Genomic DNA, 62,175 nt, shown 5'->3' on the forward strand with positions numbered 1-62,175 from the left:
CAATCTGAAGCACAGCCTGGATTGACCTATAGGAAATGCCTAGACTCAATGGGCCGCACACGATGGATCTGCTGGTGGGGGGGGACATGTCTGGCGCTATACAAAGTCCACAGGACACTAAGGACCTTCCTCAAGAATCAATGGGACTACGGAAACAAACTAAAGTCAATCTCAAGGCAGCTCTGTCACAAGCATGGCCAATCAGTTGTTGGCATACTACCAAGGTATGAGCACTGTCCCGGCTAGCTGTTCTGCATAGGCTTCAACCCCCTCAGCCAGATAATCACAAAAGACCTGGATACGGGTACAGGTTCAGGAGTGGAACTACCACAGCCCATCCTGCTACGCATATGGATGACATCAAGCTGTAATGTAAGAACTGAACGAGACATCGACTCGCCTATAGTTCACCTGACGCGGATCTACGAGTGAGGATATCGGGATGTCATGCGGACGTGGATGAAAGTGTGTCCGATCGGTCGTGAAGAGAGGGAAGGTAGTCAATGACTGAGTGGTGTGGAACTACCAGCGGGCCAGCGATAGCAGACCATATCAAGATCCAGCAACAAGTACCTTGGCATTCCCGGCATCACATGTGAAGACCCACGAGAGGAGGCAAGGAAGACAGCAACATCCAAGTATCACCGAAAAGGATAAGACAGGTCCTGAAGAGCCAGCTCAAGTGGGAAGAACAAGAATCCACGCCCTACAAACGGATACGCCCTGCCGGTCATCAGAACCGCTGCCGGTATATGTGAGCTGGCCAAAAGGAGCCGAGGAGGAGGGCTCCTGATGTGAAAACCCGGACGCTCCTACACAATTGCACGGAGGTTTCCACCCAACGTCCAACACCCAGAGACTGTATAGACCAGCCGAAAAAGGCGGGCGGGGCTTTGTGAGGGTCAAGGCCACTGTCATTGGATGAAAACCCGGAACATCTCAGGAGGAACATCAGTAATGAATGGCCCTTCGCAAGATGAGCTTGCTGAGAGAATGCTGAAGGCAGCCAGCAAGATATGCCGAGGCAGAACCAAGCTCAGAAATCTGCCATGGCAAGACAAAGACCCGTCATGGATGTCCAGTGCACATAGGCTGTAGTGGGCTGATCATTGGGGAAATTCCTACCGAGTGGCTGGAAGCGGGCTGGACTAAAAGACAGCACTGAGGCACTGATCCATGAGCAGTCACAGGAAATGGCACTGAGCACCAGTCATTGCGGCAGGGGGTCTACCACACTAGAGAGGACGCCATAGGTGCAGACTGTGCAGAAGAGGCCTAGAGACGTCGCAACACCATTAGTGGCAGGATGTAAGATGCAGGCAGGAAACAGCATCCACTGAACAGCACAACCAATGGCTGGCATTCGTGTACAGCGAACACTCCTGCACAGCGTATGGGCAGACCCTGCCCAAGACGCAGATGGAGATTCCGCAGTGAAGGTTGTTGGCGGAAATAAGCAGGGCTATAGCATTCTGTGGGACCTTCCTAGATCCAGACGACCCGGCACCGGTAACTGGCAATCAATCCCAGCCATCGGGTAGTAATAGACAAGCGAGCAGAAGTTACATGCAGTGGTGATAGAATATAAGCTGTTTGCCAAGTTTGACGCAGCACTCAGGAAGATAGGAATATGAGAAGCGGAGAAGTACCGCAGGCCTGAAAGAGGAACTACGAGCAGAGATGTGGAACAGTGCAAGGCCAAAAGTAGCGTCCCAGTGGTGGTAGGTAGCCATTCGGGGCTGTTGATCTCTAAGTCTGGGTGAAGTGGCTCCCAACAGATCCCAGGACAACATCAGAGCTCTCTTCCAGACGAAGTGCAGTGGCTAGGAACAGCTAAGATACTGCTGCAGAAACCCTCAAAACTCCAGGTCCTCTGGTAGTAGGACCTGAGTTGAGAAGACCATTACCACCCAGAGGGGTGAGAGGAGAATTTTTTTTTTTAAATAAATATACCTCTGCTCTCAGGAAGGAGTTACAGACTACACTATCTCTGGCTTCTTGACAGCCTCCATAGCTCCAAACATACCTCTCTTCTCCCCAGGAGTGACTACAGACTACCTACAGCCCCCTTCCAGTCTTACCTTGCTGGCTTTCTACAAACCACTGCCCAGCCAGGCTTCATCATCAATTAGTGTTTCAGGCTCTGGCTATATATACATACATACATACACACACACACACATTTTCTCTAGGCCTTGTAGTTAAGGACACATCACTCAGAGGTAGCACACCTTGAGATAAGGGTCTCCTGCATGGAGAGATCTATCTTCCTGGCAGACCATTCCATACCTTACAATGGAAGTCTATTAGGATACAGACTCACATGCCAATATAGAGCTTTCAGAGACTTCTGAAGGAAGAGATGGGGCGGACAATGGGAGGGACCCTATTTTCAAAGCACAGTCTGGTATATCTGAAGGTGCACAGGGACACTCTGGCATCCTTCAGTCAGTGAAGACAAGCTGCCAACAGGCTTGATCTTATTTCCACAGGGTACTTACCACTAGGGCACCTCCTTCTGTCCACCGTGGGAATTAACTCTCCACCAGTCTGATGCCTCCATCTGCCAGTTCCTCACCCTATGGTCTCGATCTCTGTCTGGGATTCAGGGTGCTCCTTCTTCATGACTCAGCCCTCCAGCCAGATCACTATAGCTCTCCCCTTCCAGGGTATCAAAGTCCCATTGGCCATTTCAGTCAACCTTCCAGCCCAAAGCCAGGTCCAGTGCTGCTTTCCCAGCAGCTAATAGGGGAACCTAGGCCCACCCACTACTCTGGGTTCCAGGCCAGGGACCTTATATTTGACAACTATAGTCTGCTAGCTCCCAGATCCTGTTGCTGCTTCCCTGGACTTCTTCCTACTTCCCTCTTTATCTTCTGGGCCTCCTCTGAGTTTACAAACCCAAACTCTCTGCTCTCAGGAAGGAGTTACAAACTACACTATCTCTGGCTTCTTGACAGCCTCCATAGCTCCAAACATACCTCTCTTCTCCCCAGGAGTGACTACAGACTACCTTCAGCCCCCTTCCAGTCTTACCTTGCTGGTTTTCTACAAACCCCTGCCCAACTAGGCTTCATCATCAATTAGTGTTTCAGGCTCTGGCTATCAGATTAATCATCCTAACAACCTGTTCTGCCCAAGGGTGCGGGAACAATTTGTATAGTAGAGGTGCTGAGAGCCATTGAGCCAAACTATAAACCCTGTGTATGATGGAAACCAAGCCAGGGGGTGCAGTAGCACCCCTAGTTCCAGCACCTAGGGCTCTGCCTTATGTGGTGTGGATATCTCATCACACTTATGAAAGGAGGTTCTCAGCCATCCTGGTTGAAAATGCTGAGGCCAGGACTTGTGATAAACTATCCTCTGGGAAACAGGGAATGTCTTCTGTGTTAAGTTTTATCTCTGGAAAGCTTGATATGATGTTGTTTTATATGTAACCATTTGTGTCCAATAATCTTACAAGTTCATTATAAAAAAACCCAAAATTCAGATGATGTATTATCTTGTTTTCACTATAAATACTTCTAAGTATTGTGTGTTAAGTGGAGTGGTGACCCTGAACTGAATCTTATAATTTCTGTTCCCTTGGGAGTAAAGGATCCACGTGTGTTCAGTGGATCAAAGGCTGAGCACTCAAGAGGACATTCAGAGGACACAGGGGGCAGTGTGTGTCTATCCGTAAGCTATACAGAGAAAACAAGGCCTGCAAGGCAAGGCTTGTGTTGCCAAAGGCTGGTGGAGTCAGGGAGTTGGTGTACAGCAGGTGTGGATAAGACTCTCATGCTAAGGGCAGATGGCGGTGAGCAGTGATACTGGAACACTCTGTAGTGGGGATGCTGAAAGCCAGTAGTCCCTAGCTTTTTACCTCATGCCCCCCCCCTTACTCCAATTCATGTTCGTCTGCCTCTACAGCTGGCCTGTGAGCGGGGCCATGGTTCTGGGACGGGGGAGGGACACAGCCAGGGGTAAGTGGGCTGAAGCTAGGGCCACAGCTGGGCGTGGGTACAGAGCCCTGGGCATGGGGCCGGCAGCTGGGCCCCCATGTGCAGGACTGGAAGCAGAGCCCCATGTAAAACCCAGGTGTGCTCAAGCCCCCCTCCCCGGTTCCTCTAGTTCCCACACTTATGGTGGTGAGGTGCTTCACAGACCTTGTACTCCTGTAAAGTGTCACACTCACTCTGAGGTTTGGTGGAGAGAGTAGGGTTCAACTATATACACAAGAAGGTGTGCAGACTCTGGTTTGGCAAGAATCAAGCTTGATTCTGATTTCCCCCAGTGTACATCAGGAGTAATTCCATTGAAATCAAAGGTATAAAGCCCAGGTAAGTGAGATCAAGAGTTAGCCCCCCAAACAGGCAAATATTTATAGGAGAATTTTTTTTAAAAAAAAAAAAAATCAGACCATATTCCCTCTTTCCCCAGTCTCCAATCCGACCTCTTCAGAGCTAACCGTTTCCTCAAGACCAGGAACTCTTCCATGTCTTAACAGTAAGAAATCAACTCAAAATGCTGGCTCTGTATCTAGAGCCTCAGTTTTAAATGGCTTTGTCCCTGTGAGAGGAAGAACTGACACCTCCGATCCAAACATTCAAGTGTTTGAAATCTGCCTCGGTGTTTTGTGGTCTGATCCTATCTCTGCGATTTCACTCACACAGCTAATGTAGATGGCAGAATCCCTCAATCCCCTCCCAAATTCCAGTCACCACTTTTGCAGTGCTTGGGGCCTGAAAATGAATTGACTTTACTTGTATCCGTATTGATTTTGTTGGGCAAGAACATCTTTAGGAGACAAAGTCTACAACTCAAATAAAGATGATCTGATTAAGTCTGCAACTGGACTTATTGCTATTGGATCCTTCTTTATTTTTAAAAGTGTTATTGATTTGGAATTTATAAAAGACTTCCGAGTAACAACAAAGAATGCTGCACACAGAGGGATGAAGTCCAGGAAGATTGCACTGTCTCATACTGCATTCATCTTTAACTAGAATGACAAAATAATACTTGTCAAGGCATACAAATTAAGATATGCGGATCACACAGCCATGAAGTTAATTTGTCAAATATCTTCTTGCAAATCATTGGGGCCACATGCCTAGCACTGATTGGAGGGATTGATGTTGATTTTCACTTGACAGGTTTAGGGCTAACTTTTCCTTCATGTGCATGCTCGTGTCTCTCATCAAGTGCAAGGAACACCCAACAGTTGGAGAATTGGCCTGAGATTTGGTGTTATGTTATGGCATACGCACAGGGAAGTATAAAATACTCTTTCTGGAAGCTGCAATATAACACTAATTTTTCTCAGAATCCCAGCACAACAGCCAGGAACCAAAAAGAAGGAGAGAGACAAACCAGGCTGCTCCCTAAGGGAGGCTCAATTCACTCTATCTTGCTTTAGGCTGGCTCTTTGCAGACTTTCTGCTGAAGACCCCAACTTGCATGCCTCGCTACAGAACCCACTATCCTACACACAGGACCAGGAAAACACCATAGAATTTAAAGTGATAGCATATGATGCTAATGCAGTTTTCCACCCCTGGAAGACATGGATTCAATTCCCTGTGCTGCCACAGACTTCCTTTGTGAGCTGGGGCAATTAATTTAAGCTACCAGAACCTCAAGTCACCTACCTCACAGGGATAATTGTGGGGATAAGTGCATTAGAACTGTGAGGTGCTCAGATTCTACAGTAATGAGGACCCTAACAGTAGAACTTGGACTTCCCAAACTATGTTCTGAGAACCACAGAGACTGTGCTGAGCACTTGCTCGGGATGTGCTGTCAGCTGGCTAGTAATTCTGGTTCTCCTCCTTGTCTTTAGCTGCTGCATTTCATTAACAGACAACTAAACAGACACTAAATACTTCCCTAGTGTAACTTTCCCATGTCCGTAATTCAAGCCTTTGCCACAGGGATGCTGTGGGATCATAAATGGCGGAGAGAGCATCCCACACAATTTTAAATGCAATAATCACTCTAATGAGAAGTGGTTCAGGGTGTGAAACAGCATGAAACTCCTGTTCTAGGCAGAAACCCTGCAGGAGACAATAGTTGTAGGAACAATTCTGTTTTCCTTATTCAGAGAAAGCTCTTTCTTCACCATTTAGAAGGAAGTGATTTTCAGTGATTCTTTACCATTGTCATGTGACACAAACTGATTTGAAACTTTGGTTTACACACTTTTACCATATAGAGGGCCCAATTCTCTTCTGACTTGCACCAGTTTTACACTGGAGTCACTCCTGATTTACACCAGTGTCAGAGAAAAGGAAATCAGGCCAATAGCGTTTCTTAATTAATACATTAGATACTTAAAAATCCAGGGTATATTAACATAAACTGCAAGTTTATGCATATGATGTATACATACATAGTACCTAAAGCACTTTGAAACTGGAAACATATGACATCACTTAAATTTAGTTGCTTCTGGGATAGCATGCAGCAGCAAACTTATAAAAAGCATCATTGACTTCAGTGAAGTTATTCTGCAGAATTTGAACCTTTACATGGAAATTGCACAGTTCACAGGCTGGAGGGTTCCTTAAAAAGCATAAGGTTTGATTCTCCTTCTGCCATCCGAATAAAACAGGAATAAAGTCCTGGAAATTATTGGTGCAAAACCAGTCTAAGTCCCCAGTTCAGGAAAGCACTTATCCGTGTGCTTAAAGCTAGGCATTGCTTAAGTGCGTTCCTAAATCAGGGCCCATCTGAGATCAGAATGAGGCCCATGGCATTTAATAAAGATGCAAGATGCTACATGCATTCAAATCCCCATGAAAGAAAGAGCTAAGGACACATATAGCTGAAGAGGAAAAGAAGGAATGATTGGTAAAAGACTTCAAAGAGAAATATTGAGTTAATATTCCATACAGAAACCTGAGTTCCCTATAGAACTCCTGCGCATAAGGTCAATTTGGTGACCCAGCAGTTGTGGGGGGAAACAGTATACACTTTATTGATCGGGTTACCTAAGCTATCCAGCTACTGAAAAATGACAAAATAAAAGGGAATAGGTATTGATCTGCTCTCAGGGAAATGCCGAGAGGAAAAACTTGCTGCTGCTAAAAAAAATTGAGATTTTAACTTTTAGTGTATTTATTGTGGTTTCAGATAAGGCATCTGTAAATGGATTAAGAACTGGCTAACCGATATGTCTCAAAAAGTAGTCAATGCAAAATCATCATCAAATGAGCAGTATTTCTTGTGGGGTTCCTCAGGGATCAGAATTAGGCCCAATACTATTCAATATTGTCATCAATGATCTGGAAGTAAATATAAAAATGTGTAGATGACACAAAGATTGGTGAAAGGGTAAATAATGAGTATAAGACAGTCATACAGAGAGATTTGGATCACTTAGTAAGCTGATTTTAGTATTATAGCCAAATGCAAAGTTACACATCTAGGAACAAGGCATGCAGGCCACACCTACAGAACGGAGGAAACTGTATCTTGGAAATCAGTGACTCTGAAAAGTATTTAGGGACCACAGTGGACAAGTAAATGAATATTAGTCCCAGGGCAATGCTGTCACAAAAAGCATTAATGCAATTCTTGGATGTAGCAACAGGGGAATAGTGAGTAGGAGCAGGGAGATGATTTTACCTATGTGTATGGCACTGGCGAGACCAGTATGGAATACTGTGCACAGTTCTGGTGTTCACATTTTAAAACCAATATTGAAATACTAGACAGTGTGCAGAAAAGAGCCAAAACAATTATTTTAGGGCTGGAGGAAATGCCTTACAGCAGGGATCTCAAAATCCCTGCCCATGGGCCATCTGCTGCCCGAGAACCTCTCCGCTGTGGCCCACAGAAACTTTTTTAAAAGTTCTTTTATCCAGCCCTTGTGGTTGCCGGCCCAGGGAGTGGCAGGAAGGGAGTGGATGGGAGAGATGCAGCCACGTTGCCAGCTCTGTCTGCTTCAGGCACCGCCCTCCCCAGCTCCCATTGGCTGGGGGAGAGGGACAGAGTCACCAGGCAGAGTCAGCCATGGAGGCAGTGCCACTAGTCGCCGGCCAGAGTCAGCCAGGGTGGCATGAGGCCAAGGGAGCGAGGAAAAAGGGTAGGGTAGGAAAATGGGCTGCAAGGTGGCCATCTCAGCAGGAGCACCAGGAGGCATCAAACCTGATGGGAGCATAATCCCAGGCACACAGGAAGGGTTAGAACCACCCACTGCCCCATCTCTTTAGGGTAGTAGCCATGCTCCTCACCCCCGGCATCTGACCGGTGGGCAGACCATGACTGTGCCTCCTCCTCAGCCGCTTCTGTGCCCAAGGAGTCCCAGCCCAGCAAGGTCCTCCAGTCAGCAGAGCATGGAGTGTGGGAAAGTGGACCGAACACAACTATCTAATGCACATCTTGCTGCAATCCTGAAGGTTTCAATGGCTCCGTCACTGAGGCCAAACGTCAAGCATTGGCCTACTAAACCCAGGGTTGTGAGCTCAATCCCTGAGGGGGCCACTTAGGGATCTAGGGCAGAATCAGTACTTGGTCCCGCTAGTGAAGGCAGGGGACTGGACTCAATGACTTTTCAAGGTCTCTTCCAGTTCTAGGAGATAGGTATATCTCCAATTATTATTATATCAACAAACTGATAGAACTGAAGTGTTGCCAGGTGTCTGGCACACACTAAAAACTCTCTGGCAGGCAAAGAATTGTACAAAGTTGTATGACAGTTTTATTACTTTGAAATAAAAAATGCAATATAAATGTTTTCTTTTATGAACACCATCTTCAGTGACATTATTGGTGTGCTGGGAGGATTTGAGGACTGGCCCTGGCCCTAAGGTAAATTGAGTTTAAGACCCTTGCCTTACAGTGAGAGTCTTAAAGAGCTGAATCTGATTAGCTTATCAAAAACAAGAACTGAGAGGTGACTTGATTACAGCAAATACCATATAAAGGGCTCTTTAATCTAACAGAGAAAGGCAGAACCAGAACCAACAGCTGGAAGCTGAGACCAGACAGATTCAAATTAGAAATTAAGCACATATTTTTAATCATGAGGGTGATGAAACATGGAAATAAATTACTCCGGGAAGTGTTAAATTTTCCATCTCTCATTGTTTTCAAATTAAGACTGGATACCTTTCTGGAAGATGTATTTTAGACAAATGCAAGTTATTGGGCTCAGTACAGAGTAACTGGATGAAATTTAATGGGCCTTGTTATACAGAAGATCAGACTAGATGATCTAATGGTCCCTGCTGGCCGTAAAAGGTTCAGAGAAGGGCAACTGAAATGATTAGGGGTTTTGGAATGGGTCCCATATGAGTAGAGATTAGAGAGGCTAGGACTTTTCAGTTTGGAAAAGAGGAGACTAAGGGGGGATATGATAGAGGTATATAAAATCATGAGTGTTGTGGAGAAAGTGTATAAGGAAAAGTTATTTACTTTTTCCCATAATACAAGAACTAGGGGTCACCAAATGAAATTAATTGGCAGCAGGTTTAAAACAAATAAAAGGAAATTCTTCTTCATGCAGCGCAATGTCAACTTGTGGAACTCCTTGCCTGAGGAGGTTGTGAAGGCTAGGACTATAACAGCGTTTAAAAGAGAACTGGATAAATTCATGGAGGTTGAGTCCACTAATGGCTATTAGCCAGGATGGGTAAGGAATGGTGTCCCCAGCCTCTGTTTGTCAGAGGATGGAGCTGGATGGCAGGAGATAGATTACTTGATCATTGCCTGTTAGGTTCACTCCCTCTGGGGCACCTGGCATTAGCCACTGTCGATAGACATACTGGGCTAGATGGACCTTTGGTCTGACCCGGTACGGCCGTTCTTATGTAAATACTATGAATCTATGAATTCCACATCTTAGTAGTTGAATGTTTCCTGTCAATAGGAAAAGGACAGGGCTGTTCATCAACCGATTCATAGATGACCTCGTTTACATTTCAGCTGGGTTTTAGCTTTCCCTGTCTAATTGCTTTCCCCTCATTTAATTATCATTTCAGGGAAGTTTATGTGGCCTGAATTGCAATGGATACTTGTTCAGCCAGTGTTGGAGCTGAGTGGTGTTAATTGCTCTGTCCCATGATCCCATGTACCCACATGAGCAGGAGGGAACATAATGGGGCCCTTCCTTGGTGCTGCTACATAAAATGAGTGTAGTCCCTGAAGGGAAGAAAGCAGACACCTTGCATCTCCTTCCTGCTCTGAGCTGCAGTGCAAACCGCAAGCCCTACGTATTTCATGGCTTCCCTGTTGTCTTTGGATTTTTTCAGCTGCAGCTTTCTTCTGTGATTGTTTCCCTCAAATCACAAATGCCTCGTTTCAGTCTGAACCCTCGTATAATGAAGTCTTTTTGGCTGTGTGTGTGTGTACATGTGCATTGTTAATTAATATAAACCCTGGATACAGTGCATGTTATTAAAAACTCATAATAAATATTATTGCCAAGTGCGGAACACCAGATGTTTAAATACTGCTTAAGATTACAGGACCAAGGTAGGTCAAGTTATTTTAGTTCCACTCTCTGGAATCTAGGGCCTTTTAAGCGGATTATGTGATGGGAACGTGATTGCCTGCTTTCAATACCAGCAATTCACCATATCTAATCCCCTTGTTTTATGTGGCAGAGCATCCTGAGTGACATTTGAATATTTCTTCTGGTTCATTTTAATCCACCATACATAGTGATGGTCAGGCATCTGGGCACTCAATTGTTTGGACTAATTCATATATTGATATGCACTAGTGGGCCGTAAGCAGAAAATAATTCTGTGAAGATGATGAAGTTGGTGCTAAAGCCGCTCAGACCTGTATGAGAGCACAGCATTCGCTCAGGCCACATCTAGGAATTTTGGATCATTAAAAATGACAGACGATAGCGATGAACTGAGGCAACTTGAAGTTTAATGAAATGGTACACAGATTGCACACTAGTTGCCAAGGAAGGTAGCAAGATGCCAATTTATGAAGGTTGCCTGGGAAGGAAAGAGCATCATTTAAGGGTATCTGCGTGTATCCTTTGCTTTAAGGTTCGTCTGGTGAGTGGATTGATGGGCTAGCGCTTAGATTAAAAGGCTCAGGCTATATCTACACTACAGACCTTACAGCTGCACTGCTGTCAGGTCTCTTATGTAGCCACTCTATGCCCGTGGGAGAGAGCTCTCCCGTCAACATGATTAAACCACCCCCAATCAGCGGCGGTAGCTCTATCGGCAGGAGAGCATCTCCCACTAACATAGAACTGTCCATATCTGCGCTTTTGTCAGTGAAATGTATGTTGGTTAGGGGTGTGTGTTTTCCACATCCCTGGCCAACAAAATCTTTACCGACAAAAGTACTAGTGTGCTATAGAGACAGCCTCAGTTGTCCCCCTCAGAGTGTGAGCAATAGCTCAAGCTGTAGGTTTGATTGCTGAAGCAGTGCTTCAGGGCAGTTTCTCTGCTTCTCAAATAGAGAGACAATGAATAAAAGATTTTAGATGGAGACATTAAGCCGGATCCCAAGCCCATTGAAGTTAATAGAAAGATTCCAATTGGCTTTAATGAGCTTTGGATCAGACCCTTGCTTATCACTATATTTCAGCCTAGTTTTGCTTTGGTTGGTCTCTTTAATAATTTGGATTCTGTTATATTTCAAGTCCATTTCCATTCTCCTTTCCTATTTCAGTAGCTCAGCTCTTATCTAGTCTCAGTCTGTAAATAATTCTTTTCTCACTCCCTGTTTTTGTTAAAACTGAAAATAATAATATCCAGGGGGGAGGAGGGGAGATGACAGGTGAAGTAGAGACCAATGTGACCATCTTTGAAGCATGACAGTCATCATTATCTAAGAATCCAAGAAGTTATTCTTAGCTCTGGGTAAGCTTAAGCAATTACAATAAGAGTTAATTTGATAGCAAAAAAATCCTATTTTATCCTATATTTAAAGATCCATCAAATGCTGATCATCTATGGTAGCCTTTAACCTTAGCCTCATCTCAAGTTCTTTCCACCTGTGGAATACTCTCTAGTGATTTGCTGCCTTCTCATGGCATGCCAGATTGCTAGCCAGATTTTTCCAGTTCTTTGTTCCTGTGGAACCCAGTATGGCTGGAACATTAGACTGGAAGAGTTTGCAATAAAAACAGTATGCAGCATTCTGGGTTTTTGAGTACATAAGCCATGGCCTCTCCCCTTTGTCACCACTGGGGGTTTCACACCAGTAATGTGTTGGATGGAAACTTCTGTTTTCATTGTCTTTGGGGAACATGAAGTTTTTCACTTGCTGTGGCCCATGCGGTACAAGGAAGTCCCTCAGTCTACTGCTTAAGGAACTAAACTGAGCAGCAGCTGTTTCTTGTGCCTCCACCACACTCTACTCTGATCTAAACTTTTCTTCAGGAATGTGCATGGTTACATCCATTTGAGATGGAGAGATGGATGCTGCAGTACTGCCAGGTCACCTGCACTCTGACTAACTGGAAGATCAGGCATCTCCTCACCATTCACATCCTCACTGGGGCCGGAAGGCTCACCGTGAACATTTGTGTCTATGTATCTCAGGAGAGCTCCTTCCTGCTTAGATAGAAAAGTTTCCTTTGCTTGCTTTCTTTCTCTGAATGCTGCCCCAGAGGGGCGTTTTCTTCTTTCACTCATGACTGCTGTTCTGCGCCAGCTAGAGTGGCTCTCAACACTCAATTGAAGGGGACAAATAAGCAGGCTGGTAGCAGGACCTGAGTGAGGGAAGATATCTGTGTCTTAAGGGCCTAATTGGCTCCTACTTCTTCATCTGACTGCCTGTTCTCCTCAAGCGGGTTCAGGGAAGCAGCAGGAAACAGGAAGCTCCCTGAGAAGCTGGTGTTAATCAGTCCAAGTTCCTAGGGCTGCTAGAGAGGTACATAAGAGGCTCCTCCTCCTCCTCTCTCTCCCTGCAGCTCCTGCTACTTTCTGTTATTCCCTCTCACCTTTTCTCCTGCCTGCATGTTATGTCTCTTGTGCCCTCCTTCCTCCAGCACAGCACTCCACCATCTCTGTGCATCTAGAGCAGAGAGAATACATATCCACCAGCAGCAGACACAATTTTCTACACTCTGAGTCCTAGTGGCACCCCGACCACAGTCTGGCACCTGAGGTGGCCACCTCAGTTCGCCTCATGGTAAGGCCAGCCCTGCTGTACCTTTCCAATTGGTGGTAGGTAGTAGATGGGAGCAGACTTCTGTCATCCTAGCTGTGTCTACACCAGGGTTTTTCACATCTCTGAGTGATAGAGCTACGCTGATTTACATTTTAATGGTAGACATGTCAGTCTTTTGCAGTCAAAACCTTTTCCTTGTACCACTGAACATAGAAATAGCTGAAGAAGGATTTTACAAGTGACAACCCTCAGACAGTACAAATAGCATTTGCAAGTCTGACAGATTTCTACAACAACCTGTTTTCACCTTGGCCTTTATTCAATTCAGATGGCTCTGCAGAGCTCTGGTCTGTCTCTGGAAAAGCAAGTGATCATATTTCCAGTAATTACAAGATATTTTTTCCCCAGCCCATGGGATAGTATAATGAAAACAAATGTGTCTGAAGCCGGCTGCTGCAGTATTGTTTCCCAAAACATGAACCTGACCTTCAGGCAAAATCTAAGTGAGAGACAGTTCTTTCTGTACCCATGAAGATCAGAATGATTTAGATGTGTCCTGAAAAGCCAGTCAAACAGCCATTATTTCTGACTTCTACTGTTGAGTTCAGAGACAGCTTTTTCCCTTATCACATTTTTAATATTGTCACAGTCACTGGTTCTCTTCATAATTCTTTTCCATTCTTAATATGATGGATTATGTTATTTCATTTTGGATGGTTTGGATTTTAATTTTTTTTCCAGTTGTGACAATATGGATACTATAAACTAGGAAAATTATTATGTAAAGAAAACTGCCACCTCTCAGATCAATAGCTGCTACTAAAATTAACATCTCTCACATTTGTGTGGGGTTTGCTGCCATGCATACTGACACAGAACAGGGTTCTGGGGCCCAATCCTGCTCCCACTAAATGTTAATGGTCAAGTTCCCATTACTAATTACAGGGCCTTTGCTTTTATTTTACTTTCCCACTCCAAATAACCGCAAACTCAGGCTCTCAAAATGCTCACAAAACACAAAACCTTGCATAGAAAGTGTTTAACAAATGAATTACCACCAGGCTTCCTCCTCTAGGCCTGAAAGTGAGCTCAGCACTTCACAGCATCCAGCAAAACCAAAAAAACAAACATAAACCAAGGAATCAGAAAAGCTCCCTGGCACCCAGAATGCAGACCAAAGGCAAATTGCCGTCCCATTCACCACAAAACAACCAGAAGAGAAAAAAATTAGATGGAAACTAAACATTTTGGTAAAAATTACTTGCCTTCTTTTTTATTTCTGTAGTGAGTTTATATAAATTCCTATTTGTAATGCATTTGGTCTCCTTCTGATCCTTTGCAATGATAATTATTGTACTCAACAACACTGGCATATTCCCCCTTTAACGTGTGTAACCTATCTTTAAAGAATTGCCGCTCCAGCACCATGCAGTCTTCAAAATTACCAGGTGTCAGAATAAAAAACAAAACAAAAACAAAGAACATAACAGAGCCTGGGTGATTCAGAGTAACCCATTCTCCCCTGTGATTTAACGTCACAGTATACTTTTCATTTCATCCTTGTAACTTGTTTTTACCAGTATGCCTAGACTTACCATAACAAACAACAGCAAGCCTAGTGTCTGATCTCATTCACATTTAACTTAGTGGGAATTCTGCCATTGAGTCAGAGTGTGATTCTCACCCCCATTACAGCTGGGTAAATCAACCAGCACCATGTAAAGGGGGTTCCCAGTGCAGAAACTGGGAAGAAACCTATAAAGTTGTCTTTCAAGGGCCACTTTCAAGCCCTGCTGCAGGACACATCCCACAGGGGCTACATTAACTTAGGGTATGCCTACCCCATGGCTACACTCTGTTTTCAGTGCACTAGCTCAATCAGAGCTAGCACGGGTATGGCTCCTGGAGCTGGGAATGACACCTTGAGCTCACAGTGTACACAAATGCTTAATCGGACACCCAGGGCTGTCTAAGTCAGGCTGCGGGCTTCTCCACGGCAGTCCAGCATTGAGAGGCTAAAATCTCACTCTTAGATGTCTCAAGTTGAGCACCCAAACATCAAGGCACCCCAAATGGCTAATTACATTGGGTTGAGCCGAAGGAAATATTGTCCTGGTTCTTTTTCAAATCCCCAATGTAGACAAAAGACAGCATCTTCTGTATAACCTCTTAGAGACCAGGGCATAACTTAAAAAAGGAGAACTGCACACAGTCTTTACCTTCGATCCAGAATCCAGAGTATAAAGCCCTGTTCCTAGCTGACCCATAGAGTCAGTGATGCCTGGGTAACCATGGCAGCATATTTGAACAATCCCAAATGCTTGTAAACTGTGAGAAAGAAGTCCAAGGAGTGAAATATACAAAACATGGAGCTGACTCTGATGTAAACCAGCAAGAATGCCATTGAGGTCCCTGGAATTACACAGCTGAGACACCCGGGTAAGTGGGAAGGGAATCTGGCCTGCTTTGTTTCCAAGAGACTGAAATGAAATATTTGAACACTGCATTTAAGATGTACTCGGCATATTCAAGTCCCACTATAAATTATGCCCACCGGGCCAAGTTCAGTGGTGGTGTAAATCAGAAGTCATGGGTGAGTGAGAAAATGAGAGTGATGGTAAAGGCTTGGTGTCACTGGAGATAATTCAGATTTACACCAGTGTAACTGGTAGTGGAATCTGATCTTGGAACTCCTCCAGAATTGCTTTGATGGACAATGACCAACAAAAAGTTGTTCGATCTGCCCATTCTCAAATCTGCTGGCAAGTCCTGATTGCTCCTTTCACCACCCCATGAACAGCTATTTTCCTAGGTGTGACAAAGATACCGTACCCAGCCAAAAACAATCCTGGATGTACCAGTACATAGGTGACTTTGTCCATCTAGACTGTATCTTTGTTCCACAAGTGTTTACCTATCATAATTACCCCTGAAGCTGAAACCAGTTCCATGACCTGATGACCCTTGAGAAACCCTAATGAATGCACTACCGTAAATAATTTGATCTCTTAGGACTATGTGCACTCTCTAAACTGTAACTAACAGCATCTTTAATGGAAAAAAGGATGATTGCACTGTCTGTTTTTCCCAACCGTCTATAATTGGCCATAAAGAACCTGACTCCTTGCTTAAAACAAAAGCCAAAAATAAACTCCAAGCCCCCCAGTGTCCTGCCTGCTAGTGAGAATGTTGTTTTGAAGTGAGTCCAGCCCTGCTCCACTTTGTTAACCAGAAACTTCACTACCTGCTTCTCTGGCTAGAAGACATTATACATGGCATCAAATGAAGACCTGATACTCACATGAATTCACCCAAGCCTCCTTCAGGACTCTAGGCACTGAAATGCTTGCACCCGGCCTTCTGCGTCCAACCTTCTGGAATGATTTGGAAACAGCCACTCTTCTGTCTCTATTAATGTCTGATTTTGAATAGGAAAAAACTGAGCTGCGTCTTAAGCTCTGTGGCATGCAAGGTTTTCCACCTCACACTGGAATTGTAAACAGGTTGGGCATAAAAAGAGGGCTCTAGGGGTGTAACTCTGGGAGCACGCCTGGTGTGTAAGGTGAATGTAACACCACTGCACAAGACAGCTTCAGAGAGACTGGTGTTGTATTCCTGTACTATATTATTATTGGCGTATAGCAATACACCTGATATTGGTTATTTGGTTTCTTGGATATATGTTATAACAAACCAAAGTGGTTGAGTAATCAACTATGCAATTTATCAATACAAAAACAGAGGTAAAATAACCTTTCCACTCCTATTCAAGATTCCCCTGTTTATGCATCCCAGGATCGCATTTGGTCTTTTCGTCACAACATCACACTGGGAGCTTATGAACCCCAAATCTTTTTCGTAGTCACTGCTTTCCAGGATTGAGTAGTCCGTCCTGCAAGTAGGGCCTACATTCTTTGTACCTAGATGTATACTTTTACATTTAGCCATATGAAAATGCAAAGTGTTTGCTTGTGCCCAGTTTACTGAGTGATTCAGATTGCTCTGAAGCAGTGACTTGTCCTCTTCATTATTTACCACTCAACCAATTTTTGGGACATCTGCAAAATTTTTCAGTGATGATTTTATGTTTTTTCCAGGTAATTGATAAAAAGATTAAATAGCAAAGGGCCAAGAACCAATTCCTGTAGGACTCCACTGAAAACACCCATTCAGTGATTCTCCATTTACAATTACACTTGAGAGTCATCAGCAGGCCAGTTTTTAATCCATTTAATGTGTGCCATGTTAATTTTATTTCGTTCCAGGTTGTTTTTTTTTAAATCAAAAGTTAAGTCAGCAATTTTAAAGCTTTTGTTAAAATGAATAGAATCCAATATTTATTACAGAAATTAATCATCTTTGTATCAAGTTATTTCTGTCTCCCACACCTACTCTAATGCTGCATGCAGTGAACTCAAGCTGTGCATGGATTACCAGACAGAAAAATTCACAGAGCATACAGTAATTTAAGTGGGAAAGCATGTCTCTCTTTCACAATAAGACCTGTGCAGACATGGGCCTTTGAAGAGTACCCTGCCTATGTAACAATAGTTGGCTGCATCTTTTGAACAGAAAAACCTTTTCTGGCTAGACAGTGAATTTACAGTGAATTCCCTTATAAAAAATAAAAGCTGACTTACATGATCTGTGCTTACTGATGCTGTGCACATTAGTCAAAAACCCACACAGCATTAAGTGACATCATTTAGACACACACACTGAGGGCTAGATTCTCTGCTGTGCCCAATATCCACTAGACAAACCAAGCGTGAAGAGCCACAAACAAGATGGTCCCTGATCCAAGGGTTGGTTCTACACTGGCTGCAGTCCTGGCATACCCTAGAGCAGCCTCGAGGCAGCTCTAGAGCATACAGTGAGTGATGTCACCAAAGAGGTCATTTGCCAAGTGGGGATCAATGGAGCCCAGCAGCATACTCTTACTGGCCCACAATTCCTGCCCCATACCCATGTCTCCTGTGTGCACTTTACAATATGGCTGAGATGGACATGGTGTAGGAACCAACTGAGGACTGTTCCAACTCCAGGAGATCTTCAGCTGGAGATACCAAGCCAGTTTACAGCCCCAAAAGGGGCCATATGAGGGAGAGAAGCTGCCTCATGAGTACTTTCATTTCTTTGCTCACAGCAAGTTACAGCTTTGTGTGTTTTAGCGTGGAACGGATTTTATAGAAATCTGCATTATTGCATGTTCCAAGTGCTGGAGCTGTCATTCAGCTCCCCATAAGTCATTACTTCCATGTATTCAAAGCTTTTTGAGAAATGAAGTTTGTTATGTCACTTTCACACCCCATAAACAATATAGATGCCGGAATATGGTAATATTTACTCCTGTTTTGCCATCTGCTTATATACGCACATAAAATGTGTGACTCCCAGAAATATGGAGCTGCAGATTAATATCCATCACTTCTAGATGCAAGAAAAATGTTAAAATGCCATAAATATACTTTCTTCCTTTTAATAAAACAATGTAGTATTGCACCAATTTAGAGGAAAATATATCACACAATGTAAAACCACTCTCAGTGGACAATATGCTGTTCAGTGTCATGCCTTTGCTGAAAAGAACCATTATATAAAACAACACCATTTTAGTTATGTAATCAGTCAAAACACAGCAGAATACCAGTTGTTTATCTTAGGCAAGCAGAGACATATCCATCTCTGTTATAATTCCATTGCAGTCATTCTATCCTAGATAAGAGTTTGGGCCCTGAATGCACCCTTACCTGAGTATTGAGCCATCTCCTTTAAAATGCTAACACTTTGTTCTTTGATTTCTGCACTGGAGATGAGATCCAACCCCTTCTTAGTAGTTTTAGAATCTGTTCATCCCCTCCACTGCACAGCTGAGATGGAACATGTGCAAAAAAAAAACAACAGTCAATAAGGGCCTGATTTTCAGAGCTGCTTATCTGCACCAGCTCCCACTGAGTAGGATGCAGCTGAAAAAAAAAAAAAAATCAAACCATAAGTTTGGAAAAGGCAGAGAGAGCTGAGGAGAACCGGTTATCTCCCCACACTGTCCCCATGCTCCAGGAAGTCCTCCCCATACAGTAGGGCTCCACAAACTTTGGAATGGTGGAGCTGGGAGGCTTATTGGAGTAGATTGCACAATTGTGTTATATCCTGATTTAGGCCCCAGCTTAGCAAGTTACTTAAGCATGTGCTGAACTTTAAGCACATGACTCGTCCCACTGAAGTTAATGTGATTACTCCCATGACGAAAGTTAGGCCTGTGCTAAAGCACCTTTCTGAATAAGGACCCACAGGACCAACTGAAACTCAGACTTTTGCTTACCTCAGATAGGGAAAAGATCCAAAGGTTCTAGCTGTGAATTGTTAGGCCTACTCTTTAGGGCAGAGGCCCAGTTATATGGGGGAGTATCTGAATCAGAGCTCCACCCATTACTCCTGAAAGCCTCCTCTTGGAGAGAGGCTGGGTCTCAGAGTAGACCTGAGGTAACTACCAGTTTGATTAGGAAAGGAAGGAAAAAGAGAAAGGATAGAGACAGACAGATGGCCTGAGTGATGGATCCAGTTGTTTATCATCCCAATAAGATGAAGGAAGAATGTGAGCCCCTCCGCTCAATGTCCTACTGTCTTGTTTGATAACTGCAGTTGGAATTTTTTAAATCTTGACCACACTCCAGAGTTAGGCAATCCTGTTTTGTTCAGGGTTGCTCTAATTTACACCAGGCTACTCCCAGACCCCTAATGCTGTTCTGGCAGCTGAGAAAAATTGGGATGTAGAGATACCTCAGCCAGAATCCTGCTCAGGGTATATGAGGAGGGTGTAGAGCTGCAATAGCAGTTCTACACCAGCTAAGGCTGCTCCTGTATAGAAGAGTGTGCCAATGTCTGGATCCTCCAACTTTAAATCTACTTTATGTCTAAAAAGTTGATGAACAATTTGTACATGGGGCACCAAATCATTTCACTCAGTACTGATCCATGTAACTACTAGCCATAGATTTCAAAATTTGCTGCACGTTATATACTCAGATTCCTTAGAATATACATGGAGACAGGAGGTTGAAATGTCAGGCATGGCACCTGTTTTAAGGCTTATACTGAAGACTGCACAGTCCTGGGTGCTACAGGATGACATGCTGATCCCTTCCTTCTGAGGTAGATAAAATTTGCTCCTGATTAGTTCACTCTGTGGGGGTGTCTCTCATGAGGCTTTAAAAAGTGTCAGATCTTTTATGTCCTGTGAGGCCTCTCCCTTTTATAGGAGTTAGGGGATTAGCCCATTGTCTTCAGCACACTGTGCAGCACACTCTTCACTCCTCATTTGCCACCTACTACCCTTACTCTGAGAGTATCTATGGCCATGTGCTCCCCTGGCATTTACCTGCCTCTCCAGGAACAAAGTAATTTCTGCTGGAGCTTGGCCTACCTGCCCTCTGGTGCGTCCATTGCTTTCCCCTCTGAAATCTTGCTGCAGCGTGGACTGGTACAACCACAGAAGGGTTGTGACTAGTGCTCAATATAACGCAAATTACATTATCTATACCATAAGTGCGGGGAATGGGGGAGGAAACACTCCTCCCTCCCCAAGCCTAGACAAGACCTCTCAGCCATGGATGGGAACATGGAGAGGGTGGGAGAAAGTGAATGCCAGTACTGATATTTAGGTCTGCCTCCCTGTGCCACAGTAGTGAAAGAAAATGTCTTTTTACAAGGGACTTTACATGCCACCTGGGTGTATAGTGTAATACACACTTCAGTCAGTGCAAGATTGGGGCTGTAGTTTGTATGTCATTCTGGAATAAAGGAAGTATATAAATAGAAATATAAAGAGTTGGTCTTCTAAAAAATATGAATAAAATCATAGCAGTGAAGTGTCACATAGTACTTTGCAAGAATATAAAGGAAATGAACTGATTTTACAGTGCATTTTTTAATTAAAAATTACAAGAATTTTTCTTTAAGAACATACTACATATTAGTGGGATTATGTAACTTTATCCAACAAATGGAACTGTCACTATAGAGATTCTTCCAATTCAAAACATGAAAAATAAAATATTTAACTTCATAAATTTCCTCTTTTAAAAATCACTTTTCTTTAAATCAGTAAGAGAGTATTAACTCTTTTTCTGGTACAGTACATATGCTATCTGCAAGCCATAAACCAAAGAGTCACCAATACCAAGAAAATACAACTCTGTCTCCAGCGTATTGAGAAAGAATAAAAAGCATAATAAAATATACTTTATAAAGTCAGCTCAATGCTTACAGAAGTCAAGACAATTAACAAGAATTGAAAGCCAGCACATTAGTTATAGCACATAGGACCATAACACAGGAAGTGTCTGCAATAGAGACTTATGTTGGAAAAAAATATACATATAGTGATTCTCAGCAAATGGAAACTGAACTTTGGCACTTGCTTATAAAAAGGCCTTTCAGAGCAAACAAAACTGAAATTCACTTCGAAACATTTTATATATATTTAGAAAAGAAAACAGACAGACTAGAGTGATAGAATTCAGAGAGAAAAATGCAGCACACTCATCAACCTACATGGAATAGGAGTATAGTCGTTCAACCATCACCTCATTCATGAGAGTGGGAAGGGGCAGAGGGAACACATACAGACTGGAGGCCAGAACCTCAACTGGTATAAATTGATGTGGCTCCATGAAATCAATGGAGCTATGCTGATTTACATCAGCTGAGTATCTAGCTCTGTCTCTGAATTTGGAGTGGAATAGCATTTGCATCATATTATAGTCTTTCATGACCTAAAAGAGGCAACAAGATGTGGAGGGTGGGGGTCACCTTTTATTGGACCAACTTCTGTTGGTAGAACGTACAAACCTGTGAGCTACACAGAGCTCTTCTTCAAGTCTGGGGAAGGTAGCAGAGTGTTTAGGTCATGACACGCCACAAGACAAGAATTCTAACTTGTCTAAATTGTAAAGCAGTTACCTTCTGTAATGCTGGTAGTGGCTATTCTGCTACTATCTGCAGGTCTCAGGTGTGTTGAATTAAGATGTGGTAAATGTAGTATAAGGATTACCTCATTTCTTTAAAAAGGTTGAATAGAGGTGGGGGAAGACGCAATATCAAGGTGTATGTTTTGCCTCTTAAAAAGCTTTGTTTGTATCATATGGTATCAGGGAGGAGAAATTCTGCCACTTGATAAAGGAAACATTTGCAGAAGATATTAGTGTACCAAGCAAGAACCAGATCCAAAGCCTATTGAACTCAATAGGTGTCTTTGGATCTGCCTTAAGACAATTGCTATTCGAGCCAACAGGTGCTTCTTTCATCTTCAGGATTCATGCCAAGAACTACCAACTTTATTTGTACCCAAGTAGTTTACTCAGGATTTCCCCCCCTCAATTCATTTGGTGGGGAAATAAGTGTGACAGACCTTACAAGAAATTGTCCTAATAAAATGGGGCACTTAAATAGAAAAATGATTGTAGCTATAAATCTAGCAAACGCTCTTCACATGTCTCCACAGGCCATTTAGTTGCACCTCCAAATACATCAACATTGTTATCAACCCAGGGTATGATGTTTCCAGGCATGTTGGTAGAGCAGTTAGCAATATTCATGATATCTTCTGCTTTTAAGACCCTGTCCCATATATTGAACTGGCTCATCTCCCCAACAAAGGCTTGAGTTGCATCAAATCTTCCTCCAACCGTGTCCTTTATGCATATTAAAAAAAAAGAATTAATTGAACAGGTTTTTCCATGTGCTTCTTTAAAATAAAAAAACCCACCCACAATAGGAGAAATGCAAATGCAAAACGCTAGTCACCAAGATTTCTAAATGGGCTTTGTTTTAGTTTTCACAAAATATTGCTCTTTCAAACATTTAGAAGCTCATGTCTCAAAGAACTGGAGTGCTGTATCACAAGAGTGTGAATGCCATTTCCAATAGCAAAAGGGCCACATTGTAAATCAGAGGAGCTACTCATGCTCACCTGTTGGAGCAAGGCATACACATGCTGGCTTTAAAAAAAAAAAAAAAAGCTGATTTAGGGACTAGATTTTGTTAACTTCAGTGATAACAATGCATGTGTAAAGGGTGCTTTGAGCTCTGAAGCAATTATAGTAGTAAATATAACATGCCCCTGGACCAGTCATCTGCAGGGATTAAACCAGGACCTCTGGGTTTCAAAAGAAACCTAGTGTCTATTGCCTGTGTTAAAGGACTAACACCATCACATTGGAGGTAATAGCAGTCTCACTCCTTAAATGGTCCAGCCACTAGGAAGAGGCAAAGAGCTACACTGAGTTCACATGATTGTACAGCAAGTTGATTGCACAGATTGGAGCCAAGTATAGTATGAGCAGGCAGAAGGAAAGCTTCACAGAAGAGCTCTGTTAGTGCTTTAGTGCTGAACTTGAGCCTCTGCTATGCAACGAATCTGACATGGTCAAGGAGCAATTCGCTCACTTCCCTTTCAATCCATAAGCAGATCACAAAAATCTGTCAATTTATTCCTGAGGTAATAGTTGCAAATTTCATAGCAAGATACCTTGTTTTACAAAAAAGTTAGTAAAGGCCATTGCCAATATTCAAATATCACAATTTGCAGCGTGTTGGTTAGTTACATAAGTCACTGTATAGCTCAGGGGTCTCAAACATGCAGCCTGTGTAGTTATTTCCTGCAGCCGCCAAGCTCTCCTCCCACCCACCCAGCATGCCATATCTCTGCTCCTCTGCCTACCTCCAGGTGCTTCCCACTGCCAAACAGCTTAGCCCTTTCCAGGAGGGAGGGGAAGGAGTGGGGAGCCGCATGCTCAGGGGAGGTGGTGGAGAAGAGGCGGGGATTTGGGGGATGGGGTTGGAATAGGGGTGGGAAGAGGCAGGACAGGGGCAGGGCTTCATGGAAGGGGTGTAATGGCAGGGGGCTTTTGTACCTTTATGAAAATGTGTCAATGATATGGCCCTTGGGCCAATGTACTAGTCCTCATGGGGCCCTCGTAATGATTTGAGTTTGAGATCCCTGGTATAGCTAGTGGTTGGATGACTTCTATAACTGGTCAACAAAGCATAGCTGGAGAGCTGTAAGTATTACAGAGAAAAGTGGCCTATTCTGCCCCTTTACAAAGGCATAGCACGTGCTTCAGCCTCCAGTGGGTTCACCTCTGGGCTGGGGCAGGAAGGGACCCTGGACACAGCCACAAGCCTCTCCATTATGCCCCGTTGGGGCTTAGTGCTCAGTTGCCATAGTAGCTGGATTCCTCTATGCATTCACAGAGGAACAGTGCCAATATTCTAGCTATGAAGAAGGGGGTGGAAAGAGACGGAAGGGGCTCCCTGCACTCTCCCCCTAAAGAGGGCCAAATTGTGTCTGGCCCTAGGACTGGAGGCACAGTAACTACCATTTCAGGCAGCTGCCCATCACTATGTTCAGATGCATCATAACTGGACCAAATCAGCCTATTTCCATAGACTATCTAGCATCCATATAGCTACCAGCAATCCATTTCAAAGGATTCATATTCAAGGCATTAGTCAGATCACTGGCAAAAAGTAACAGACAATGCTTCCTATTTTAGCATTAAGTTAAGACTTGCAATAGGAAATATTTCATTATATATTTATGAAAAGAAATACAGCATGGTAATAGGTACTGATTCCACCAAACATCAGTTGCTTAATCATGCATCTCAGATGCTACACACGGAGAAAGGGGAATGGTATTTTATAACTGGACAATAGCAGTCCTATGAATTCCAAATTCCCTTTATTTATGAACAGTAGGTTTCTTTAATTTCTTCTTTTAGAGAAGAGGGGGAGATTTGGTTGTTCTTACTAGAAAAATTTCTCAACTCACCTGCTCCTGACCCAAAATCAGAATCCCTCCGGGTTTAATTGGGTGCCAAGGGGCTAAGTTTTCCCCAGTGCCAAGTTTCTCTCCATCCTGAAAAGCCTCCCACATTCCATCTCTAGTGGTCCACGTGATGCAAATATGATGCCACTTTCCATCACTAATGAACAGAGGAAGCTGGGCAACCTGCAGGTAGATAATAATGAATGCTATACTGCAAATGGCTAAAAAGACAATCACCTCAATAAAAGGAGGGGTGGAGGTACATTCCTTGCACTGGAAATTCAGCAAGAAGGACATGTCTTCTGCTCCAGCTACGGCTAAATACCACAGGTACGAGAGCCTGGGCTACCACTCTTCCTGCTGATGCTGCATGTTAGTCCATAGCATTTCTTTGTTGTTGTTTAAATCCCTTCATGCTTAGAGCTAATCTTCCATTCAGTTTTCATGCTAGGATTGTCCGTCTTCAATCCTGGGGCTTGCCCGTGGCATTTGTAGAAAATACTGCTGCACTCTATTTGCTGAGAAAAATCTTGAGCCCCTCTTACTCTAGCTGTCTATGGGAACTTTACTATGGGCTTCAAAGGGCACAGGATTAGGCCCCTTTATCGGCATAATCCAACACTGAAGTCAATAGAAAGACTCACTGGCTTCAGTGGACTTTGGATCAACCCTTAGGGCAGAAGAATATTTTTAGCCTTAGCCTACACTGTTAACAGCTTGTGTAACAAGAACATTTTACTATTTGAGATAAGCAAGTTCTAACCTCCCTTCCCCCTCCCTCACATACACAAGTCAAAATTTTATATATTTTTAAAAAGCAATACTTAACTCACTGCATGACCATGAACCATCTGAATTGTACTGTAGGTATCTCACCAACCCTAGCACTACACTCCCAGGGATTAGGTGTTTGAAACTTAAAAAACCCACACAAAGAACAGTGCCTGATGCCAAGTTTTGATAAACTCCACTTCAGCCATTCAACAATCTAATTTTTGCTCAGGTAAGTAGTGTAAGAACTTAATCTGAGGTGTACAAGTTCTAAATCAATTTCTTTTGACATCCAGCTCAAACTGGGGATGGTGGGGAGATGTTCAGGTACTTAAACATTTTTGAAACGTTGAGTTTTAGTATCTTTTTTCTTATCAGGCCTGATTCTGCAGTGTGCTGAGCACCATTAGTGCATGTTTGACACTTCGTAGAAGAGGTCCCTGATAATTAAACTTCTTATAGACAAAGGTAACTGTTGGAAAAGTTTAACATAAATTGAAGACCTAGTAATTAGAATTATTAATAACGTCTTGACATATGCCTTAGTCTCTTTGCTCTCAGGTTAATTTTATGCCAGGTTCAGTCTGATATATTAAATTCCTATTAATTTTAAAAGAACATCATTGGTTTGACTATAATCTTTTATACAGACTCTAAACTGGTTTAACTTCAAAGAGGTTACCCTGGATTTAAAATGGTGTGAATGAGAGGAGACTCAGATCCAGGATACCTAATGTTTCTAATTGTAATGTACAAGTATAGGTGAAGCATATCCATACCACATTGCCTTTTCTTATGAACAAAAGCATCACCTAATTTTATTCAAAGCCATTCAATGAAAGTATATGCATTTTTTATTTTAAAAACTTTAGTGCCCTGATCTTGCTGCCATTGAAGTCAATGGAAAAAGTTACTGGAGATTTTTTAGAGTGCAGAATCAGGCCTTAGAACATCTCCTTTTACCTGGGCTGTATATTCTAGAAAGAAAAGTAGCTAGTTCTCACCTTGTCGTTAATTAGCAATTCGATTGGATTATTGCCCCACTCTATCAGAACAATTTCGTTAGCCTGCCCAGGGACAGCGTAGGAGAATGGTGTTCCAATTCCAGGAGAAGCACTCGACCTCAGCCACAAGCACACAGTGAATGCATACAACTCTGGCAGAGTCTTCTTGATCTTCCCATATAAATAATTTGTGCGAAGAGGTAGACCGACCTTGAATTCATCCGGTGATTTAAATGCACTGCTTCCTATGGTTATAGAAAGAGAAAAAGCTTTACATGTGTTTAAAATGTAAGTCTTAGCTAAAGCTGAATTCGTGTTCAGACATGTTATTTTCTAACTTTGACTGATTTAAGGAATTACACGCAAACTACATTCAAAGTACATTAAGGTTCCACAGACCTACATTAAGGTTGCACAATCTGCCCCCCCCCCCCTTGTGTCTGTTATAATACAGTCTTTAATTATATGATCACATACTATTTTTCCATAGGATTCCTGCCTCATTCAGTGCACAGAATGGACAGTGCTCAATAAGCAGCTATTCAATATTTTGAATTCTCCTTGTCCAATGTGTGGCCTAGGCCTCATTACTCTCCATTATTCAAAGACAGCTCCAAAAACTAAATTTGCCCCCCTCCCCCATGGCCTTTTCTATGGCACTCACTACTGTACTATCTGAGCGCTTCAAACATTTTATCTTGAAAAACGCTCTGCAAGATGAGGTGGTATCATTATCTCCATTCTAGAGATAAGGACCAAAAGCAGAGAGATTAAGGGGGAAGTATTCACTAGGTCTGGGAAGCCAATTTGAAATGACTAGGTCCAGATATCTCAGAGTACATGGTTTCCAATCAGGCCTACTAGTTCCATTCTGTGGGAAGTTGAATCTTTTTTTAAAAAAAGAAAAGCCACCATCCTGAACTGGAATGAAAAAAGTTTAAAGTTACTGCAGAATGAAAATTCACAAAAATTGGCACCTTCAAGACACTTCTCTTTGATAATGTTGGTTTATTTCATCTTTTCTTATATTAATTTTAATATTATACAACAATGTATATTAACGTAATAGAAGAGACAAAACAAAATTGACATTGAATTATTTCAACTGTTTCCTGTTGAAAGTTTCATCAAAATCAACATATGACTACAATACATTTTGATTTTGACTAAATGGCATTGTCCAGTGGAAAACTGTAAAAATGTTTTAGATGAGCTCTAATACTTTGCATTATATAGCATGTTAAAAAGCACAGCTCCCATTGCCTTCAGTTACAGCCATGAGTGCAATTGTGCTAATTAGACCCCAGGGTCCAGTTGGGCACTCAAAAAAATGAGGAAAACAATTCATGACACCCTGTGACGTGTGGTTTGACTTGCTCAGTATCACATATGTAGGAAGCAGGAATCGAATCCAGTTCTCCAGTGCAATATACAATTGCCTTATCCATGAGACTCTATATTCTTCCTGAAGTCCTCTGCCTTATTTACTCACACCTTCCAATTTCTGCAACAGCCTCCTTCACTACACAACCCCAATTCATCCCTGGAGAAGGTCTAGTCTGTGCACTGAACAAGGAAAGGATCATGTGGAAACAATGTGAGCATGCATTTTAAGACTGTATCCTAGCACATTATGCACAAGAGGGCCAAATTAGAGTTGCCTGTGCAATCTTAATTCTGGTATTTCCTAACTTGTGTGCTTGACTTCTAACATGGGTTTTTGTAACTTCCTAGGTGTTTTTTTTTTTTTTTTCTTTTAAAAAAGCAAACTGGAATAAAACTCAGAAGTGCTACTACCTGGCATCATAATCAGCAGAGAACTTTTAGATCCACCACACAGACCTCTGCCACTTGTGCTAACAAAGTAACTGATAACAATAGTAGGAACCATCCGTGATGGGGACCAGCACTGGAGAGGGTTGAGACACTTTGCCCGTGCATTTCAGATATTTGCTGCCAGCAGAGGAATGGCGAGACTCGGAACGTTGGGTTCCACTCCAGCCTCTGGACGGGTGCTCTAGTGGGCACAGACTCTTCTGTGCCTTTCCCCCAGAAGCTTGATCCCCTCCCCTGTCCTACCCTTCCCCACCTGTGGCTCATTCTCCTTGCCTACCATTCCCAGTCTCCATTACTCAAGATTTTCATCTCAGCCCTAATCTCCTTGTCCAGCCAGTCCTAGGTCTCAGTCACACACACACGCTTCCTCATCCCACACTTAGGGCTAGTCTCCTTGCCCAGTCTAGTTCCCCCCTCCCAACTCCTCTTCTGATCTCTCCTCCCAGGCCCAGGCTCCCTCTTCAGGTTCCTCATCCAGTCTCAGTCTTCCCCCTATCCATAATCCTCCACAGCTTCTTACCGTCTCTTGGCTAGCCAATCCCAGTTCACACACACGAGAAGGAGCTGGGGATGTTTCCCCTCCCCTCTTCCCTTGTTCCTTCCAGTTCCCTGACACTCTGGTTCTTAGTCCCAGTCTCCTTGTCCAGCCAGACTGTCTGTCATAGAATCATAGACTATCAGGGTTGGAAGGGACCTCAGGAGGTCATCTAGTCCAACCCCTTGCTCAAAGCAGGATGAATCCCCAACTAAATCATCCCAGCCAGGGCTTTGTCAAGCCTGACCTTAAAAATCTCTAAGGAAGGAGATTCCACCACCTCCCTAGGTAATCCATTCCAGTGCTTCACCACCCTCCTAGTGAAATAGTGTTTCCTAATATCCAACCTAAACCTCCCCCACTGCAACTTGAGACCATTACTCCTTGTTCTGTCATCAGGTACCACTGAGAACAGTCTAGATCCATCCTTTTTGGAACCCCCTTTCAGGTAGTTGAAAGCAGCTATCAAATCCCCCTCATTTTCTCTTCTGTATCCCCCCACCCTCGGTTCTGGTTTTCCCTCTTCACCCCATTTCTCACGGCCTCCTAGTCCCAGTCCTGGTTTCTTTCCCCACTGCATGCAGATCCATCTTCCCCTTGTTAGCAGCCAGGCAAAGGTGGGAAGATCACCAAGAGCACAGAAGAGATAGGCCCCCTGCTCTAGGTTCCAGCACCTGGCCCCAGCCATGCCCACAGCAACTTGGAGCAATGATTACAGGGCAAGTCCAGCTTCACCCCTGTAGCTATGGGCTGGAGGGAGCATACTCAGTTTGTCTCAGAGGATAGTGCATGCACAGCCTGGTCAGTAGGTGCGCCAAGGCTCAAGCATGCTCAGTGAGGATGGTATCTTAAAAAAAAAAACTGCTACAAATCAAAGAATTCTCCACTAAACATGTGCAAACTGATTTTTCAAAGATGTATAACTTGGCCAGATTTTCAGGGGGATATCAAACGGCTCATCTTTGACGCAAAGGCCACGCCCCTGACAAATGTCAAGCCCCTTCTCCAAAGCATGGGGAACTAAAGCTAGAATTTAACATGGCCAAATCAGTGTATTTTCCCCTACCCTTGATCTTTGAATTTATTTATTTATTTTGAGAACTTCAGCCAAAGCCATTCAGGCAGACCTAGAAAATTGCAAACTCCAAACAGTTGTTGCTTGGCAAAGCCAAAAGCAACTAAAAACAGGGTCTTATCCAGGGGAGTGTGAGGCAGCCTTTCATATAGGTGATGCTACCAGCCCTCACTATAATAACAAAGAAACAGACATTTGCACCTGTAAGGGTAGGTGCTAGGTTACATACACATGGTAAGAGACAGTGGCTTGCAGTCTAACTAGATGTTCCCTGGTGCATTTTAACATAGCACTATGTTAAAATGCCCTAAGGAGCCTTTGGTGTGCACCAGCAGGGTCTATACAGGCCAATTAATGAGCCACACAGTGTGCTTTGGAAATAACACCCCCATAGTGCTCATTACCTCATCAGGTAGGCAAGTCCTGGGAGACCATAGTCATCTGTAATACCTCCATACCAAAATCAGGAGCCAGTCAGAACTCTTCCATAGCCTACTACTATCCTTTACAAAAGATTTTTGCCAGGACAAATGTAAGGTCCAGTGAGAGCTTATGGCACTGTGGATGGCTGAGTCTATTGCCCAGAAATAGATTACAAACAGATCAGCATTTGAAATGAAAGAAGCACTACAAGTGCCAAATATAAATAATTTCATTACAACATCCCAAAGGGCTTCACAGACACTAATGGGCTGAATTTCTCAACAGTCTCAAGAATTAAACATAGCAAGTATTATCCTCCGCTTTACAGAAGGAGAAAAGTGAGGCACAGGAAAAGCTAATGAGTTGCCTCAAAATTGCAGAGAAAAGCAACAATGCCAGGATAAGAACCCACATCTCCCAATTCCTGGCCCCAAACCCTTCAACTCCTTAGAAATCTTTGGAGATCAGCTTTTTTAGAAAGTTCTCTCAGCTGTTTTTAGTCCCCCAGAGAATTATAAGCACTGGAAATTGACTCTTACTTCTCTCTCGGAAGACCTGTGTCCTACCGGGACACACTATTTCTGGCCCAACATTACAAGTGTCAGTGAGTTTGCAATTCAAGGCACTTTTATAGGCATAGTCTTCATCAAAAAGATTCAAGAGAAACGTTAATTTGGAAGAGTTCATTGCTCTAAGCCTATTGCATCTCAGACATTTTCACTGCAGCTGAAATTTTAGCTTTGATATTGGGAAACGGTTAAGTTGACCAGACATCTTTTTGCACATTCTTTTTAAAATGAAAAGAATATGCCCAGCACTAAACAAATGGATCCATTACTCCGTAGTTTAAAATTCCAGAGATGTGTATGTTTGCAGTGGGTATACTTTCAAAAGTGTGCAATTTGTTTAAGTGGACAGCCCATTCATCCAAGCAAGTCCTTGTCCAAATCTGCTGTTTTTATAAACATTATTTAAGGATATTCTAATGCTATGCTTTTCTCTCTGTAGGTATATTGTCCTTGGAAACAGTTTCATTTTGTAGTTTATTGCCACATGCATTTGTAAGTTAAATAAATGGACTTTACTCACACATGCAGTTCCCCAGTAATAATTCATCTAAACATCTGATTAAATGATTAGGATTAAGGGTCTCCCCCAGTGGCACCATTGTAATCCACTGTAAAACCTGAAGGTTGCACATTTGGGATAGGACACATGCTTCAAGGTCTGCTCAATCTCAGAGGCAATATTCACCACTAAGGAAAACCAAAGGTTTTGTCTCAATGGTGTAGTCAACAAAAAAAGTGGAAAGGGTCTAGTGGCATAATTAGTGGCTGCAGATCTAGAGGATGAAGTTAGCTGCAGCAGCTTATGCCAATAGGCAACTTGTGTTTACTAATTTTATCTGCACTGAAAGTCACGTGAGCTAACAAAGTGTCAAAAGCACTTTTGAGAAGAATTGCCTCCCCTCCCCTCCTTCTCCACTTACATGGCCTCCATATCTATAGATTTCTAAGCATCCAACAAACTTTAAGGGAAAACACCTAGTATTTTTTCCAGTTTAGACATGAGAAACTGTATGGACAAAGTCACTTGTCCAATAAGTCTGACAGAGGCAGAAATTGAACCCAGATCTCCAAATACATAGTCCAGTCCCTCAGCACAAGACCATGCTCTGTCTCTTAAGAGGTACAGTTCTAGTACTGCAGCAGAAGAGGAGGAAAAATAAACAGCAACATGCAGGGAAGGCTTTAAATTCTGTTTCTAAATTACCTTTTTCTAATTCAGAAACTCTTTCTAGCAATGCACTCAGGGCTGTTTCTGTCTTTTGCCGATGGGCTGAAGTTTCATTATGAAGCAAGGATTTCTCATCCTCAAGTTCAGCCACTTTGCTTAAAAGCTGGCGCTCTAGATCTCCAAGCCTCCTTTGAAGCATCTCTCGAAGCTCATTAGGCAGGGCTGCATATGACACATTGGCTCGAAGTTGGTGCTTCAAGGAAAAAAGAAAGATTTTATGTCATATCTGAAAAAGCAAGAATAGTGAAATGTGGGTCTGCTCATGACCAAAGAAGAAAGCAGTTTTCAAACCCAGAACACTAAGCTCTCCCGAAAAGTATAATAGAAATGCTAAAAAGCAACATAATGTTCAAACCTTTCATCAGACTAACAAAAGAAACACTCATTTCTTTAACACCAATGTATTTGTTTAATGCTTCCCTTGTTTCATGCCACTGAAAGTTCATACATTTAAGACAGTTCAATAAAATACATTCAAGAAGCCAAGTCTGATATATTTCAAATAGCTACATGTTGCACATTTAAAAAAATTAGTCAATTCAACTAATTAAAAGTGACATTACCAGACACTAAACTGGAGTTAATTAAACCAAGAAAATGTTTTGATTACTTTAAAAATCAAAATAGACATTCTTGGAATTTTAATTTGGTAAATAGTGAATGATTTATTAAACAACAAGAGTTCAGATATTTATCAAATCAACTCCAGAAGTGACCCATTATGAAAATTTGTTTAAGTTGTCAAAGTGGGATAGCCTTTATCCCAAATGACACTGGTTTACTTAAATTACAGCTAAAAACCAGGTTTTATCATCTACAGTCATTTTATTGCAAAAGCTTTCCTCCCCCGCCCCCATTAAAGTTATAATGCTATCATGAGATACTTTAATAAATATCATAATACGAGACTGAATGTTACACTGAACAGGAAAAGCAGCCCTTTTTAAAATTGTATTTAATTTGTATTGAATATTCTCTTCCAAAGAGAAGAGGAGAACAAAAGCAAAGAAATGGAAAGAGGGTAAAGAAAGGAAGGAATAGGGCAGAGGGGAGAGAAGAATGACATCTCAGTTTCCATCTGCTAGGAATTAATCAAAGATTTCTAAAAAGTCAGACCAAATCTTTTCAGATTTACCAGAGGTCCATCTTTTGTGAAGGATTACCTGCTCTCTAGCTGCCAGGTCAGCCGAGTCACTGTGCCAAGCTTCTATCCCTGGAAGCAATTTGCTCACCCTCCAAGCAATTCAAGAGGTTTAGCTACAAACACTGCTCTAGAGAGCCAAGCTTTCCGTGAATTGGAGAGTAACCCATCTGGTGGGTTACTTCCCAGAACTGTGTTTTGGGATCTAAGTTTTAATGAGATATCCATTACTATATCAATCCTCCTGCCTACTTCTAGCCAAATGGATCATATTCTGGGACAGTCCCATACATGTTAGTGTGACTCCAGAAGACCCTCTTCTCCAGCAGCAGGCAAGGCCCAAGCACTGTAACCTATGTGGGGAAGTAGCCAATGAGGAAGTGCTTTGAAAAAAGTGTTAAAAACCTCTACTACAGGTCTGTCTCATCTTACACTAGGGTTACATTCCGCTGTCAGCGTGTAAAGTGAAAATCGCGTATAGTCAAAATTATATTGAGTGTAATGGCAGGCGAAATCGCCCGCACTACAGAAACAGTATTTAAATGGTTATTTCTCTTTCATTTTTGCCAACTGTGTAAAGCTGAAATCGCACATGTTAAATGCACCTAAGATGCAACAGACCTGTATTGATCTATTATTAAAACTGATTCGACACCCATTCTGGTTAAACACTACCTAGTAATAATTGACTAGACATAAACTTAAAACATTTTAAACCCTTTTGGGAATCACATACATCAGAACGGGGTCAGGGAGAAAATATCTAGAATTCTGCCATGGTGGGGGGGGCGCGGGGTGGTAACCAACACTGCTTGGAAAAAAAGTTTCCATCCAAGCAAACATTGTCACAAGTGTTGTCTAACTGTGAGCCTGATCCAAAGCTTACTGAAGTCAATGAGAGCCTTCACACTGATTTCAGTGGGCTTTAGATCAGGCTTTGTATTTGTACAGTTCTTTGAATGACTCGCTTTCACTCTAGACCAGCTCTCACTAAAGCATGCTGTTGTCTTTATGACCAGCACTTCACAACTTTCTCAAGGACCTTGCTGTTTTGTTCAGCACCCTATGCCAAGGTCATATGGCGGCTTTGGTCAGACATGTCAGCATCACATTCCAAGCCCTGAGCAGGCAGTTTCTCATCACTAGCAGAGATTTAGAAATATTAAAAAAGCAGATACTAAGCTCATAACAGCAGGAAAATAAAACCCACAAATCTCTTCCCATTCATTTGAAGGGCAGGAACATATTAAGAAGGATACTCTGTTATCCATTAACCAAAACAGCAAACAAATCAATTCTCTGCAGCCTCTCTTGCTGGGTCACTTGCGTTTTCCACCCCCCCCCCCCATTTAAATAAATATATAAGGAATTCATTAACAGTTTAACATGCACCCAGCACAAGGGTGTGCACTGCAGATTGCCTGTCTAAAGCACCCATTTATTCAGAAATTACAGTACCTACATCCAGTTCTCTTCTCAAACCTCCCCTCCTATGCCTCAAAGGAAACGTGGGCCCTCGCTCTCACTACACTAGGGCATATCCCGAGAGTCGCCCCTAAAAAAGAGGGGTAGGAGATTATATCGCTGATTGACCCAGAAGCTGACAAAATAAAGGCTCTTGGCGGGCCCCAGCTGCTGGATGAACCATCTGTAGCTGCTGCGAAGCGATGCCTGTTCCTTTCAGTCTGGGACTGGGAGCAACTTCCTCAGATGCCCTCCTGAAAGAGACCCGTGTATTTTCAGTGGGGGACATCAGCCCTCCGCCCCCCCAAGGCTACTCGTTACAGCCTGGCGCCTGGAGCTGCGGTGGACTTGGCGCCTCGGATTAAAAGTGCTGTACAGACATACACAGCAGCAGCCGCCCTGTTTGCAGCACCAGGGACAGCTCCCCATCCAGCCGGTCCCTTAGCATCTCCTACCTCCAGGTTCTCCAGCCGGTCCTTCAGCGTTTGCATGGTCCGGCTCAGCTGGTCGATGACCTGAGTGGGGTCCCGGGGCAGGTCCCCCATGGTGTCTTTGCCTTTGGGCAACTCTTTCCTCCACCCTCCAGTCCCGGGCTTGCCGTCGGGGCCGGGGGAGCTCTCACAGCGGCTCAGCTTGCTGGTCAGCTCCCGGATGGTCTCCCGCTGGTTGCCGATGGTCTCCTTCTGCTGCAGGATGGTCTCCCGCAGCTGCAGCACGGTGGCTTTCAGCTCCTCCTCGGAAGGGAGGGCGCCCCCCTGCATGGGGACCGGGGGTAGCGGGCAGCCCGAGGGGGCAGCGTCCAGCGGCAGGGAAGTGCACACGAAGCGGCTCCCCGGGGGGCTCTCCTGGCCCCTCACTCCCCGCCAGCTGGCCCCGGAGGCGAGGGAGAACAGCAGCCCAGCCAGGAGAGCCAGCATGCCGGCTCACGGAGCCCCCGAGGGTAACGGGGAACGAGCCCTTAACGCTGCGGGGAAGGGGATGGGGAAATCGCTTGGGGGACGAGGTGCGGCTCTCCGGAGCGGCTGGGACAAGGGGACCCGGCGCTGCCCACTCCGGATTGGCGGCGGCGGCCCAGGACAGCTCGCAGCAGAGCCCGCTCCAGTAGCTGCGCCGCCCTAGCTGCTGCGCTCGGCTCCGGCTCGCGGGCTCTTAAAGGCAGAGCGGTGGGGGAGCGGGCGGCGGGCGCTGGGTGCGGCGGGCGCTGGTTGGTTGGGGCCCGGGCTGACGCCACGCGGTCCCCCGCGCACTGAGGCGCTGGAGTGGGTGTGGGAGGCCAGGGAGACTTCCCATTGGCTGCTCGTCAGGACAGGGAGACGCGTGAGCCCGTTCAGCCGGGCCCCAGGCAAGTCAGGGGCGAGCCCCGCCGCCTCAGTCATTAGCCCGCGGCTGGGGACACGCAGGCGGCACCGCTGACGGTAGTTCGGGAAGCGAGTTGCGGTGATGAGTATCGGACGGCGTGGGGGCTGGCAGAGCCTCAGCTGGATCCATGGTGGACGCGACAGCAATAGCCTGCTGGGGAAAAGACAGCCACGTGGCGAAAGCAGCGGATCCACAACTGGGTTCTTGTCCTGTCTCCAAGTCACTGTCTCGATCTGCCTCAGTTTACCATTGCTACCATGGACATCCTGCTACTTCCCTAATTTATGCCATCTATCTAGTGAGGGTAAATTACTGAGGCCACAATTTTGATTTAGGGTTGCTCAGCCTTTGATCTGGTTTTTCAGAAGTGCTAAAAAGCTCATAACCCACGAGGAAGTGGTAGGTGTTCCCTGCTATAGCCTGTGTTGAGATATTCCAAATAGAAAGACACTATAACTTTGAAATGATACTTCCGCTTTCTCCAGTCAATTTTGTGTTGACTGGTGAATTGTTCAGTGCAGTGCATTTTCAGACAGAACTGAATTCAAGCATGCAACTACTTGCATTTCACTGCGTGTAGGCAGCAGCTATCTACTCCCCATGGTCAGTTCAGGACTACCCATCACTCACTGCCCAGAGAGGCATTTCTTAAGTATCTCTTCTTCAAGGTGGAAGGAAACCTTAGGACCCAATTCAGAAAAGCACTTAAGCACTTACTTAAAATAATCCCATTCAGGAAAGCATTGGCCTCAGTAGGACATGCTTAAGTGCCCTTCCTGAATTGGAATTCTCTCCTGAATCAATGTCTTAGGCCTGATCCAAAGTCCATGAAAACTAAGGGCTGGTCTCCACTAGCGGAGGGGATCGATCTAAGATACGCAACTTCAGCTATGTGAATAGCGTAGCTGAAGTCAAAGTATCTTAGATCGAGTTACCTACCGTCCTCACGGCGCGGGATCGACATCCGCGGCTCCCTCTCTCGACTCCTCTACCGCCCTTTGCATTGGTGGAGTTCTGGAGTTGACAGGAGCGCGTTCAGGATCGATATATCGTGTCTATATAAGACGCGATATATCGATCCCTGAGAAATCGATTGCTACCCACCGATGCGGCAGGTAGTGAAGACGTAGCCTAAGTCTTTCCCCTGACTTCAGTGGGCTACAGATCAGGTATTTCATACAGAATATTAAGATTTCTGAGGCAGTGGCTCTCAAGCTTTCCACACTACTGTACCCCTTTCAGGAATCTGATTTGTGTTGTGTACCCCAAGTTTCATCTCACTTGAAAACTACTTGCTTCCAAAATTAGACATAAAAATACAAAATTGTCACAGTACACTATTACTGAAACATTGCTTACTTTCTCCTTTTTACCATATAATTATAAAAGAAATCAATTGGAATATGAATACTGTACTTACATTTCAGTGTATAGTATACAGAGCAGGATAAACAAATCACTATTAGAAATTTTCATTTGTACTGGCTTCACTAGTGCTTTTTATGTAGCCTGCTGTAAAACGAGGCAAATATATAGATCAGTTGATGTAACCCCCGGAAGACGTCTGCATACCTCCAGGGATACACATACCCCTGGTTGAGAACCACGGTTTTAGGTCAATAATGTCATATTGTCAGACTAGATAAAGAGTAATTGGTTAATGTCTGTATTATACTTTGAAGATGTAAACTATTAAGGAGTATTCATTTTATATTCATTTAAATGCATGAATATAAAAATACAAACTAAGGATCTGAAGGATGTTTGTGAGGTACTATGCATCTGTAAGTGCAATGGCACAGGAAAGAGGAATGTTTGGTATTTCAGTGAGCTTTAAGTTGGCACCACAACGCAGGCACAACATTCACAACCATTGCAGTGTATTATACCAGATACACGCTTATTTGCCCCTTATTTTTAAGGAATACTGTTCAAGAGCAATTAGTCTTGTTATCTCTAATACTTTGTATAAATAGATTTGACAGTTCTATGACAAAGCCAGCAAACAAAAATTTATTTTGGCAAAGAATTTCATTAACGTTAAATGAAATTATTATGAGGATATAAAACTGAATGCACATACAAGTGATTGGACATCCTGCTTATTATATTAATTCTGTGATGGGTAAGGATGGTGCTTCATAACTATATCCAAGTGATATAGATCGCATTTAATTCTTTTATGATTTAGCAAGATCAAGTTGAATAATTTCTGAGCAATTTAAATAAGTAGGTATCTCATGCAAAGAGAAATAGGATACAATATCCTTAAAATAATTGATTCAGAAGTCTCTAGAAAAAATCATGTTAAATGAAATTCAGACAATCTCAAATATAATTAGCTGAAATGTTAAATGTTTTCATATTATTTGACTATTAAGTTCCAATTGCAGCTTTAATGAATATTTATCCAAGACCAAAATTGCCATGTTTAATCTGAAGGTGTTGTCCAAAATTTAAGTCTGCTATCATTATCAAACAGCAATCTCAAGTCAGAGCATTTTTTACCATGGCCCTAATCTGGCTGCCATTGAAGTGAATGGCAAAACTCCCATTGACTTCATAGATGCAGGAACAGATCCAACACCCAGCAGCAAATTTTGCAGTTTGAACATAGGCTCTTTAAATTAGTGTTTCCTTTTATTTGTTCAAAACTGACTAGCCATTTATGCCTTAAAATGAGATTGTCTGTGGAAAAAAAGTGTATCATATTAGGTAGTGGAGCTATCTTAACATTTATGGTCCTTTCACAACATACACGATCTATCCTCCTACGTTTGCTTATGCAGCTTGACAGGTGTATACTGTTCACATTATTTTGTCCTTGAAATTGGAAACAGCTTCATCTTTGAAGTGGTAAGAAGAGAAAGAAGGAATTTATCTGATTTGCAGAAGACCATGAATTTCAACCATAGGAAATGGTCCTGCAAATGCACCATAAACAGTAGTCGCATTGATTTTAATGGACCGTTCTCTCTAGTGAGAACTTGAAGGACTGGGTACAGAGATTCTCAGTTTATACAGAAATAAAGCATGATAGCAAAGTCTTATATCCATAGAATTTCTCATTCTCCCATCTGGGAACAGGGACTAGCTATCCACTTCATTCTCTGAATATTCTTTCCATCTACAGACTCAAGAAGTATCATCTGAAAAACAAGTACAACATTCAGTACATTCACAAGACTGTGGAACCCTGTTGGAGTTCATCAGCCTGAAGAGAGAAAACAATGTTGTACAATGATGGAGAATGAACAGTCCACACCCAAAGGGGGCCCCCAAGGATCATCTATGACCCTTTTTTATCCTTCCCTGAATGCCCTCCAAAAACAAAGTTCTTCCAGAGATGTCACGTGTGTGACCCACTTACCAGTAGGAGGTGGCCAGCAATTCTGGACAGTGGTACTAAGCTGTCTTGTGGTGCCTTCCTATTGGACTTTAAGTTAGTTTCTCTTATATGTTGAATTATACTAAGCTAAATTTATCCCTGATTTCACAGAATATCAGGGTTAGAAGAGACCTCAGGAGGTCATCTAGTCCAGCCTCCTGCTCAAAGCAGGACTAATCCCCAGACAGATTTTTGCCCCAGACAGGGCCGGCTCTAGCCATTTCACTGCCCCAAGCACGGCAGCATGCCACGGGGGGCACTCTGCCGCTCGCCGGTCCCACGGCTCTGGTGGACCTCCTGCAGGCATGCCTGTGGATGCTCCACCAGAGCCACGGGACCAGTGGACCCTCCGCAGGGAAGCCTGCGGGAGGTCCACCGGAGCCGCCTGCCGCCCTCCTGGCAACCTGCAGAGCGCCCACCCGGCATGCCGCCCCAAGCACGTGCTTGGCATGCTGGGGCCTGGAGCCGGCTCTGGCCCCAGATCCCTAAGTGGCCCCCTCAAGGATTGAGCTCACAACCTTGGGTTTAGCAGACCAATGCTCAAACCACTTAACTATCCTTCTCCCCACACTGAGCTAGCCCTCCCCCCACACACGAGTTAAGGGGAGATACACCACAGATGATTTTGGCCCATAAATGCTGTTATGACTTTAATAACATTATCACAATGTTAGCACTGACATTTGCAAGCAATTTGGGGGTGGGAGGGAGGAGGAGGGAAGACTGTACAAGAACGTTTTCACTAAAATAATATGATCTAATTGGGCAAAATTTTTAAACCTGGGTGCCTAATGGAAGATGATTGTACATTTAGATGCCTGTCTTTAGGTGCCCATTTTTTAAAATATTTACATCAATACTTAGCACTTTTATTTTACATTTTCAAAGCCATGTACAAACATCAAATAACTAATCATTGCAAATCTCCTGTGGTTCTGTTGTAGGTAAATATTATCCTCATTTTGCAGATGGTGAAACTGAGAAAGAGATTTTTGTGCCTGAATACAGGTTCTTCTAACTGGCTCTATAACACAAGGTAAAAATGTACCTCTAACATGCATACTGTAAAGCAATTTCATTTTAAAAATATTTAAATATAAAATAAGACATTTTGTCACAGAACAATAACATTTGTTTACAGTAAACAGTGTAATAAATGTTTGATAATGCCTAGGTACTGTGAAAGATCTTTAGTTGTTTTATTAATGGGTGAATTGCTAGATTTTTCAGAATGTGTTATGGAGTTTCAAGAAGCGTGCATGAACAACGATATGATTGTATCTGACTTCTGAATGAAGTCCAGAAGAATTGCTTGCTGTTATTAACCAAGCCAGGAATTCCTCTAGCAATATCTTATTTGACTGAGAATTACATTAGTCAAAGCTAACCAGGGTCATCCTTAAGTCATGCAACAAAGATATGATTCTGAGCTTATTTATTCAAGAGAGGAAAGTTTGCAGGATTTATCTAAGTAACATCCAAAAGTTCAGATGCTTGTTCAAAATATCCCTTTTTTCTGGGGACATAGACTCTCATGCTGTCCTGGTTTGGACTGGGATTAGAATAAGCATTTAGATATTATGATGATGAGGGCCATATAAGTACCCTGAAATCATCATGTCATTCATCTCATTATCTTTTTTGGTCAGCTAAAGTCAAGAAGTGTAGCAACACATACACAACTTACCAAACTTTTTCACTCTGAAAGTAAGTTTGAGTTTGACTAAATCTGAGCTTTGTAGGATAGGTACAGGTTTCTTTTTTACAACTGGTTCCTCACTCCTTAATAGGAATGCTGGTGGTATTTTATGGAATGACTTCATTGCAACTAATGATAGGCCAGCTTTTCAAATTTCAGATCCAGATTTTGAATCCCAGCTCTGAAGATGACAGGTGTTTGCATCCAGGGTTTTGGCTTGACTCATGACAGGAATAGAGGCAGCAATACTGAATCCTCCTAAAAGTCCAGCGGTGTTTGGTTCTGGGGGTTTGTTTCCAGTTCTTCTTTAATTGTAACTGGATTTTGGCAGAGAGATAATCACTCATCAGGCAGGTTGAGATATAATACCACCAACAGTAGTAAGCACAGCATGTCTGACTTCCAGAGGACTGTACAGTATATGGCAGTAAATTGGTTATGAGAACAAAAGCATTGCCCCATATTACAGAACTGTACTGTACCTTTCATTTTGACAGGCAAGGTCAATAAGATAGCAAAGAATCCTAACATTGAGAATATGAGAAATGGCAGATTCCATGCTCCATGAATGCAAGCATAGAGGGAGGCAGGGTGAAGGGAAAGAGGGAGTCTAGTAATAGTCATTCTTCTATTAATGTTATCCATATTTCTGTTTTGCATTTCAGTACTAAAATAACCCCATATCTTCTAGATTCCAAGGCCTTAAGTGAGATAAATATTTATTAAATGTACTACTTGCAACTACAGTGGTTGTTTTGATGTCTAAGAGCACATAAATCTTCATTTTGAGTCACTAATATACATCAATTGTTTATTGGCGTGGAAACAACCAAAACCAAACAGAGATAATCTGCTGCCTTTGCTGCCGATTTGTAATTAGATAATAAGGCTTAAGCAAGTTCAATAGTTAATCACTGGAGTTGTTTTATTAAGGACAGTTGAGAGGAAAAATATTTTTCTGCTCTTAAATGAGAGGTACAATGGCTATATATTTCACCACAGGATAAGTGTTGTCTGGGGAAGCAGAAATTATCATTTCAGTCAAAATTATTCTAAAACTTCTTGACCCTAAAGACTGTCTCACAGTCTAACTTCTCTGCAGCCCACCGAATGGCTTCTTAATTTTTTATTTAACTTTGACATTTCTCCTGCCTTCAAAAGGGCTTTATTCTCTTCAGATACAGCATTTGCGTTCTGGCTACTATCATTCTTTATCTTTGATACACAATTTAAAATACCTAGGACCAGAACTTTAACAAGTTTTTAAAATGCTGTTGGACTCTAAAAAGAATTAGGATGGTTTTGTGGTTATGGTATTGGACTCAGATTCAGGAGCTGTGGCTGCAACTCCTCGCTCTTGCATTGATTCCCTGTGTGACCCTGGGCAAGTCACTAAAGGTAACATTTTCAAAATGACCATTTTCAAAGGTGACTTAGGCACTTAGAAGTCTAAGTCCAATTGCCTTTCAATGAGATTTAGGTCTACATTTTTAAAGGTATTTAAGCATTGCTGAGCTCAGTACTGCAAGGCCTAAGTCCCATTTTCAAAAGTGATTTAGGTACTTATGGTGTGTCTACACTGCAGTTAAAAATCCATGGATGTCTCGTGCCAGTTGACTCAGGCTTACAGTGCTAGAAGCCCTGTGAGATCGGAGAGCTGGAATAGAGCAGCCCTACCTGAAGCTCCTGCAGTAGGCACCTCAGTTTTCCCTTCCAGATTCATCAGTAACCGCACAACAACTCTTTTGCCTTAATGATGCCCTTCATTGGGGCCTGTTAATTACCAAAATGTAGATCAAATAATCCCCAACAAGAAGTCCTCACCATAGTCCATTTCCCACAGCCAAGCAGTTAGGCACTGCTCTTCTTACACTAGAGCAGACCTTATTAAGAACTCTGCTCTTCTCTGCAGACGCTCACAGCAGCCTCACTGCTGGGAGTCCTTCCATACCATACTCTGATGTCTTCCACTACACCTATGCTCCTGTTTGCTCCTTTTCTGTACCTCTGCCAGGACAGACACTCCAGCCATTCCAGCTAGAGAGGAACTCCAATCTTCTTAGCAGAAACCCCCACAGCCTCTCTTCTGGAAGATCAACCTCACAAGGGGAGCATCCCTCAGTCCCCCTGGCCTTCTCCCTGTTCCCCTCATTCCAACTCTTTAGTGTGGAGGTGTTCATGGGTAAGCCCCTAGGCTGTTCCCCTGCTTTCTGCCTTTTTTGACCCATGGCTTTGGCTGTCCAGCTTAGATGTCAGCAAGGAACTCCCTCTGCTGCTCTCTGGCCTTCAGCCCTCTAGACCTGGCCCTCTGGCTCAGGGAATTCAGCCAACAAGCCTCTCTTGCTGCTCTTTGGTCTTCAGCCTTCTTCCAGGAACCAACCACAACTTCCATCCAGGGCTTTCCACCGTTCCTCTGGTCTCTGGCAGCTCTCACCTGTCCCGACTGCCTATGCTCTAAAGATAACCCTCTCTCACCAGGTGGCTCTCCCTTGATGGCCCAGATCCTTATTTTGAGCCCTGTTGGGAGGCAGCTGATGATCACTGGTGCACTGACCCTGCTTCCTCTTAGGGTACATCCACACAGGGAGTAGGAACCCATGGCAGCGAGTCTGAGGGGCTAGATTGATAGACTCAAGCTCATGGGGCTCACGCTCCAGCAATAAAAATAGCTGTGCAGACTGTGAGGGTCCAGGGTCCAAAGCCTATGGAGGTGGGGGCTTCAAAGCCTGAGCACCAACCCGAGGCACAATGTCTACATAGCTATTTTTAGAGCCATAGCCTGAGCCTGTTGACCTGGCCTGTGAGACTCATTGCCACGGGCTGCCACTAGCTATGAAGATGTACCCTTAAAGGGCCAGTGTCATCCTGTGACAAAACCCTTTCTCTCTCTTGCCTATTTAAATTGTAAACCCTCCTAGGCAGGGATTATCTCTTACTATATATTTGTACATCACCTAGCATAATGGGACCTGATCTCATTTGATGCCTTTAGGCTCTACTCTAAAACAAATAATAATTATTATGTTCTTTAATATATGAATCTGAGAAGGTCCTACTTAGGCCAATGATGATAACTGCTAGAGGTTATGCATACAAAACGTCCTTCTCTCTTTGGTTTCTGATGACCCCAGTGACAGTTTATTATTAAGAATTAATGTAATCCAGACCTATCTTTAGAATGTGATTAGCCAAACCAAAGCACGTACATAATTATCATGAGAAATTGAATTCTCCTGAGTTCAGTGTCAAGATTTACGGAGAGGAAAGCTTGATATTGAATCTTAATTTGTCCAAAGCAAGGAGAGACTATTAGAATCATAAATGGCACAGAGTTTGGAAACGTATGGATAGAAAAAGAGTATTTTTCACAAAAATGATTCAGGAATTTTTGTCAAGTGGACAGATTTTCAAAACTGCTCAGTATCCCAGCAGACGTGGTTACTGGTAAATGTTGAACACTTTTGAAAAACTAGCCATTTCACTTCTCCCTGAAAGAGAGATGAATTTCTTTGGAAAATCTGGCCCTTTCTCTCTAAAATAGCCACACTGTTAGCCACAGTGCTGCAATGTGTTTCTTGGAAAGAAAAGCAGAATTTAGGTTATTATTGTATTGTAAAGATATGTTTATTGCAAAGTTCTGCATGTTGCAGCCAGTAATCTCAGGAAGAAAAATACAAACAAAAAAATCTTTCCTTTAGTTCTTGCATTTCTTTTTTCAACAAAAGACCAAGGACCAAATTCATCCCTGTTGGAACTCCAGCAAAGTCAATGGAGTCACACCAGTGATAAAGTCTTAACATATGAACTTAGTTCAGTGTCCTTGATAATGTGCTTACTAAAATGATCAAAGCTATAAACAGCATCCTTGCTTAAATTTGAATATATTCCTCAGACTGAATAAAAGACTTTGGTTTCTGATTAGAGATGTGCCTGAGCCACAAAATTCAATTCAGAATCTGGATTTCGAACCTTGCAAGTTACATGCAGCATATGGAGAAGGTGTTTCAGACCAAGGTTTTGGTTCATTCTATTACAGATAGGGCACCTGCCCTGAAGCTTGGATTTGGGTTCAGAGTCTGAAATTCACAAAATGTAGGGATATTCAAACATGGGCTTTGGTTTCAGCCCATCTCTATTTTAGATTTTTTTTAATTGATAATATAAAGATGAAATATTAGAAGAGACTAATAGAGAAGGGAGAGAATCTCTCATTATTTCTGTTTCCAGTACCGGTCTAATCTGTAAAACTGTGGGTAAAATCCTGGTCCCACTCAAATTAAATGGGAGTTTTGCCATGATTTTAATAGGGCCAGGATTTCTTCTGATATCCATGGATACATATTACTTTTCTCTCATTTTTCCTGGTTAATGACTCTCACCATTCAAGACCCAGAATCACAGTGAACTTTCTTCCAGTAGAGGAGGACAAAGTGTGACTTCCTTTAGAGCTAATCAGTGTAATCAATGTGAATTCTATTGGTCATATTCAAAGGCTATGAGACATTCAACAAATGATCTGGCTGCCTATAGTGTTCCTATACCCTACCATTGACTCTTGATAGGAACAAGAGACTGTGTCTGAAACTCAAAGCAGCTTTTACACCTAGTAACACAAATCACCAAATAGACCAGTGGTTTTCAAACTTTTTTTCTGGCTACTCAGTTGAAGAAACTTGTTGGTGCCCATGACCCAGCAGAGCTGGGGATGAGGGGTTAGGGGTGTGAGCGGGGCTCAGGGCTGGGGCAGGGTGTTGGAGTGTGGGAGGGGGTCAGGGCTCTGGGCTGGGAGTGGAGGCTCTGGGGTGGAGCCAGGGATGAGGGGGTTTTGGTGCAGGAGGGTGCTGTGTGTTGGGGGGGCAGGGGATTTGGGTGAAGGAGGGGGTCAGGGCTCTGGGCTGAGCGTGCAGGCTCTGGATTGGGGCCAGGGATGAAGGATTTGGGCTGCAGGAAGGGGCTACGGGTTTAGGGGGGCTCAGGGCTGAGGCGCAGGCTTACCTCAGGTGGCTCCTAGTCAATGCTAAGACTTCCTGCCTGTCCTGGCACTGCGGACTGCGCTGCACCTTGGAAGTTGCCAGCAGCAGGTTCGGCTCCTAGGCAGAGGTGCACAAGAGGGTCCGTGCAGTTCTTACCCGCAGGCACTGCCCCCCAGCTCCCACTGGCCGGAAACTTTTAAAGGCCCAGTCGGCAGCGCTGACCAGAGCTGCCATGACCCCATGCCTTAATCCCACGACCCACTAATGGGTCGTGACCCGCAGTCTGAAAGCCACTGAAACAGAGAACCATTGGGTCAGCCACTTCAAGACCTTGTTGCCTTCCTAATGCAGCACAAATATTTAACCAAAAATACCACATCTACAAAATACAGTAGGGAACTAGGCCAGTTTTCATGGGGACCAAATCCTGAGGCACTTAGTCAGGCAAATTCCCATGTAGTCAGTGGAGTCCCAAGTCCAAAGGGATTATGAAACTCAAGATTTGGCACATGATGTAGAAAAATCCATCTTGTGACATACATTTAAAATCTTCAGACACAGATTATGAAATACTGCAACATGCCACACGTCTTCGTAAGATCAGAATTTGACATATATTGTATAAGTCCCTTTTCAAAGCTCCCAGTCCCTATTACTCCACTCACAGCAAGACAGATATGTCCTGTGAAGCATTTCCCTTTGGGAAAAGACCTAATGGCTCTCAGTCTGTATATAAATACAGCTGAGATGCAACTGCAAGATTGAAAAATTCCTTCTTCTCTTCTTATCTACTTCTCATTGTTAACATCAGCAGCACCATTATAGCAAGGATTATAGCTTGCAGTGTAGAAGCTGTGATATGTGTATAGATACATAATTATTAAATCTGTTTTTAATTTCAGGAGCCTCATTGCTTTGCCTGAGAACAGAATGGATTGCCTTGGGCTACTATAGCTCAAGTACATTTAACTATCGTCTGTATAGATGGTGGAATTTTGTCCTCAGAGTAGATCGTGCACTAGGACTGTCATATTGACAAAGGATTTTGTGGTACAGGGGGTGCAGACAGACAAATACAAATAGATCATTAAATCATCGTCAGATCTCATGTTCAGGTTTAAAAAAAAAAAAAAAAACTCCAAAAACTCATGACTGAAATCCCCCTCCCTCCATAACTATACAGTTGAATTTATGTCTAGGAGCCACAAATGAGAATGCTATTCAAACTATGCCCCCATCTTGGCATATAAAGGATGAAAGGAGAGAATACATGAGAATTAGAAATCTAGGAGAAAAGGCAGAAAAAAACCTCTTATGCCTTTCAGTTATAGAACATTACTATGGAAGCTGAAGCTTTCATGTAGGGAAGTTAGGTTTTCCATTCTTTCAGAAGTGCAATGATAACCTTGAGTTATATCTGCAGGGTTTTCTCCTCCTTTCACTATTTCCATGTCTCGCTCTGTGACTGACAATTAGAAATTACATCTTGACCCATATGACATTTGAAATGCCAAAGCATCAGGTATTCTGCAATGATGTTAGAGTGACTCAATAGACTTCATCTCTATTTCTAATTAGTGCAACAAGAGAGTCTTTTGGTTTGCAGGGGAGAAAAAAAAAAGTCATTGTCCACATCAGTTGAAGGCCCTTTTAAGAGACACTAGTCTTGCCAGGATGCACCTACATTGAAGCAGATTTATGAGGGAGAGAAATTGGAGAATTACAGATAGTGGATTTCTTACATTTTAGCTAAGGATTCTGCACCTAAGATTTGTTCTACTTTATAGTTAAATTTCTTGAGGCCAGACTGTGGAGCCCTTACCCTGGTGAATATTTACTCATGCAAGTAGTCATGCTGGGTGAAATTCCTGGTTCCCTTGATGTCAATGGGAGTTTTGCCATTGATTTCCATGGGGCCAGCATTTCACTCATTAGCTTCCATCAGGCTATTTGAGCTAGTACATGCTCATCTGTGTGACGAAGGGTTAAATGGTCTATCCTTTTTCAGATCAGATTTGTCAAAAAGTATTTGATTGCACTCTGTTGGACAGATTGTGATCTCATTTCCACTGGTTTGACTCCAGAAGAACTTCTCAATGCTCATAATACCATTACCACCGCCTCCTCTCCACCCATCTTTCATCCATCCATGGTGTCTTGTCATTTACCAAGATTGTCAACTCTTTGGGGAAATGACTGTCTTTTTACTAGGTTTGTACAATGTCTAGCACAATGAGGTCCCGATTCCCGATTGAGTCCTCTAGGCACGACTGCAATACAAATAGATTATTAATAATTTGTATAATAGAATTACTCTAGATTTGCTCCTGGTCAATGAGATCTGACCTTATCACTAATTGTTCTATTCAGCTTCAGTTGTTTCTTAGGTACCTTGCACACACAGTGACATAACAGATAATACATTTATTCCTTAGATTGATGTAGATTTGCTAGAGGAACACATAGACCAGTAGTAATTAAACTTGCAAATTTTTGGTGTTTTGTGTTTGATTGAAATTGGTTGATGCCACTCTAAATATTATGAAATATTAGCATATTCATTTGTTCAATAGACCAGAGTTGAATATTTTCATTTCTTAAAGCAATAAAATTGTGCAGAAAACTAATCTGATGCAATTTCCAAATGAACTGAAAAATAATGTCTCAATAATCCACGCATTTCAGTCTGTGAAAAATATCTTGTACTATGAAACAGCATGTTCTGGTCCTTGCTGTGCCTCATCCAGTCTGGACAAAGGTCTAAATGAGTTTGTGAGGAGTGTGAAAAAAAAAAAAATCACCGTTTGTCTGACTAGCTGTCTGGAGGGCAGAAAAAAAAAAAACTTACTTGTCTAGGTTTGATTGAAACCTGAGTTAACCACCAGTGCTCACGCAAACCGGAGAAACAGGATTAAAGGCCAAGGAGATAGTAGACATGTTGTACCTCTGCTTTGATGAATGCTTTTCACAGTTCTCAGATTTAACAGCAGTTCTGACAAAGGCAAATGAAGTAATTAACAACAACTCAGGATTAAAGAATCAAAGTCTAAACCGCCATAAAACTATCTGAAAGATTTATAGTAATGATGCATAGAGATAAGGCAATTCACTTAGCTATGAAATTTTAAGTTGAGTAGATGTTGGTACATTAAAATCCAATTAATTTGATCTGTTTGTACAATGCAAAGATCCTTAGTCATCTATTTATTTCACTAGCATTGGAGAGTTTAAATGTGACCCAGTCCCATTGTCATCTGGGATTATGGAGCTACCATAGTGATTCTATAGTTAAAGTTGTAAGGAGGGGAACTGAATCATTTAATTCAGGGGTCAGCAACCTTTCAGAAGGAGTGTGCCGAGTCTTCATTTATTCACTGTAATTTAAGGTTTCGCGTGCCAGTAATACATTTTAACGTTTTTAGAAGGTCTCTTTTTAAGTCTATAATATATAACTAAACTATTGCTGTATGTAAAGTAAATAAGGTTTTTAAAATGTTTAAGAAGCTTCATTTAAAATTAAATTAAAATGCAGAGCCCCCCCGACTGCTAGCCAGGACCAGGGCCGGCTCCGGGCACCAGCTTAGCAAGCAGGTGCTTGAGGCGGCCACTCTGGAGTGGGGCAGCACGTCTAGGTTTTCAGCGGCAATCTGACGAAGGGAACAAAGGACCTCCTGCTGAATTGCCACAGATCGCGATCGCGGCTTTTTTTTTTTTGTGGCTGTTTGGGGCAGCAAAACCCTGGAGCCGGCCCTGGCCCTGACCAGCGTGTGCATGCCACTGAAAATCAGCTCGAGTGCCGCCTTCGGCACGGTGTCATAGGTTGCCAACCCCTGATTTAAATAATGTAGCACTATAAGATATTCTAGCACTAGAAAAGCGTCAGAAAAGGCAACTAAAAGATTAGGGTTGGAGAGGTCCATATGAGGAAAGATTAAAGAGGCAAGGCCTCTTCAGCTTGGAAAGAGGAGACTAAGGGGGGATATGATAGAGGTATATAAAATCATGAGTGATGTGGAGAAAGTGATAAGGAAAAGTTATTTACTTATTCCCATAATACAAGAACTAGGGGTCACCAAATAAATTAATCGTAGCAGGTTTAAACACAAAAGGAAGTTCTCCTTCACACAGCGCACAGTCAACTTGTGGAACCCTTACCTGAGGAGGTTGTGAAGGCGGGACATAACAATGTTTTAAAAGGAAACTGGACAAATTCATGGTGGCTAAGTCCATAAATGGCTATTAGCCAGGAAGGGTAAAGAATGGTATCCCTAGCCTCTGTTCGTCAGAGGATGGAGATGGATGGCAGGAGAGAGATCACTTGATGATTGCCTGTTAGGTTCACTCCCTCTAGGGCACCTGGCATTGGCCACTGTCAGTAGACAGATACTGGGCTAGATGGACCTTTGGTCTGACCCGGTACGGCCGTTCTTATGTTCTTAGCCTTTTTCTACTTGAAAGCAGATCATGATTTGCTCCAAATTTCTTATTACTTGAATTTACTCAAGGAACATGTGTATGTATGTGTGTGGGGCAGGGAGATTTGTTTCCCTACTCTATGGACTGATCACAAATAATTCAGTAGGACTATTCACTACTTCAAATGAGCTACGTTGGTTAGTTGCGATTGGTCACGTAAATCACATGGTATTGGGTTTGTGCCCTGATTGGATAAGGAATTCAGCTTTTTAGAATCAGAATGAGGACTTGGAATCTTTCAGGGAGAGGGAGTAAATAATTTTTTTTCCACCAATAATATTAAAACGTTTTCCTTTGTGGGACAGCTGGCATTGCTCAAGATCAATTTGTACCAGAAAAATTAGACGGTTGTAAGATTTATTAGCTTGGGAGCAAAGTTTAAATTTTATGTTCTTTTGTCACAGTTACACAAAAGCAATTGTGTGAGGGTAAAAAGTCCTAGTTATGTAGGGTAAGGTCTCAAAATCTTATATAATTGCCATTATGCAAGAACTTTGTATAGTGCTCTACAATGCATTACAAGGGGTTTAATTGCCAAACCTGCTCTTTCATGTTCCAGGTTGGAAGGCACAGAGTGATTCAGAGGTATCATATGTAACAGCTGGAAAAGGCTCAACAGTCACCCTTCCTGTTGATTAAAAAAAAAAAAAAAAAAAAAAAAAAAGAGAGAGAGGTTAGCAATAGCACAGAGATTTAAGTGTGAGGCAGTTCAAGGGACAAAAAGGCTAGTTAGCTCTTGGCACTGTCCCAAGTTTTTTGCTTGCACATACAGTTTAATCAGATATTAACTCTTGGTAAAGATAATTGATATCTGATGACTGATAAATACAATACTCAGGATTAAAGAGAGCGAAAGCAACAAAGAATGAGAACAAGTCCAAGTGCCCCTACTGCATGGGGCACAAATACTGGGAACTCCTAAGCTTCAGCTGCTGTTAATGAGGCTCATGACACATTCTGATCTTTTTCACAGCTTCCATCTGATTTCTGTCATTAAATGGCAGGATCCATATGGGCTCATCAGTACTGACTGCAGTGCTTTAGAAAAGAAGGAAAAGAAAAGTCACTGTAGTCATTGTAAATGAAAGGTAATCAGTGCAATCAGGAAATGCTGAAGGAAGCAGCAAGAAATCCTCAAAATTACAATGAATGGGCTAATAAGCATCAGCTGAAAGGCCATTTTAGCCCCTAAGGATTCTTCTGAGGACATCATGCTAGTACTTTGTCTTCTTTATGGCACAACTGGTTGTGGCTGCTGAGGAAAGTGGACACAGTTGTGTGACTGTCTAAAAAGTAAAGAAAAGAAAAGAAAAATACAGTACAGCATTAAAAATTTAGTCTCTTGCTAAGTTTTAAAGTCTCTTAAACATTAGGGGCCTGATTCTCCATTCATACTGGTTCACTGTGATAGTTACTTTTGATATACAGTGCTGAGAGAGGAGAATCACACCTGGGAACTTATAACTACAAACATTGGTCCATATGTGAGAGTGGCTGAGTTTCATTCTTCGCATGGTCAGGGACCTAATTGCTCAGTAGGGAGTGGTCCCATTCTTTGAGATGTGTGGTACCTTTAACTCCGATTGGCTCTAGTGGGCTTTGAGGGTTCTCAGCACTTTGCTAGATTGGGCCCTCCGTAAGTGAAAAGGCACATTTGGCAAGTTTCACTAGTGATTCAGGAATCTTCCTGTGAATCTGTCTAGCTTGCATAATCAATCTATATCCTCATAACAGGGTGATGAGAGCCACATAGACTTTTTAGCTGTGGATCTCTCTCATTTTTGGTAGAAGATTTTGCTGCTAGCCACTTGTGAGTGGTGGATCATTTTAAGTTGGTGTCATAGGGGCTACAAGTAGCCTTAGCCATAAAAAGGGACATGTATACTGAAAAAGAACACAATGTCCAGAGGAAGTCAGCATCCTCTGAAACAGGTCTTCATTTAATAAGTGTTACTTATACTTCCCTTAATGTTAACCAGATCTGCTGCCTAGGCTGTTGATAGTGCTGTTATGACTTGTACTGCTGTTGGCTGCATTTCCTGCTTTCCTTTCAGTTAAATTGTGTTTTGATTTACTTACATCTTTTATGTTTCCTCTGGCTGCACCAGCTTCAGTCTGACAAAAGTTAGCATTATTTTCTCGAAGCTTGTGAGTTTCAAGGCCAGTTATTTTCAGACTCTCACAGTCATCATTCCATGTACTGAGATTCATTTTCCAGCTGTCCAATGTGCATCCTTCAGCAATGCTGTGGCTCTGCTTTCCTTAGGACTTCCATCACTCCTTCCTTTTCTCATGTTTCATGGTATTGACTGAGACTTTATTATTCTGCAGTTATTTGTTTTGAACTTTGTTGTTATTTTTTTCCTTGATCTAAGAGTTCTTGTAGATATGTGCAGAGTATTATAAATACAGAGAAAATCCCTGAGTACTGCCACTTGTGACATTAATTCCTAGAGTACCCAAGGTGCATCATGAAAATGAGAGGAATAGAAGTAGTTATCTCTGAACTGTGTTTATCTTGCATTAGCTTTCACTTGCTCCAACTCATTATTTACAGTTCTTCTATCAATCATTATTTTAACTGTTCCCCCTCTCTAATTCTTCACATCAAATACAGCATCTAAATATTTAGAGGCTTAATGTAAAAAGCTACTTTACGTTAATGTTTAAATGTAAGTCTTCATTTTAATAAGCATTATCCTTTTTAATATATAAATATTGCCATTTTTCTGTGACTCCCAGTTGAATGACTCTCAGAGGTGCTGGATTGGCTCTCTCATTTATGGTATCCTAGAAATGGAACGGACCCATTAAGTAACCTCTTGGCCAATGCAGAACTGTTTTTTTACAGGACATTTCACACACACTTGAAAGAAGGACATGGGTAATGCCATGGTGGTTTGGGGGTAGTGAAATTAAATCCTGTGTAAACAACAAAAGGAGTTCATATACACTGCATTAAGTGACCACCCTCTAAGGGGACATATACTATGATGCCTTCTTTCTTTCAACATTCATGATCATGAACAACCACCTTGATTTATAAAACTTAATATGACTGTGGGATAAGTTGCGATAGCAAGGGCCTACGCTTTTCTCTATGGTTATAGCGAGCTGGCTGACATAACCATTTATCATTTCACCTGGCAAGTCTCAGGCCAACTTTACAAGGTCCTCTCCCCTGCCCCCTCCTGCCCCATCAATTTCCTTTCATTTTCTTGTCACTGTTTTTTTAAGATAACCAGACAATTACAATTTTTGTGCACTTCCCATCTGTAATATCTGAAACTATTTTAAGATGCAAATCTTAAGTTCAATTTTTTTCAGGGGTAGACACACTTGAGCAGGGCATGAGTGCAATATTTATTTCTCCCCTACTACCTCTTGTTCAAAAGGTATTCATATCTCCCAATGATAATTCAATACGTCTCATACATTTGTTGCCAGGCATTCAGTGGATTTAAATATGCATCCTAAGAAAACAAGGATGGCTCCATGCTCAATTAGGCAAGGGAAGAGGTCTCTAATTAGTCTGGAGCCATCAGGAGTGTCTGAAAGCATTTTGCCAATGGGGCTATAAAATTCAAGTGTTCTTTTAACTCACACATGGGAAAATGAATTAGGAATAGTGTGTTCTATGGGATGCACGCTGATGGAGCCCAGAACAATCTCAGTATGTGCAAGAAAGTACTGAAGGTACAGCAGTGACAGACCCTAATTAATCCATTGAGCACCATTAATACAGATGTCAGCGTGAATTGCTCATCTAACCAATAATTTGGAGGTAGCACCTTTCATCTTTTCAATCACAAAAATTCTTTTCTGACGTGGGATTTTATACCACGCAACACCATTGACTTTAATGACGCTAACCCTAATTTTCATAAGCATAGAACAGAGGAGAATCTTGACCAGACTGTCCAAATCTCTGTCTCTCTGGTGGTGTTGACTGAAAAGATCTGAAATTTCAAAAGCTGGAAACAAGGACAGAGCATTTGTTTTCAAAATATATTCTCTCCAAAAGCATTTCCAAGAAGTCAGAAAGCTGACCTAATTTTACCTCTTTTCAGTGATACCCACTGGCTTTTTCCTTTGGCTGGGATTGTTTTCTTAAATAATAAATTAGTAATCACACTTTGCACTTCACACCAGAGACTCTCAAAGTGCTTTGCAAATATTAATTTAGCTTCCTCTTATTCTTCTGAGTTAAAGACAGAATCCCATATAGTTCACTCCATCTACCACTGAAATGCAGCTGTTTTTAGGGTAGCATGTTGTTTAACATGCTGCATAATAATTTAGGAAAGAAAAGGAAGAAAAATAATAGATGAAATCCTGGCCCTATTGAAGAGAATGGCAAAGCTTCCATTGATATCACTGGGGCCAGGACTTCATCCAAAGCATCTAAGCACAACGACAGAGAAAGGGGGTGACAGGTAGGCAGAATATAGTTCCCCGTGTTGGAATTCGGTCAGGACAGAGGAGTTAAAAACTTACTCTTATGAAAAGTGCCATGGAATCATTAATAATACAGGTAACTAGGAGCTCCTTTTTTAACTCCCTCTCTAGCAGAATTATGCTCCCTACTTCCAGGCTGAGACATTGGGTCAAAAGGGATTCAAAGACCATAATGCCAGTGACTGAATCACCAACTCTGTGTCTTTCCGTCCCTTGGAAGTGCTCCAACATGCTTTGCCTCTGCAGTCAGGTCCATGTCTTCCACCTCCAGGCCCTGCAGAGTCTCCTTTATAGTGCAGGTAGCCAGCCTGGAACGTGCTGGTGCACACCTTCCTCTGCCACCTCCGAGAGCTCCAATACAACTGGCAGTTCTTCTACCTCCATCTGAGGGGTCTTCCATGAGACCTCTTCAAGCTGCTGGTCTTCTACCAGGATCTCCTCAGGACCTGGAAGCTGGTCTCGGCAACCAGGTCCATAGCAGCCACTGAGAGGGAAGATCTCCTCACGGAGCCCATGCTACACAACCTCGATCTGTGCAGGTGGTGCAGTCCCACTCAATATGCCAGAGGTTGGTCCTGGCTGGTACCACCAGGATCGGAGACTTCCTGGACTAAGACTTGAGGGACAGGGTAGATCCCTGGTGCTCAGCTGGCGCCTGGGACACTCCACCCCTCATGTCCTCCAGTTTATATGCCAGGTGGTGAGGGCAGTCTTGCCATCCACCTCTCAGGCTTTCCTCAAGCAGGTCCTGCGGGAGGGTGCTCCCCATCCACCCCCTCACCATCAGGTCCCCAGCCCCATGAGCCTTCCCTGCTGCACCCTTTGTACCCGAGCTGGCTGCATGCAGCCATTCTGTCTCTGAACCGCACGATGGAAACATGCTCATACTCCACACCTTTCACTTTCTCACCCTCCTGTTGCACCCCAACATTAAGTGATGGATATGGCAAATCTCCACAGGTTTTCAAACCCAGGGGTGATGTGGAGATGGTTTTCATTTGATCCCACCAAACTGAAAAGGGGTGCAGAGAGTTGCACAAGATTTTGGTTTGTACCTCTCCCTACTTAGTAAAATCTCCCTGTCCCCTGCCACCCCCACCCCCCAAATATGTAAAAAGCTACCACAAAGAGAAATGGAAACTGTAAGCAGTTCGGGCACTGCATCAGGTCCAAACATACTCCTTCCTGGACTTGGACCTCAATATTAACTTCAGTAAACAGATCTCAGCCCAAACCTCCTACTGAGCTTGGCTGCTTCTAGCCCTCATCCCTGTTTCTCCCTTCCCTTAGAAACACTCTCAACCCCTTATTCTCCTAGATTTGATTTAACACAACTCACTTGATCTGCCTTCTAGGGCAAATCAGCAGAATAGTTCTGTGTCTCTGCTGAGCCCTGGCATCTGAAACCTCACCACAGAAACAAACAGTCGTGTGCTGCAATGGTAAGGATGTACCATAGGAACTCTGATATATATTTGTGTAAAACACAAAAAAACCAGACCAAGTTTCCTTAGCCAAATTAACAGTGACTGGAGAAGTTTTCCAGTGAAAGGGCTATTCCTGAAAGAGTGAGAGAAATCTGTTGAGGCACCAAATGATCTCTGTATATAGGAACCAATCCTAAGACACCATCATGCATAATGCTTACTCCTGTGAGTAATTTCATTGACTTAAGGCACAGTAAGAATTGAGCTGGGAGGAAAATGATATTCCCCCATCAGAATTTGAGATTTCAAAAACATTTCTTGGCCTCAAATCAGGACAAAAAGTCAAAATTTCATGAACCTATAATCTGAAAAACTTTTTTGATCAGGTGAAATCAAAACATTTCATTTTGATCTTGACCTTTTTGATCTTCTAAGTATAAATTAACAAAAATTTTGAAAAAAAAAGTCCTTTTGAACCAGAAAATGAGATTTTTTCAGTCTAAATTTGTCAAAACGGGATATTTTGATTATTTCAAAACTTTTTTCAATTTTTTTTTTTCAAATCAGGGGACTAGTCAAAACTAACCAACCCTTTCCTGTGACCAGTTGTTCTCAGCAAGTAGCCATTTTCCAATGACAAAATGTTTAGTTATTTCCCAACCAGCTCTAGTAGCAAGCACTATGCTTGTAAGATGTGTTTTCAGGATTGGGCCTTTCACTGAGACCAGAAAACTAGCTGTTAAAGCAATCTTTCATGATAATTGCTGTCAGTGCCTTTATGACTCCAGGGAACTTTAGAGTTTATAATGCCAATAATACTGTAATTACAAATGTTTTATGAGATGTCAGCATCCCCATACATGGAAATAAGCATAAAAATGGGATTGAACGAGATGTCTGGCATTATCTTAAAAGGGCATAACATTTAGATTTAAAAACAAATATTTGTCATATTAATGTATTATATACTTTGCCTGGAAACATTTTGGAAGACATTTGTTTTTCACGTTTTCAACCTAGTTAACTCTTTCAAACAAAATGCTTATCAGTCATTCATCCTCTGTTGCTGAGTTTTTTTCTTCTGAAACCTTCATCTAGTCTCTTTTAACATAACTCTGTCACTCAGCTTCTCTTTGACATCCAGTCCATCAGTACTGATGATATCTTGTCTGCTATCAGCCTTCTTTGCCGTGTTTTCCATCGATATCGTTGTTGATTTGTTCTCTCCATGCTTCACCCTCCTCCATGCTTAACTCTTTGTCCCCTGTCTCCCATTGCAAAGTCTGCCCTGCCAACCCACAGCCCTCATGCTTATGAGGAGCTCTCTATAAAATTTTCAAAGCCACATTATTCTCCTTCAGACCCCATCTTCTCCTTTGCCATGATGCCTACGAAAAAAAACTTGACAACTGTTAGACTTTTAGCATGCTGAGACCACTGGCTATCCTGTTGACCAATATTGCATGATTGTTTCCTTGTACTTCATCCATCTGTCTGTATCCATCTGTTTTGTGCCTTATACTTAGCTTGTAAGCTTTTTGAGGAAGGAATAGTCTTTTTGTTCTGTCTTTGTACAGCTCCTAATACAATGGGATCCATCACTAGGGCACCTAGGCAATATGGTAATAAAATAAATAATAGAACATTTTGGAATATAAATATGCAGAGATTACACTGAGCTGGTGTGACTGGTGTGTACTGGCCCCACATTGGAGCAGAAGGGGTTAAGGCAGCGCTCTTAGCAGCAGAAGCCACGCCCCCTCGATCCTGCTGGGCATGCTCCAACTGCTGCTGCAGCATAAAAGAGCAGCCTAGTTCAATGTGGGTGGACTGCTGAGGAGGAAGGATGCACCTCGCCAGCTCCAGCCAAGTAGCAGCCAGGATCCTGGACAGAGGGAGCAGGAGATGCTGAGACCCAGGCAAGCACCCACGGATGCCCTAGGGATATTGCAGTCACCACCGGAGGCACCCCGAGACCCCTCAGACACCTTAACTTCAGCTACAAGAGTCACAGTAGGAAGCAGCCCAGGGAGGGACTAGCCAGTGTCCCTGCAGCAGTTGGTGTGTTGCAGGCAGATTCCCCACTGACTTTTTGGTAAACCCTCTCACCACTTCCAGGGCCCTAAGGTGGGACCTGGTGGAGCAGGGAGCCCCTCCCCACCAAACATCCCCTTCTATTGACTCTGTCCCTTAGGGCACACTTCCCTGCCGCCAAGGGGAGCCCTATTGAATCTGGCTGGTAGCCGCATTTCCCTGCGGATGAGGGGAACGCTAGTGGTTCAGGCCATTGGACCGTGCAGCTCTGAGGCTGAGCGCAACCCTATTAACTTAACTGTGGGGTGTAGTGCCCCACGCTAGGGTGATGGGGTGTACTGGCCCCATGATAGCTGATCACACCACTTTCTTTAATGGTTTGAGAGAGAGCTCCTTCATATGCAGCTATTTAATTTCTTTTCTACAACCACATTAATAAGTTATGATTAATTTATTCAACATATTTTGGCTCTTTTTGTTCATGAATTTCTCATTACGCGTATATCTACATTGCAGCTTGGAGCATGACTCCCAGCCTGGGCAGACAGATACACACTAGAGTTGCTTGAACTAGGGTGCTAAAAAACAGCAGTGTGGACATTACAGGATGGGCTTAGCCACCTGAATGTGGACCCAAGGGCTCAGGTGGGCATATACTTGAGTGGCTAGCCCATGCCGCAACAGCCACATTGCTATTTTTGGTTTATTAGCTCAAGCAGAGCTAGCATGTGTCCATCTGCTGTCTGGGAGGCACACTTCAGGTGCAGTGTAGACATACCCCATAAGATCAAGATTTTTTCAAATTTGTTTTTCTAGTGCATTTGCCAAATAATTTCTGCAAATATTTCTTGATCTGTAGATTCTTTTGTGAGATTTTTGTTGCAGGCATTGGGTGTTTGAAGTTTGACATGGATTGCTTAGGTTAGATTAGCCACATGGTTCACATGGTATGTTTTTTATACAAGATTGCAGGACCAGAACTTGCAAACAATATCCACATTGGAGAGACCTGGTTGTACAACTGCAACATCTGCTTTCCAAAATATTCTCCGGTATTTTCTGTGAACATTCCCATCAGTGAAGTTGTTCGCTAGAATAATTCTAGAAAGCAAATGTAAGGGGCACCAACACCGCTCAAGTACATTCATTTCAAAATTCAAACAAATAATCACAGGATAGTTTTTACAGTAACTACTTTTGTTGTTGGTTTGCCCAGCTCCACTATTTCATTTTAGCTAATTAGTCAGTTACAGAGTTCTGAAGTTTTTCAAATTTGGATGCATCCATATTTATGTGCTTCTAAGTTAAGGTGTAATGGCAGCATCACCTGTGTGAATGCTGTTTTTCAGCAACCTAACTAGCATATCTTTTAAGGTTTTAACAGCACTCCCTCTGTTACTATGTGTTTGATCAAGCATTATGTGTATTAAGACTCATTGTTTGTATAGCACCAGTCTCTGCTCATTTTACTGTCTCTGCTCCAAAGATCTAGTCTCAAAGGAGCCAGATAGGGTATAACTGAGCTGTCTAAACCAGTTGTAATAAATATATTTGGCTGAAGAAATCCAAGTCTACTAGACATTAATTCTTGATTACATTGTTGTAATGTTAACATACATGCAGGGAATTACATCCATTTAATCCAAACGAGCAGTAAAGGCTGCAGCAAAAATGTATCATTTTTTGACACACATATTAAGAGGCATATACATTTCCTCCCCACTAACCTTAAGCTGTACTTCGATACTAGTAGAACATGACGGTTAGGTAAACTATTTTTTTCTTGCAACTTCAATGGAACATGAAAACCCTTAGAGACTCTAGTTCAGGGAGGTGACACTCCAGATTTCAGAAACATGTTGCTTTCTGAGTCCAGCCCTATGTCAAGTGAAGAAAACAAAATTGACTGAATGTTTAAACATTTCTGGTCATTTACAAGCAGTAGAATGAACTGCACTTAAGATGATAATCACTGTAATAGACCAGGTCCTCCTCCCACTTATACTGGTGTCAGTCAAAAGCAACTCCACTGAAATCAATGTAGTTACACTAGTGGGTAAAAATCATTTTGGTATGGAATGAAATCATATTTCATGTTAAATTTCAGAGAGGGGAAATAATGCAGGAGACAATGGTGTAAGGAGGAGGGCTTTAGATTTATTAAGAACTGGGCAAGCTTTTGGGAGAGGAGAGCCTATACAGGAAGGATGGGCTCCACCTAAACCAAAATGGAGCCAGATTGCTGGCACTTAAAATTAAAAAGGTCATAGAACAGTTTTTAAAGTCAGCACTGGAGGAAAGCTGACAGGTGCAGAAGAACATGTGGTTTGGACATCCCTTAGGGAAGGATCTATAAATGGAGATTCTATATGTCCTAATAAGGAGGAGAAGATGGAAAATGATAAAATACAGGGAGGATCTGATGAGAAATAGTCAAATGAAAAAAAGCCCCATTCAATTACATCATGCAATAGGGGACAGCCAAAAAATGACAAGTTTTTAAAATACTTATATACCAGTGCGAGAAGTCTAAATAATAATATGGGTGAACTAGAGTGCCTCGTATTAAATGAGGATATTGATATAATAGGCATTGCAGAAACCTGGTGGAATGAGGTTTCTGGAATGATAATCAATGGAACACAGTAATACCAGGGTACAAAATATATTGGAAGGACAGAACAGGTCATCGGGGGGAGGGGGTGGCACTATATGTGAAAGAAAGCACAGAATCAAATGAAGTAAAAAATCTTAAATGAACTAAATTATACTATAGAATCACTATGGATAGTAATTCCATGCCTGAAAAATAAGAACACAGCAGGCGGCTATATTACAGACCACCTGACCAGGATGGTATTAGTGACTCTGAAATGCTCAGGGAGATTAGAGGGGCTATTAAAATAAACTCAATAATAATAATAATGAGGGATTTCAACTATCCCCATATTGACTGGGTACATATCACCTCAGGAAGGGATCCTGAGATAAAGTTTCTTGACACCTTAAATGTCTGCTGCTTGGAGCAGCTGGTCCTGGAACCCACAAGAGGAGAGGCAATTCTTGATTTAGTCCTAAGTGGAGCACAGGATCAAGTCCAAGAGGTGAATATAGCTGGACTGCTTGGTAATAGTGACGATAATATAATTAAATTTAACATCCCTGTGGTGGGGAAAACTCCACAGTGGCCCAACATTGTAGCATTTAATTTCAGTAAGGGGAACTACACAAAAAATGAGGAGGTTAGTGAAACAGAAATGAAAAGGTACAGTACCAAAAGTAAAATCCCTGCAAGCTGCATGGAAACTTTTTAAAGACACCATAATAGAGGCTCAACTTAAATATATATCCCAATTTAAAAAACATAGTAAGAGAACCAAAAAAGAGCCACTATGGTTAAACAACAAA

General features: G+C 42.6%; 1 protein-coding gene across 1 annotated transcript; it reads right to left on the reverse strand.

Moving 5' to 3' along the window:
* Positions 1-22,456: 22,456 nt before the first annotated feature.
* Positions 22,457-36,017, reverse strand: NPTX2 (neuronal pentraxin 2). The gene is made up of 5 exons (XM_032771020.2): positions 35,409-36,017; positions 32,325-32,541; positions 26,683-26,927; positions 24,911-25,090; positions 22,457-22,769 (listed from the first exon to the last, which is right to left on the reverse strand). Exons 1-5 carry the CDS (start codon positions 35,868-35,870, stop codon positions 22,542-22,544), a joined length of 1,332 nt encoding a protein of 443 aa, XP_032626911.1. The 5' UTR covers positions 35,871-36,017; the 3' UTR covers positions 22,457-22,541.
* Between the last annotated feature and the right edge of the window lie 26,158 nt (positions 36,018-62,175).

Source organism: Chelonoidis abingdonii, chromosome 9 (assembly GCF_003597395.2).
Source record: "Chelonoidis abingdonii isolate Lonesome George chromosome 9, CheloAbing_2.0, whole genome shotgun sequence".
NCBI lineage: Eukaryota > Metazoa > Chordata > Testudines > Testudinidae > Chelonoidis > Chelonoidis abingdonii.

What these genes read in the sequence shown, in the direction of transcription:
- NPTX2 (XM_032771020.2), bottom strand. Translation starts at nt 35,870, where the DNA reads ATGCTGGCTCTCCTGGCTGGGCTGCTGTTCTCCCTCGCCTCCGGGGCC. An exon ending in ACCGGCTGGAGAACCTGGAG is followed by an intron (nt 32,542 to 35,408) that starts GTAGGAGATGCT and finishes TTTTCCTTGAAG; the next exon opens with CACCAACTTCGAGCCAATGT. An exon ending in AATTGCTAATTAACGACAAG is followed by an intron (nt 25,091 to 26,682) that starts GTGAGAACTAGC and finishes ATCTACCTGCAG; the next exon opens with GTTGCCCAGCTTCCTCTGTT.